This window comes from Python bivittatus, unplaced genomic scaffold (genome assembly GCF_059951505.1).
Source record: "Python bivittatus isolate LINGU-HERP-01145 unplaced genomic scaffold, Pbiv_v1 ctg000100_np1212, whole genome shotgun sequence".
Lineage (NCBI taxonomy): Eukaryota > Metazoa > Chordata > Lepidosauria > Squamata > Pythonidae > Python > Python bivittatus.
The window spans coordinates 6,800,199-6,870,092 of NW_028277038.1; the positions used below are offsets into that span (position 1 = coordinate 6,800,199).

Below are 69,894 nucleotides of genomic sequence, written 5' to 3' on the forward strand. Positions count from 1 at the left end.
AGGGTGACAATAAGATCTGTAGAAGGCTGCTCCAGATCCCAACGGCCAAGTTTGATTGGAAGATCTGGTCGCCATCCAAAAAGCTCAGAGATCGTTCATCTCCGCTGCCGTGTTCTTGTGCGATATTCCTACGGGTTGTTGCAGCGGGAACAGCACCGTAGTTTCTCCCGACGTAAAAGTTGGGTGCAATTTTTAGGAAGGATGCTAACGTTCATCCATTGTTTTTTTCTTCTTCTAGGCTTTCCTTCTGATTGAGCTTAATTGCGTTTCACCGGGGCACGTGACAAATTTTGCAGGCACAGTTAGCGTGAGGGTTTCCATCGCCGTCTTTGAGTGGAAGATGCTTCGAGAATGGGACAAAATAAATCAATCCTTCTGCTCCCTAGTTGATGTTGGTGTATTCCTGTGAGACTGGAGCAGGGCTATGCGTGCAAAGTAACCAGTGCTCGAGTTAGCAAAAACAATGGTGTGAGCTTAATTTAAGAGACTGTTTTTATATATATTTTATATATATTTTCCTCTGTCAGAATATTTGGGATAATCTTCTGCCTCCCATTCCATGTCTCCCAAAACCACGCTACCATACTGGGAAATTCGGGGTACAATGATGTCCCAAGATACAGTAAGAGATCTCAGTGGTTGCCTGGGGGAGGAGAAATATACTTTCTTGTCCAAACGGTTTGTGTTTTCTGAATAGATAACCTGGATTACCGGATTATTTATAGTGGCTCGTTCCTTGGCCAAGCTAGCCAGGAATTCGGAATTTAGTCATCTCAATATCTTGGTGGACAGATATGGAATTAGCTGCACGGGGGACTGGATTGGAAAGTTTCTGACTTAGGAAATACAGGAAAAACAGCCTCAAAGTTTATGTTGAGAACAAATGGTAAGGATTAATTGAGCATCTTATAAGAAAAGTTGGAAGACTCTGCTAATTCTGCTGTTTGCCAGGGGAATTTTACCAAAAATATGTGAACGTGGTGAGTCAGACACCAGTAAAGACACTACTACTTTCATAAAAAGCTCCAGCGTACTCCCATCTATGGCCCCAGCTGCGATCTCAGGGCTGGAGTAGTTTCTGCCAAGGTGACATGATCAGAAGGGAGGAGAAGTCATAAGCTTTTGAGTATTTCTATTCAGGAATAATCTACTTTCTTCTTATGTGGTCTTTTTGTCCCCCCAAGTGGATTACCCACGTACAAGGAAGAGACATCAGCAGATTTGAGGAAGGATTTACAGATGTACAGAAGCCCTGGGGGTGGGGGAATGTCTTAGAAAGAACATTCAGAGCAAGCAATACTTGGTGATAACAGAATGTTGACTGACAACTGGAATGAAAACACAGCAAATCATGGAAGGAGAGACAATGCCAAGCATCACACCACCGGGCAGCAAATCGCAGATTTCTGGACACTTAACCTTTAATTCAGTACTTGGTTAGATTTGGCAGAAAATTCTCAGCCGCTACTTAGCCAAATGCCTACCGCAGAGCAAATAAATCAGAGAGTTTAGATATCAGTGCCCCAGAAGTCTAAGCTTCTTCCTCCGGCTGTTCTGAGTTAACAGGTATGTGGCAACTCACTTGGTGGTTCTGGAAGACAGTAGAAATGGATTTCTAATGGCTTTCTGTAGCCTTGAATTGCTAGCTCCCACCGCACTAGCCTCAGCCCTTACACACAGTAGAACGGAATGGAATAATATGGAACAGGGCGCAGCACCCCAATGCCCAAACATTTTACAGCAAATCTTCACTTGTCCTTCTATTTTGCAAATGGCTTGCTTTGGGCTTCCTGAAAGCACTTCGCAGAAAGCTTTATTTCCGTTTTTCTTCAGTCAGTAATTATTACCTGCAGAAAAAAATGGCATCTTGGCAATTGCCACTGAAATTAAAGATAAAACAAATGAAGACCACGGAGGTTTGTGTGAAGCACCAGATGGATCGGGGGCGAGAGCAGCAGAAAGTCGGGGGCGATCCGAACTATTCCTTTTCTCTTTCTCTACTCACCTCCTCCTGGTCTTCCTCATGCCACAGCTTTCCGAAAACAGACTAATTGGTTGGCATAAGAAGCTTCATTTGGGACATCAGGAATGCAGAATCCATAAGGCTACAAACTGTCTATGAGCAAACTCAGCAAGGATTCAAGACAATTTAATGAGCTGACTTAAAACGTGAGAAAGAATTACAAAAGTTAAGTTTTATTGCCCCTCGGAATTAAGAATATACACAGCGAATCATTTTTTCTTAGTTCAGGGAAAAGGGGAAAAAAGGAATGAGGCGGGACAGGAAATGGCTTCTGCAAACGAACGGGCACCAATCCGATTCAGATCATTCTGAATTAAGGGGGAGACATTGTCCTCCAAAGGTATCTCAACGCCTTTAAGATGCTGAGCTTTCAAGGAAGGGATTTACGGAGGAAACACTCATCAGAACCCCTTCACACATTCAGAGCTCATCATGCTTTGTGGAGTCCAAGCTGGGCTTAATGAAAACGCCTTCCATCGCCTTCCAGTAGTTGTGATGATTAGCAGAATGCATCCCGTGGACTTCCCGCTGACCCCTGATTGGGTGCCCATATTGTTCCCCTGTCACTGAAAGGAACACATCCGTTCCAATGTGCTTGAAGCGCACCGCGTCGTCCCGCTCCCAGTATGTTCCGCTGCATTGTACGGTCCACACATCCAAATCATCCCCTTCGCCGTCATCGCCAAAGGCACTTACTTCCTGTCAAATGCAGAGAATGGGGTGGGAGAAAGAGACGGTTTTAAAGACGTATCTTTGTGGCACGATTTAAGCTGTGTTTACGCAATGGGCTGAATCACACGACACAGTCGGCAAATGACACGGCCCATGCCAAAGCCACTGTATGATGGCTTAGGGTCCTGAACGGACAAGGCCATCATGCTGAACTAACATGAGATTTGTTTGTGTTGGCTTAGTCTGTAGCATGAACACAGCTACTGTGGTTTGTTGGTTGTGGTTTAGCCTAAAATACTGAAAGACGGCAACCCATGGAAGAAATGGTAAATGTGAGCAGGATTTTATTGGCTTTGAAATAATGATCTGATTCAAACTACATGCTATCCTGTGACTTGATGAAGCGTGAATGCAAATGGTTTTAAGCCATGGGTTCACTTGCTCTGCTTTCATTCATTGTGTGAACTAAGCCAATATTTTCTAGAACAACTTTTTCCCTTTTTAAGGCATCAAAGTTTTGTAGATAACGTCTACAAAAACAAACAGGAACTGAGAGCAAAAAGTGTAACTTGGGCCTCCCACTATGTTTTAGATAAAGTACTTTCCCTCAGCCCTGTAGAAGGTTCAGTAAATTTAACTTACTAGTAGAAATAGTCAGATTGTCAATAATTACTAATCAGTTACAAATAGCTATGAAACACTTTGATAGTCTAAACCACAATGTAAACACTGTCTGACATCATTAACAAGTATTCACACCAATGTCAAGTAGAATATTAATTACGGACGTACAGAGTTATCACTCACATATTCTTTTGTTCTATTTATATCTTCCAGAACAATTACTAATATCGATAGTAGTGGAAGAGATTCACAAACTGTGGAGTAGGAAAAATGGCATTTTGTTCTACAAAGTAGCCCTTTATCATTAAATTGGAATTAGGGACATGTTGCCATTTGTGTATATATCTGAATACAAATCAAGTCATGCTGGAAATGTAGTTTTGCATATTAAGAAACAAACCGAAAACCACAAACAAGCTTCAAGGATTTTTAGCACTGCAACTGTCAAGAACAATTATGTCCCAATTCATTAAAAACTCACAAAATTGAGGGCAACGTCTCACCAAAAACAAAAATTAACCATAGTAAGACTTATTTCTTAAATTTGTATAGAATTATGCTGTATATATGTAGGATGAAACAGGAGACAACAAATTAAAAAGCATGATTAACATTTTAACAAGCTCATAATAGGCTAGATCCTTCCTAAAGTTCCGACCTGGTAGTAGAATCAATTAGATTTAAATGTGTCCATATAGCTGAAATAAGTACAGTGTGAAATATGCCGAAATACTCTAGTTTTACCTGGTTATTGGAGAGGGGTGATGGGAAGTGGTGGGTGTGCAAGTTCTTCCCCGTGTTGACATGGGTAAGGCGTACTGCCTGCCCACACTTTACTGGCACTCCTCGTTGGCAGGACCCATCAATTTTGCCCCTGATCCGCCAGTAGCTGTTAGCATCATCTGACACTTCCACTCCAGTCACTGACTGTTGACCGCTACCTAGTAACAAAACAGTTACCCTCTTGTCAGTGAAAGATTGCAGGTTTATATGTGCTGACGTTAATTATTCCCAAGAAGAAAGTGCAGAAAAAATAATTACATTGCACTGCATTTATTTTTCTTCTAACCTTTCCTGATCCATCAGCACCAAATAATCAAAAGAGTTATATGAAATCTCTCTGTACAGGGTTTTTACTGTTTCCTTTTCATACTGACAGTTCTCTGAAACTTCAATGTCACTGAATATATAGGTAGGAAATAAACGATACAGAAGTAATCTACCTTTAAATAACAGACAAGGGACACTAACAAGTTTCCCCCAGATATCCTGCCAACCACTCAAAGCAGGTTGCTCAACTAGACGGATACTCTGGTCTGACTGAACTGGTTTCTTCTTAAAAACTGATGTTGAAATTTCATGGTCAGAGACAATCTACGAAAGCCAAAGCTAGAGAAATCACAGAGGATATTGCCTATGTTCTTGCCCTGGTCCTCCTCCTCCAAAAACCCTGTCTGGGGCCAGTAGGAACAAACTGCTAGCCATAACAAATGGGTAGGCTTGGTCTAACAACAACAACAACGATGACGACTGTATGTACATATACAGCCAATCTGAGGTAGTGGTTAAGGTGCTGGCAAAAAAACCAGGAGACGGTGAGTTCTAGTCCTGCCTTAGCCATGATACTGGCTGGGTGACTTGGGCCAGGCCCTCTCTCTCAGTCACCTCACAGGTTTGTTGTTGCGAGGAAAATAGGATTAAGGAGTATTACGTATGTTTGCCATCTGAGTTATATATAAAAAAGGGGGGATAAAAATCTAACAGTGATAACAACGGCAATAATAATATATAAATATTTCAAATTTATATGGCTGCCTATCTCATATGTGCAAAGGAATTGAGGAAAACAATGGGTGGCTTATGAACAATTAAAACAAGTAGAAAACCAACAAAAAAAAGAACAATACAACTATTTAAAAAATTATGATGATCAGCCTTTGCTGTCCTGGCCCTTTCCAGATGTCCTGAATTTCACCTCCCATAGTCTTCCAGCTTGCCTAGACCTGTGTTTTTTAAACTCGGCCACTTTAAGATGGATGGACTTCAACTCCCAGAATTCCCCAGCCAGCATGCTGGGAGTTGAAGTCCACCCATCTTAAAGTGGCTCAGTTTAAACACTAGCACAGCCTTTGGGTAGGAAGTCTGGGAGCTGCGTCTTTGGAAGGCGCCCCATTTAGGGAGGAGAGGCGTCACTAAAAGGAGTTTATGGTTAGAACAGGTTGTGCAACCTGCAGTCCCTGAACCCCTTTTGCAGCACCCCCCCTTCAAACCCCCATCACTGAAAACTGACGGCATAATTTCTCACCCTTTTGGGGGGCAGGAAACCCATGGCAGCTCTAAGGCAAACGCTTAAGAAGGGCAGTGCAAACACATACATCTCTCCAGAGGCCGAAAAACAAAGCAAACTCCCCCCAACCCCGTATAAAGCCCATTTCCTACCATTCCCGGCCCCCGGCCCCCCATGTTAAACGGGGCACCCAGACATCCCAAGCCCACCCACTTTCTGGCTTTTATTTACTGATTTCATTCATGGAGAAAAGGCTGCCCCTCTTCAATAAGCCCCTATCGGGGGGGGGTGACAAAAGCCCAAGAGGAGATCCTGGGGGGTCCCAGCCCAGCCTGGAGGTGGATTAGACCCATCCGTGGTAGAGCCTCCCCATTCAGGAGCTGTCTATCTGAAGCTCAAAGCAACCTCGCCCCCCCCGGGGGGGCTTAGACCCATCTTTCCGGGTAGCCCCCATCCGCCACAGAGCCTCCCCATTCAGGAGCTGTCTATCTGAAGCAGCCCCCCCCACCCCGGCCTCCCTTCCTCACTTTGCAGCCACGCCCGAGGGGTCCCAGCCCGCCTGGGCTGGGGATTCTGGGAGTTGTAGTCCCCGCTCGGCCTCCCGCCGCCCCCACGCCCGACTCCCCGGCCCCCCGCCCCCGTCGCTTCCTCCTCACCGGATCCGTACTTGACCTCGTGCGAGTGCAGCCGCACGTTGTGCCGCGTGTTGAGCAGCTTCAGCACCGAGCCGCAAGTGACAGCGCCCGCCTCGGTCTCCTTCGCCCGGCACGGGCCGCAGGCCAGCAGCAGCAGGAGCAGCGACGAGAGCGGGCCGGGCCGAGCCGAGGGCGGGGAGAAATCACCGCCGCACGGTCGCCGCATCTCCGCTCCTTCCAAGGCCTCTCCGGCGCGGCGGCGGCGGGCGGCGGCGGCTCGAGCTTCGCCTCAGAAACCGTTTCCGGTACCGGCGCTCGGCGGCAGCCAATCAGCGGCTGCCAACACGGGGCACGTGCTCCGGCTCCGCCCCCGCCTGGGGCGGGGCAGGGCGACGCGGGGGAGCTGATAGGCTCGCGGCGCGCGGCGGAGCGGCCAATCCGCTGCGGCGGCGTGGCGGCCAGGGAAGAGGCGGGGTCGGGTAGAAAGGCGGGGCTGAGGATAAGGGGGTGGGCGGGGCCGCCAGTTTGCCGCTGGGGCCAGAATAGGAGTCTAGGTCGCGTCTTCGGTTCGAATCCCGTCTTCCGCTCACGTGAACTTTACTTCGTAAAAAAAGGCTCTGATTAAAATATCTCCTGTTTCTTGCATTCAGTGTTCCTGCTATGGTGCTCAGCCAACGAGACGATCGTTCTTAGCGTGTTGAAAGATCAAAAGGGGGCTATTTATTCATGTATTAAATCAACTGGCATGCCACTTTAATCTCTAGGCAGTTTACCTATTAGGATTATAAACCACAGAATAAGAATAGAAAAGTAATGTGTCGTTGGGGATCATTGCTTCTTAGATTGTTTTTGATGTAAGCTACTAAAAAGAACCCAGTGTCAGGGTTGCATGAGGAACAACGATGATGATGCTTACCCAATCTGGGCGCTTTGCAAACTTCCTTAAAATGTTGCAAAACTGAAGACAAACATTATGCAAACATAGGAGCAGAAGCCTCTTAGCTAACACCCATCAAAAACAGGCAGAGCTTTAATCCCAACATTGCAGCCACCATCTTGACTTTTTTGACCATGGCTCGCAGAAGCCCCAGCCTGTAGATATCTGTGTTTTCAAAAGTTCTGGCATCTCAGTATGACTCTATCCGAGCATGACCAGAGGGTGGAGCTGGGTTTGGGTTATTTTATTTTATTTTTTAATTCAATTTGTACACTGCCCAACTCCCAATGATTCTGGGCGGTCCACAAAAAACATGAAAAACTATAAAAGAATAAAAACCAACTAAAACTTCATTGAGGTTCACTACAAACACAGATCACTGGACCCTTACACTGGTGCCAGAACTCCTATGCTAACATCCTGCCCCAGTGCCTGGGGGAATCTCTGGGGCCTGGTTCTTTCAGCCAAGATTGTCAAACACCAGGTGGACCCCAAGGAAAAGCAAGGAAAAACCAGGAGGGAAAAAAGGGAAGGGGAGGGGAGGGGAGGGGAGGGGAGGAGAGGAGTGGAGTGGAGAGGAGAGGAGAGGAGAGGAGAGGAGAGGAAAGGAAAGGAAAGGAAAGGAAAGGAAAGGAAAGGAAAGGAAAGGAAAGGAAAGGAAAGGAAAGGAAAGTTGAGGGAGGGAGGGAGAGAGGGAAGGGAAGGGAAGGGAAGGGAAGGGAAGGGAAGGGAAGGGAAGGGAAGGGAAGGGAAGGGAAGGGAAGGGAAGGGAAGGGAAGGGAAGGAAGCAAATGGATGAAGAAGGAAAGGAAAAGAAAGGAAAAGAAGTAAATGGATCAAGACAAAAAAGGGAAGGGAAGGGAAGGGAAGGGAAGGGAAGGGAAGGGAAGGAAGGAAGGAAGGAAGGAAGGAAGGAAGGAAGGAAGGAAGGAAGGAAGGAAGGAAGGAGACATGAATGAGGAAGTAATCTGGTTAAATCGAAGCTTTTGCACAGTGCATTTCTATTCCCTGAGAAACTGATCATTCCTGTCTGGGAGGGGGCACACCTAGCTTTTCTGCCTTAGATCCCTGGAATATCAATTTCAGCTGTAGAAAACCAATCCCATATTTGCTGGCATTTCTGTATAGTTTTCTGTACAGGTTTCCTGTAAAGTGTGCAGCAAACACTCTACAGTTGTGGAGGAAAGCGGGAATGGCCTTGAAGGACAGGAGGAAGAGCAGGTACCAAGGCAGTGGTCAGATAAAAGGGGCTTGAGTCCAGGCCAAGAAAGTAATGTGAAAAAACGTCTCAGACAAGCCCCTCCCTAGCTCACATGAAGATAAAGTGAGGGAGGGGGAAGCATATTCAGACTTACAGAATCCTGCAACTATAGCTTTACAATAAGAGTAGCCCAACCTATATGGTTTCTTAATCCGGTCTACCTTGTTGGGCTGAAACAATGCCTTTTAGTCTGACTCCATCAACCCCACCCGTGTGAGCCCCACCACTTGCCTTTCGTGACATATTGCACATTTCCAATCTGGCTACCTCCTTCCCAACTTGGATAGAGTTTTGCTGGTCAAGCATAACTCAGATTTAGAACCATAATCTTCCGATGGGCTGCTGGTGGACAGTCAGAGATGTGAATTCAAAACGAGAAGATCGTCTTCTTTCTGCTGACCTGAAACTTTTTTTTCTAGAATGACAAGGAGGCTTCTGTTAAACAGGCAAAAGAAAGCATAGGATAGATAGGAGACCAAGGAAAAAAAGGCTTTTTAATGTTAAAAAGTACATAACCGTCAGAGGGAGCTCCGTCACCTCTCTGACAAGATGGTAGGACAGATTAGGAAGAATAAACTCAACATTTTATGAAGAAAAAACTCAACCTCCAAAAGTCCAACCGGCTGATCATCTTGCTGGTGAGATACCGGTTAGATTCAGCGGAACGAGGGCATTTATCTGAGTTATGGCGCCGTATACAAATGTGTGCTTATTAATCAGACAGAAGTTGAGCTTCAGATTTTAGGTAGAACGGTCTTGCTCCCTTCTCCACCGAAGCTAGACTTGTGAGAAAAAGATTTCTTCAGCTGAGCTTCAGGCAGCTGGCTGGTCGATTCCACCTCTGGTAACAGACCGGTAGACCCGCGATTACTCTGAGGGGCGATGTTGGCTTTTCGGGAGGAATGTGAGTGCCTTGGAGTGCCAGCTGCTGAAGGAGACCCTGGAGCATCTTCGAATTTCCTGGGATTTTCTACTGTAACAGTTGAGGCCTTCACGCTGTCTGGACTTCCAATAGCCGATGGCCTTGAGCTTGATGGTTGGGTGAAACCATACTCATCGGCGGAGACCTGGTCTGGTTCAGTATCGGTTGGAAATTGTGGAGGGACGATCTCAAAAATATCGGGTTCCCCCTGCTCAGTGATGGAAGTTAAGCCTTCTGTTTTGTGGGACTTCGTGTCCTGCTCCCCGGGCAACTTCATTACGACGACTTTTCCTTTTGGTACTCCTGTGGGTTTTAAGAGCGTGGTCTTCTTCTCGTCTGTTTTTGTCTTCTCTCCGGGTTTCTTCTTTTTCTTGTCCCCACCCTTCTTCTTGTCCGGTTTCGGCACTTTGGGCTTGGGGGGTCTCTTCTTGTAGACCTCCTCGTAGACTTTCGTCCAGTCAATCTGAGAAGAAAGACGGATCCCACTACCCCTGACTTTCTTGTAGCCGAACATGATTTCCAGCAACACTTTCGTGACCGGAACCGAGATGAAACCCAGTTTCTCGGAAAGAAGGGTTTCATAGTTGTACTTGTACAAGATCATCTTTGCGGCGTTTTCAATCAAGAAGTCAATGATTGACTGCTTTGGAAGTGGCCGAGCCTGCAGACGGGCCCGTTTAATATCTTTGGGAGTGATGATGTCCCTTGTAAGAATCGTCTGTGAACAGCAGAAGAAAAGAAGAACCCGTGTTTAGGGAACTGGTTCAGAGAAACACTTAAAATAAGAACTTGCTCATAGGCAACAGTGCTGTGAGAGGCAGATCCTGCAGAGAAAGGCTGAGCCACTGGGATAAAGGGGTCCCGAACGAAGAGTGTGGGGAGGAAAGTAAACAAGAATAAACATCTGTGGGATGGCAGGAATACGCGAGGACATCAGAAGCTCACCGGGACAGTATCTTTCCTTTTGCCTTATTTAAAATATATTTTATAGTTCACATTGGACAATTTGAGCAAGGACGTGTTTACGGATACTTGCTCTAATCTAGTCCAATCCAATCTGCCCTAACTCAGTCTAATCTAATCCAGGCCAATCCAGTCCAATCCAAACTAATCCATTTACTATATTCCAATCCCATCCATCTGCTACCTAATGCAGTCTAATCCAGGCCAGGGTGTGATGGAATGGAATGAAGAAGGCCAGGCTCAGGGAGATAAACATTTTCTTAGCTCGCCGGAGGAGCGTGGGAGCTAAGAAAATGTTTATCTCCCTGAGCCTGGCCTTCTTCATTCCATTCCATCACACAGGCCAATCCAATCCAAATCCACCTATTTGCCATAATCCAACCAATCCAATCCCACTGCTATCTAATCCAGGTTTACCTAATCTAATTTAATCCAATCCATTTGCTATCTAATCCAGTCCAATTTAATCTAACCTGATCTAATCTAATACGATCTAGTACCTAATCTAATTTATCCTTCAACTCCTTTCTATAGCAACTGGCACCCTACCTCCATAACTCTACTTGTTAATAGAAGCCCCGCTTGTTCTGAGGACAATTTCATTTGCTTTCTCGTACTGGAACGGCATCTCAGCAGTGAGGCCACTGGGGAAAAGGGAGATCACTGCACAATTTAGAGACCTCGGTGGAACTAAGGGCTGCTAAAGAAAGAATGAGTTTGGAGTTCTTTTCTGCTCTTTGTGAAATTGTCGGGGTTTAGCCAGGATTTAGCCATGCTGCCCTGTGGATGGTTGACTTGGGAACCTATGCTCTGAAACACATGAAGGAATAAGGGTGGAGAGATGACAATGTGCTTTGTAGGTCAACGACCAAAATGATTGCTGATGGTGTGCAAAGGAGAACGCATCTCATCCTTGAATACGTTCAACCAGGACCTGCAAATGTTGGCTTACGGAGAAGATCGCTAGCCCAGGTTTCCCCACCCTGGCCCTCCCAAATGGATTGGGAGCCCAGTTCCCAGCATTCCTAGGCAATACAGCTTGGCATTCTGGGAACGGTGGCCCAAACACATCAGAAGAGCCCCGGGCTTGGTCTTGGCTCGCCCCAAGCATTAGAAAGGAAACACATGATTACCGATTTGGTGGTCTCGGTTTCGGTCTGGCTTGCGTCCAGTTTCTTCTGTTTCGGTTTTGGAAGAGGAGGTGGGACGTACTTCGGCTTGGGTGGGGGTTCCTCGGGGGGTGCCCTCGGCTTCGTTTTGGGGAGGGGGGGCGGGACGTACTTGGGCTTGCGAGTGGGCTCCTCCGGGAGGGTGGACTTCCGTTGGGATTTGGGAAGGGGGGGTGGAGTATATTTCGACCGCCCTTTCTCATCCCCGGAGCCCTTCTTCTTCCCCTTCCTCTTCTTCTTGCGTTTCCCACCGCCACATGGGCCTTCACCATCACCCTCCTCTGAAGTTTCTTCCCCACTTCCAGATTCTGAACCACTGCCCTCTTCCTCCTCGGATGACTCCCAGAGATAGCTTCGCTCGTCAAAAAGATCTATAAAAGGGATCCCACCCGTCATGGTGGCCTCCAGGACTTTGAGAACCGCTTGGTTGATGATATCTTGGAGCGCTACGAGGATTTTGTTTTCTTCTAAGAAATCCAAAGCGTGGAAGGGCTCTTGGGTGGCGTAATACAGCGGGATGCAACGCGGGGTAGGCCGTTTCAAGACGCTGGTGATTTCCTTGTGGAGCGATTCGAGTGAAAACGACTCTTGTGGAAGGGCTTTCTTGAGTTTGGCAAAATAATCTCTCCTGGGCTGTTCCATGGACTTGGCTAACTTGGCCCAGACATGCAAGTGCTCTTGCCAGAAGAAGTAGCTGTCTCCCGACTGTTCGGAAAACGTCTGCGAGTGAGGAAGAGCGAGAGCGAAAACAATCAGTGGAGAACGAGTTTATGCTAGTAATCCCACAAAGGGGCGTCTTTGGGGACGGCAGGAGAAGAAGTGGGAAAGAGACAGTCCCTGTTTCCTATAGGGCGGCAGGGGTGTCCAGAGGGGGAGTCAAAAAAGTCAAGGCGGCACCGGTGGCCTTGGCATCAAAGCCCCACCCTTTAAATGTCTGTGGCATGTGAATTTTGCATGCATTGTGGTGGCACAATCTTGGGGAGGGGGCTGCAAAAGAAACAAGCCCAGGGTATGTTTGTGTCAGTCCTTCGAGGTAGACCAGACTTGGAAACCAAAGTTATGAACGCTACAACTACTTTTATCATAGGGTTACAGCTACAGAATCTTGCAGGTATGAAAGAGCCTCCCCGCTCTCTTATCTCCAAGAGAACTAGGGAGGGTCAATTCTGAGACACTTTCTCTCATTACATTTCTGCCCAGACTCAAATTTCTTTTATCTAATCTTTGTCTTAGTTGTGGCTCTTCCTCCTGTTCCTCAAGGTCATTCTCACAGTCCCTTGTATCATGTAACTTGCAGACTTCCCATCAACCCAGGTTGGTCATCCCTTAGTCCTGACCCTTTTTAGTACTGGGGGCTGAAAATCGGGTGCAGGAATTTATTTTCCTGAGCAGGATCCCACCACCCCGATGCAAACCTTTGGGTCCAATGAATTGCATTGTGAGGGGGAAATTCCACTGGCTTAAAAATACCTCAGCATGGAGTCCTCCAGACAGTTCCCGCACAGCCTTCTTTCCATCTTTGGGGAGCCTGGCAACATACTTATCCAAGAGACATATTTTGCCCCCTGATTTCGACTCCCCTCCACTCGTGAAGCGCTTTTCCTGGTCATCGTCCGAGCTGGAGGTCGTGGTGGTTTGATATTTTATCTGGGAGTGCATTGAACTGTAGGAATAAGTCCACGACTCACTGTCCACACTTGAGCGGGAATCTTCTTGGATGTCAAACACGGGATCCCCGCTCTGGGTTGTCATGTCGCGAAGCTTCCGGACGGCGTCCTCCACAATCAGCTGAAGGCTGTCCAGGACCTCCTCATCTGCTAAGAAGTCCACAAACTCTGAAAATTCGTTGGCCAGATGGCTGGGTCTCCCATTGCTGCTGCTGCTGCTGCTCTGGTAGTGTTTCCGCTTCCCTTGGTCTCCCCGGGAAAAATTGTTGAAAGTCCCGGTGGAGGTGGGTGAACGTTGATTTCGGAACTGACAGCGAGACGGGGGCCTAAGCAGGCTTCTCCAATCGCAGGGGCTTCTTCTTGAACTGGCGTGGGCGTTTCTGTCCTACAAGAGAGCAAAGGGGGCAGCAGGCAATAAAGGAATAAGGGGTTTAATAAAGAGAAGTGACATCCACATTGAGAAAATGAATCCCTAGAGCAGTGTTTCTCAACCTTGGCGACTTGAAGATGGCTGGGTGGGGAATTCTGGGAGCTGAAGTCCACACATCTTCAAGTTGCTGAGGTTGAGAAACACTGCTCCAGAGAATACCTTTAAACAGAGACTTATTAGAAATAAACAAAATGTCTTGTACTTGCTGGTCAACCCAGCTGCTTCTACTGAGCATATGTTTGGGACACATGTCTCATCCGTCCTGTGATTGGGCCGGCCCCTTTCAGAGGAACTGGGTTAAAATTCAGCTGTTGAAATGAAACCCACTTTCCATTCTGTGATGAACAGTTAACTCTAAATTGGGAACGTAGGGTGGTCCTCCTTCAGACCTGATGCCAACGTTGATTTTGATCGGGAGGAGGGGCTACACTTGATTCAGATGAATTGGACAAGATTTCTTCTGTGTCTTCCTTAGGAGTTGATGTACTCATTGGGGAGCAAAGATGCATTCACTATGGCCAAACCCAAGAATGCTGGAATTCTATGCATGGGAACCCTATAACTTTCCATTTCTGGCCTTTTCTGGGAGCTGAAGTCCACACATCTTAAAGTTGCCAAGGTTGAGAAACACTATCCTAGAAGCAGATGTCAGACCCCACACCGCTGGGCAAGATCAAGCCAGCAAGAACTATACAGATTTCAAGAAAGTCTCTTTAATGTCTTTAAAGATACTGCCAAACTGGGAAGAAATGAGAAGACATTACACCACTTCTGACCAAACTTTTCATTGGTCAGTTGAGTTTGCAGAAAGACCTGCAGAAGTTGAGTAGGTTCTGGGCATCTGCTTAAAAATCTGGGTCTAGATCTGCGTTTGGATTACAGTCAGGAAATGGATGGAGAACTGGTGTTCCCAGAGGCTAATGAGTGATTTTTTTGATGCTGAAGATTTTGGTCCTGTTAACTCCCAGTTTGGTGAGTCCTGTTTCTAGAAAGAGATGCGAAGGGAACTCTTCCTTGGTCCTTACCTGAGGTCTTCTGAAGCTCTCATCATCAGCTAGATAGCCAGAATATTTGCGACTCTCCATAGTGCTGAAAGAACAGCTCCTCCTCCTTCTTCACACCTTCTTCCTCCTTTCCCTGTCCATGGAAGAAAAGAATTTTTAGTCTTATTTATTGCACTGTCCTATTTTTGCTTCCGCACGTGGAACATTTTCGGAGCCCTCTTGATAGGAAAATCATTTTGGCCTGATCCACATAAGATGGCATATTTAACCAGTTGAGACAAGGAGACCCTACTGTGAAGGTTAGCAAGCTTTGCGCGGGCTGCTGCTAAACAGAGAGATGATTTTTATCAAAAGTTCCTCATGTTTTAATCTGCCGTAATAGCAATGTTTCAATGTTCGGACTGAATTTTGCACACTTGAATGTCTGTTCGGTGGCTTTTATGTAGGCTTAACTTATTTGTTACAACTGGTGGTCAAAACAATAAACAGATTGGTTGATTCATTGATAGTCTTATGTTTTTTACAAATAGGAATTTTGGAAGTTGGGAGGGAGACTATCTTGGACAATATCGGTCCCACCATCCCTGAAAGTTTTCCCTCCAAAGAATTGGGAGCTGTTGAAGGAAAAAAATCTCAATAGAAAGGGGGAAATCTCTCTCTTTCTCTGTGTGTGTATCTCCAAAAGAAAAGACAGAAAGAAGAATCCAATGTCAGCAAAATATGGAGGTGTAGGAGTGAAAAAAGAAAAAAATTGAAAAGGTCTTCGTTATGCTCCTTTTGACCTGGTTTCTACACCGCGCTAAGGCATCAATTGGTGAAGTCTGTTTGGTTGAATAAACCACAACTGGTTGGGTTCACACAACCGTGTGGACCCAGAAACCATGGTCTAATAAAGAACAACAGCTGGGTTTATATGACCAAGAACCCTCCAGTGAAAGTGGTTTTCTGTATTGACTCATTTCAGCAACTCAGGTCGCATCTGGCAATGGTGGCTAGACCCTCCATCGAGCATAAAGCTAGCTTATAGCTTGACGAACACCCCCCTTTTGAACATAACAGGGAAAAACCCCAGATGTCCTTACAACGACATTCAGGAAAGTTCGACACCCGGGAGTTAAAGAATGGGAGGGCTTCTACTCTCTGGAGAACTCACCCCGGTCTTCTTCTCGTTGAGAAAAAGCCAAAGGTTTTGCCAACGGGAGAAATCAGTCCAGACGCCAAGCTTCAGGTACAAGACGAAGAGTTGCTTACGGCTTAAGAGAAGAAGAAAGAAGAAGAAAAGAAGCTTCCTTTCCTTTGTTACGTCAGCAGTTCTATTGGGGAGTTTCCAATTCTATCCATTTGCATAAAATAACTTGAGTTTACGCTAGGCCTGTACACAAGACGTTGGAATCCAGAACCCTGACTTGCACGTTTTAGTTCCGAAGCCCAAATCTGCCTCTTAAATGTCCGAATGATTGAATTACTTTTATTCTGTTCTTCAATAGAGTGGGGGGGGGAGTGACATCATTCACATCAAAGCGGGCATCGTGGCTCGCCCAGGATGGCAATGGCAAACCGTCACCCGCTCCGGGGACTCTGTTCGGTGCCAGCCTCGGAAACATATATTTTTTCATTATTATTTTTGAGCTGTTATCGTCATGTTATAAAGCCTGACGCATTGTATGATTTCAATGCAGATTTCAACGCAGTAACGTTGATATAATAGGACTTCACCTGAGGAACCTTCAGTTACTTAAACGGCTGAAAGGATTGCAAATAAAAAGAGAAAAGCAAAAGTTCTTTCGCAATTCGTTGCCACGCAGGAGGGAGGTGTTGCAAGCATAAAACGGTTTAACTTTTCATCCAAAGTGGAGTATAAGATAAAAAAGAACGAACCACTGCAATTCACATCAAAGGATTAGTTATATAATGATACTTTCCATCTTGAACTAATTACTTAATATTAAGATCTCCGTTGTATTGTTACTTAATGTGAGCGTGTGTTTATAGCACTGGATTTTTTTTTAAAGGCCCCTTTATGTCCCCACAAGGCAGCCTAAAATCAGAATATAAATCGCCAGAAGACCCAGGAAGAGTCATTAAAGGCAAATGACCATAGAGCATCCATGAGTGTCTGCAGGGGGGTCAAAAAAGTCAAGATGGAAGCCAGAGCCATGTGGCTGAGGTTCCCCCTATTTTCCCACAAGTAAAAATCGGGGAGCAGAGCTTCAATGGCATGGGTGTGAGCACCATCTTGGTTTTTGGGATTCCCCCTCCCTGCAGATTTGTTCAACTTGCAGCCCTTCCAAGCTGTCCCCTTCCCCTTCTAGCCTCCAGCCTGAAGATTTCCTGGTGGCGTCTCATCCATGTACCCCTCCAGATCTTATCCTTCCCTCCCCCCCCCCAGCAAGGATCTCTGAGAATACATAAAATAGGGCCAACCCATATCTCCTGCCACCTGTAGCTCCAGAACTAGAACTCCCAGCAGCCTCCAGCCAGCCTGGCTAAGGGTGAGGCATGCTGGGAACTGTAGTTCCGTAGCCGCTGGAGGGGCCCGGCCGGCTCACCGTCGCGGCAGAAGCCGAGCGACTCCAGCGCCTCCCTTTCGCTGTGCTCCTGCAGTGCCGCTCGCGGCCACCGGAGGGCACCCGCGCCTCGCCCGCCCGCCCGCGCTTCCTCCGGGCTTCGGCTGCGCGCCGGCTCGGGCATGGGTGCTGCGGCGGCGCCGGCGCCGGCGGTGGGTGCTGTCGCTTCGCCATGGGTGAGTGCCAGAGCCCCGGAGGGGGGCCCCCTCCAGTTCTGCAGCCGGGGGAGGCCGTTGCACAGCCGGTTGCGGCCGGATCTTGAAGCGGGCGGCTCTCCCGCAGCCCTGCCTCGCCCAGCCTTTCCGGCCCGGCCTGGGGATGGCAAGGGTGGCACCGATCCTGACCTTTAGGAAAGAGCCGGGGGGGGGAGAAGCGAGGGAGGGGCGGCAGGGGCGTGGAAGGCAGGCTGCGGGGCGATGCTCGTTCCAGCGGCTCGCCAGACCCGCGGCAGATGCCCCGATTCGCCCCGGAGGAAGCCGTGCCCAGAGGTGCCAGCGGCGGCGCCCTCCTCGCGGGGCGGAGATTCGCCGCTGCGAAGCCGCCCGGGTCTCGGGGCATCCCTGACGCTGCCCGCAGGCCGCCTCAGGGGCCGCCTCCTTCCGTGCCAGAGCGGATGTGGGAACATCTGGATGCCACGCTGCCTGCGCGTCGGAGTCGTTAGGGAGCCCCTCCGGAAGGTCGGGGCGAAACCGGAGTGCCGCTGGCCCTGCCGCAGAGAGGGCCGGGCCGGGGCCATGCGGCGGATCTGGGGCCAGATGAGAAGCCCTGCCCGGCAGGGGGTTGGACTAGCTGACCTCCGGGTCCCTTCCCAGCCTGCGATTCTGGGGAAGGTGGCGAGAGGGAGTGGAGGATGGCGTGGGAAGGATCAGAGCCCAGCTGTGCTAGCTAGTTGCCACGGATCCCACCCCCATTAATCGGAGTCACAGTTTAGTGCTTGGATGGGGGACCACAAGGAGATCCCGGGGTTGGCGAGCAGACGAGATAGTTTAAAAGGAAAAATTACCCTGGATGCTATTACCAAGAAAAGCTTGGCTTCAGAGAATCTTTTGCTCTTCAAGGGAACCGAGGGGATAGATTCCCCTGGGTTGAGTATTTCATTTGTTTTAGATTATACAGACCTTGGTATCCTGTCCTTCTAGTGCTTACGCCCCACTCAGAACGGCGAACGACGATTAAAACGGATGCAAAGTCATGTGAGAAACACCTAAGCCCCCAACAAAGAAATTGCGGTCTCCCATATAAGGAGCCGGGTCCGAAGGAAGCCCCATAGAATTTAAGGGAGTAGATTCCCAACAAGTGAGAACTGCAGTTCAGTCTGGTCTGTGTTACTGGAGAAACACATTCTAATCTTGGTTTGTCTGAGCATGGTTTATTGGACAAACTAAGCAACTCCAATGGGCTCCCTTCACCCAGAATATTAAGCTATATGATGGTTTCACCCTAAGCCAGACCCGTATAAATCATTTTAGTGTGTTGTGTGAATCTGATCACTGGGTTATGGGACATGAAAAGCTATATAATAATGATGATGATGATAGCGATCGTTGGTTGCACAGTCAGCTAGAAGTTCAGACTGGATGACATCATCATTATTATTATTATTATTATTCGTAATATTGTGCCAGACATTTTTGTGGATCATAAACTGGTCAGTCAGAGACATAAAAAAAATCCTCAGGTTGAAAAGCATACAAGTACGGAAGAATCCAACAGATGCAGCTTTATTTTCTGGAAAGATCACCACCGTCAGCTGAACCCATTTTAAGGGATGGATAATGATTTTAGAAGTTTTCCCAGGAGCCGGGAGCATTCGGAGGGATGAGGAAAGAGAACAATAATGTAAAAAGCCCCTCGAGTGCAGTGCCTATTTTCTGTTTAAATCAGTTGAGAATGTTTACTGGAAAGTTATATTCACGGCGACATTTACAGATACTTTCGTAAATGTCTTTACTTTTGTAAATGTAAAAAATATTTACCTTTTAAGGATCCAGGCAAAAGGGATGAAAAGGGCTACTTTCAGCATGGCGTCTTGAAAAACTACAAGCTTCCATTCGTATCTTCTTTGGTGATCAACGTCCCCGTCGATGGGAGTTGATTTGTGGTGTTTTGAGTGCTCCTTGGGCCATTTGGGGCCCTTCAGTCTTCCTCTTAAGAAAACCCATCTCCCTGAACTTGCTGGCACATGTGTGAATTGTATTAGTGTTGCTTTTCACCATTGTGGAGTTTGCTCGCTCTTTTGAAAACGGCGATCAAAGATCAGGTAGAAGCTTGAAGATTAAACCTGCCATCTGCATTGGCTTGCAACCAAACCTGGAGAATGGGTGTTTCTGCCACTTGTCCAAGGTTGCACCATTTCTGGATTTTCAGCTGGTTACTTCCTTATAGCACCCGGATGACTTTGATAAAAGCAACAGTATCCGTAGACAGGCTGACCTCCACCCGGGAAGGCAAAGGGGCCCGCTCAGTCCTGCCTAGATAAAACTTCCCGGTAAAGATTTGGTGGGTCAAGTGCACCCTGCTCAAAACACCCTTTGGGCTTTCACGGCAGCGAAAAGACCAAACCTGAGAAAAACCGTGAGTAAGGCTTTCTTTCCTCAAGGAAGACCTTATAGGAAAAACGATATACTAGGCCAGAGGACCCGCAATCAGGAAATTCACATTTTTATTCAAAGGCATACGCTCCCGGGAGCTACAGCTCATGAAATCCACGGCCTCTGCTGAAGCGTGAGGTTTTGCCTTTTTATTTATTTATTTATTTATTTATTTATTTATTTATTTATTGTTCGTCAGGAGAAAGGTCTGCTGGGCTTCTGATTTTCCTAAATGAAGAAGATTGCCTTTACCGTATCCGATTCTCTAATTGTGAAATAAAGCAGGCGGGAGACTGTGAAGGATCAAGATGTTTTGAAAGGCAGAGGAGGAGAATAGATGGGGAAAGGGTTTCCCTATGCTCACATTTCGGGCTGACTTCCGATTCCTTGTTAGGGCAGAAAAAAGGAGATACAAACAAGGTGCCCGACTGGAGACAGGACATGTTTTTCTCACCGCGAAGCTGTGGGTGGGTGTGCGTGCACAGATTAGTCGTAGGCTAATGGGAGCAAGGTGGTCAAATTGGACAGACGGTGGGCGGATAATCACTTGTGTTTTTAGGATGTTGGTGTTCGTGCAGTGGCATATATATATATATATATATATATATATATATATATATATATTTAATGCTTCTACCGTTTAACCCCTGGGAGTCTTTGGATTAGGTTAAGCCAGATTAATCCATAAATAAAAGGGCTCCTCTTTTAAGTGATGCTGTGGGCATTTATTCAGCACCTAGCCAATTGTGGCTGATGGAAAAATGCCAAGGAGGATGAGAGCTGATGGGTTCATGGGTGGGAAATGGCAGGGCGGGCGCAGTTGGGGGGGGGGAAAACTTCAGCTTTAATGCCAAGAGAGTAGACAGGTTTATGAAGCCCTTTTGAGGTTGACTTGAAGGGGCTGAGGATGACTTGAAGGAGAGTGCCTTTTGCTCAGATTGCACCCTTTAGGGGGGTTAGGATTGCAAATTTCGGGGTTGTCTCTAGAGGTACCTGTGTGCATGGGTGTATGCCAGGAAAATCCCCCCCTGCAGAAAACTAACTGCCCTGGAGTCTGGTTTAGAGTAGGATCTTTCCCCCGATCTGTTAGATTTCTACCTGCAGAGTCTTGGAAAGTTTCTGGGGCTTCTGGACACGTGCCCCTTTCCAAATCCAGACTGAGCTGGGCGTGATCTTACGAGAACTGAATTCTGGTGTTGCAAGAGCAGAAGCCTTAGCCCATTCTAAGAAGTTAAGAGTTAGATTGGAAGAATGGAGGGGGGGAGACAGCTTTTAAAGTTGGCTCTGAACACGTTCCTTCTTTGACTTCCTTTCGGTCCAATTCCGTCAGTCACATGGAGCTCATTTTAGGTCAGGTATTCTCCACGGTTCCTTCCTTGTTTTGTCCTTACGGCAGCCCTTTGAGGTAGGCTAAGTTGAGAGAGGGAGGATGGGCAAGCCTGCCCGAATCCTGTGGGTTCAAAAGTCACTGAAGCACAACTCTCTGGGTGGCACCTCACCATTTTGTTAAGCGTTTCTGCCAAGAAGGCAATGATCACTGCCCGGAGCGTCTGGATTTTATTTTTTTATGACCCCATGTTTTATTGTTCCCCCATCTCTCCCCCACCCCTTGCAGTTCAGGGGTCATAAATTCTCCTGCAGTAGAAAGGACTGTACATCTGATGAACTGGATTGTAGCCCACAAAAGCTATAAGACAGACAGACAGGCAGACAATAGATACATAGATAATAGAAAACAGATAGATAATAGATAGATAATACAGATAAGTTAATAGACAACAGATAATAGATAATGGATAATTGTTAATAGAAAACATAGATAGATAGATGATAGATAGATAGATAGATAGATAGATAGATAGATAGATAGATAGATAGATAGATAGATAGATAGATGATAGACAGAGATAGATGATAGATTGTGATGGAATGGAATTATGAAGGCCGAGCTCAGGGAGATAAACATTTTCTTAGCTCGCCAGAACCGCGTTGGAGGAACAAGAGGATGAGACTGGCACTTCCTGAGGAATTCACACTGTTGTGGCTGGAGGACTTTGGGAACTGGGGTTTTAGTCTGGGAAGATTCTTGCTAGAGGTTGTAGCTAATAAACATAGCTGGACTGAATTGGCATTGTCTCTTGGAGTTCCTTGGGCTAGGCCTGACATCAATCTTCCCTTCCTCCCACGCGGTTCTGGTGAGCTAAGAAAATGTTTATCTCCCTGAGCTTGGCCTTCATAATTCCATTCCATCACACAGATACAGATATTCAGCTTTAGGATGCCACAGGATTCTGTTTCCTGCTGGCAAATTTTGGTGGCCAACCTCTCCACTAAAATTCGCCAGCTCTGCTCTGAATTCCTTCCATCAGATGAAGTGGGCTCAGCTGGAGTGCACTTTTAGGGTGCACCATTCGGTGCCCTTTCTCTGCTCTGCAAATTGTTCCGGATGAGCAATCCCCCATGGTGAGGATTTAAAACCAGCCCACCCACCCACCAACCCCAACCCCAAACCCTGTGCTTTGCACCCAGGCCCTGCATCCAGGGAGCCGGGTTCAACTGATTCCCTTAGTTACGTTGCCTACGGCTGCGCTTCTCTTTCCCCCTGGAACGGGCGAGATGAAGCGCTGCTGTGGCGTGACGAGAAGCAGACCCACCCTGTGTTTCGGCTTCCTTGGGACAGGGTGAGGGTTAGCCACGGCCGTGGGCAATGCTGAGTTGTGCCCGGATTCATCCATCCGTTTTCCGGCCCTGTCATTTCCCTGCGGTTTTGGAACCCCAAGGAGATACGGGCAAACCAAGGACTTTGTCTTCCTTGACTAGGGTTGACTCTTAAGGATGTCCAAAGGCAGGGTGAAGCTGATCATAACCGGAGATGACTTCGGCTACTGCCCAAGGAGGAACCAAGGCATTGTGGAGTGTTTTCTAACTGGTGCCATCTCTAACGTCTCGCTTCTGGTCAATGGGAGTGCCGTGTCCGACGCCGTCCAGCTGGCAAAGAAGTGAGTCTCCTTGTTTTAGCTTTCTCTGCTTTCATCCAGTCAGGCAAACCGAACAGATTTGTAGGCCCTAAAAAAGGAATGGATATATTATAGCCTACGCTGGCTTCGCCCTCCAGATGTGTTGGACTTCAGCTCCCAGAATTCTCAGTGATGGCCCTGTGGGCTGGGGGATTCTGGGAGTTGTGAGAAGTAGCTGGCACCCAGATTGCAGAAGGTGGCTCTAAATTCATTCTGAGACTGGCTGGGGAATTCTGGGAGTTGAAGTTCACATATCTTAAAGTTGCCAAGGTTGAAAAACACTGATCTAACATAACCTGGTCTGCTTCTTTTCCCAGCTTCTCAGCAAATCTAAGAGGATTTCTATTGTTGTTTTTACTCCTACAAGCTTTTAGATTCCTCCAGAATCATCTGAGATTTCCCTCCTTCCCTTGTTATTAATTTCTTGCACAGATACCTTGTGATTCCTTTGAGAGCTCTTGAGAGTGGTGTATTATCATCATCATCATCATCATCATCATCATTTTTTGCACTGTCAGCCAGATGTTTAGACTGGATTTGGCCTTTTTGTCCACCTAATCGAGTCCTTCCCAAGGATCTGGGATAGGCAGATGTTATAGTTTGATGGTATTAAAGGTATCATCGCAGGATGGAAGCTGTTCCAAGCAAAGCTGCCTTTTGCAATGGACTGATGGTGATTTTGTCAATGCCGAGGGTCTTCCAGTGGTGCTCCAGATGTTTTGGGATTTCACCCAAGGCGCCTATTACTATTGGAACTATCTTTGCTTTCTTTTGCCACAGTCGTTCTACTTCTATTCGCAGGTCTTTGTGTCTTGTGATTTTCTCCAGTTCTTTCTCTCCTCTTCTGCTGTCTCCAGGCATTGCAATGTCCACTATCCACAATGCCCACTATTTTGGTCTTTCCTATTAACAATGGTTAAGCCTGGGGTGTTGTGTGGCAGGTGCTTGTCTGTTTGAATTCTAAAGTCCCAGAACACTTTAGCTTCATTTTCTATTACTTTGTCTATTTGGTGGTCCCACCAGTTCTTGCTTGCTGGCAAGTGCTATTTCCTGCAGATATTCCAATGCACCATTGTGGCTACTTTATCATGTTATTATTCGTTTATCCAATCTTTTAATATATGTATATATCTCTAAAACTCTCTCTCTCTCTCTCTCTCTCTCTCTCTCTCAAGGCAGTGAACATATCTAATATTCCTGCCTCCTACTTATATATGGGGTCTCCCCTAATTTTATCCTCATCACACCACCTACGAGTAGTTGGGTTGAGAGACCATCATTAACTCCCAAGTCACCCAACAAGCTTCATGGGCAAAAGGAAATGTGAACTGGGGTCCAGTTCCAACACTCTAACAGACTTGACTATGTTAGTTTATGTAATCATCTTCTCTGTGTCCAAACTCTGGAAACGGGTTTGTTATTTAAATTTCATCTGCCAGAGATGGCCTTCCAGTTCTTTCAAGTCATATCCTTTTGAGTAGCGAGACAATAGATATTGCACCTCCCTAAATCATATCCTGGAAATCCAGGAGGATAATTACAGTTCCTGCTAATGACTAATCTCATAAATTATGGAAGTGGAATCTTATGAGTCAACATCGTAGACTAAGGATGGGATCAAAGTCAACTGAGCCTGCAAGCTTTTCTCCTTGGTAGACGTTCAAAGATGTTGAGGGTTTTTCAATATTTTTTTCGGTAGACATTGTATTCCAATAGGACTCCACGCCAACCTTTCCGAGGGCACGCCTGTTTGCCCAGCCCTGAAGAAAAAGTCCACGCTGCTGAACAAAGAAGGGTTCTTCCACGGAAAGATGGGAATCCGGACGAGTTTAAACAAAGGACTTCTTAATATGGCCGAGGTGAGGGGAGGGGACCGTCTTCTCCCAAAAGTTTCGACCCATCCAATTTGGTCTAGTACAGGGTTTCTCAACCTCAGCAACTTTAAGATGTGTGGACTTCAACTCCCAGAATTCCCCAGCCAGCATGCTGGCTGGGGAATTCTGGGAGTTGAAGTCCACACATCTCAAAGTTGAGAAGGTTGAGAAATCCTGGTCTAGTAGATTGGGGATGTTGTGGATCCTGTCAGCCAAAGAATGTTGGCTGGCAGGGACCAGAAGGCGGACCTTCTCTGCAGCAGCCCCTGCCCTCTAGAATATTCTTCTTTTGGAGCTCAAGATGGCCACGACCCTGCTAGCCTTTTGTAAGGCTTTAAAAACCTGGCTAGGTGCCCGAGCCAGGGTCCCAAAAGTGTCAGGAGCTCCATGATCTGGTTGCACTGTTGATTTTTATGCAATTTCTATGATAACTCCTGGCTGCCTATATCTATATTTTATAATTAATGGTTTTAATGACTGAAATGGTTTGCCATCCAGAGTCACTTGGATTGAGATGGGCGGCTATAGAAATGGCATAAATAAATAAGTAAATAAAGCAGGGCAAACACACCTCCGTCTAATCTTTCAAAGGTGCTTGAGATATATAGTGAAGGATGTCAACCCAGCTATGCAACTCACGTTGGTTGAGTTTGGATTTCTTCTCTGTGCAGGCCAATTTCATCGGGGAGATGTTTTTAAAGTGCCCAGGTTTCTGTTTTCCTGAATTGTACAAAGCCTGTTTTTGAGTTCTTTTAGCCTTCCCAGGTAGACCAAACAGGAAACATGACCAGATGAGCTAATTCTATGTTATGGTAAGGCTACATTAACAGAATCTTGCAAGTCTGAAAATATCATTCTCCTGCTGTCACCCTGACAGCCTGAGAAGCTAAGGAGGGTCCCTTCTGAACTTCTTGCTCCACTTATTATGCAGCTGAGGGCTATGTTGCCTCTTATCTGACTGTTCTCCAGGTAGCATCTCTTCGCCGGGTCTCCCAAGGTCATTCCCACATACCGTTACAAGTTCACACAATTATTTTGTATGTTCCTTGCCAAGAATGGCAGAAAACCACACTGCTGTTTTTCGGTTAACATTGCTTGGAGAGGATTTCAGAGCTTGCCAAGATGTTTCTTCTGAGGTCTAGGTGTACCCGATTTGTCCTGCAGGCTTCATGGAATGATTCCGTTTTGTTTTTAAAATGAGAATATTCATGCAAACGTTTTACAGCTTCTCCTCCTTTCGTATTTTTAGGTGAAGCAGGAACTAAAAGCACAAGTTGACTTGTTTCATGAACTGACGGGCCATTTGCCTCATCACATGGATGGACACCAACATGTCCATGTTCTCCCAGGTAGGCAGGAACTGCTTCAATCAGCCGGTCTCCTCCCTTCTGCCCTTCAAAACATTTTGATAGTTGTATTTCACCGAGCTGGATTTTCTTACAATGTTCTTCCTCCTTGGTTACACTTCCAGAGATCAGACATGTATTTGCGCAGGTGTTAGAAGATTATGGGATCACCTACACGCGAGTTCCCATTGAACCAGATCTTCCACGCTGTGGTTGGATAGATCCACCTTTGATGGACTTCTATTTGGGAGTGGAGAAAGACTCATTTAACACCATGGAGGTCTTTCGGAAGCATGGTATAAGGTGAGACATCCGTAAAGCAGGGTTGGTATCTAAGTTAGACTGGAAAAGTACTATTAACCCAGCTAGCAAAGCCTGCATTCAAGAAATGTATAATTTAGCCAGTTTTGAAAAGTCTGGTTTTTTTCCTGCTACTCAAAAAATGATCCAATACATTTCCTTTTGGCATAGATTTTGTAATATTTTATAAGACTAGGCCATTTTTAATTTGATTAGGCCATGCATAATTTTAATTTGACTAGGCCATGCATAATTTGATACATTGATTTTAAATGAGTATATGATATATTTAAGTGGTTTATGTCTGTGTTGGGTTTTTTTTTTTTAATTCTTTCCCTGGTTCATCTATTTTATTTTATTTTATTTTATTTTATTTTAATTTAGTTTAAGTTTAAGTTTAAGTTTAAGTTTAAGTTTAAGTTTAAGTTTAAGTTTAAGTTTAAGTTTAAGTTTAAGTTTAAGTTTAGTTTAGTTTAGTTTAGTTTAGTTTTGGTATTACAATGTCCCCCATTAATTTGTTGGGCATTACTCTTTCTTTAGATTTTTTTTTTGGTATGTTTTTGGTGTTTCTTTTTTAAAAAGTGCCATAATTTTTTTTTTTAGGAAAAGGGGAGTTATCTCAATTAGCTAACAAGCAGTTCTGCTGTAGCTCCTTTTCCACCTTGGCTCCTGGGACTTTTCTCTGAGTCTTGCATGGTGGGAAAGCAAACTAGCTTTCACCCTGAACTGCAGACAGCCGAGGGTAGTTCAGACAGCGAGGAGTCTATGCGCTGTTGGGGATCATGAGTTCTGGGCTGAACTTGAACCATGCCAGTTTACAGGAATAGGCAACTAGGACTCTACAAATGCTTTGGAATAGAGTGCCCATAACCCCCTGCCCTTGGCCGTGCTGGATCATGAGAGTTGAGGTATCTGGTTGCCAACCTTGAGTTAGACCAGTGTTTCTCAACCCTGACAACTGTAACTTATGTGGACTTCAACTCCCAGAATTCCCCAGCCAGCCATGCTGGCTGGGGAATTCTGGGAGTTGAAGTTCACATAAGTTAAAGTTGCCAGGGTTGAGAAACCCTGATTTAGACTGTAAGACTAGAGGAGTAGGGTCAAAATGGGTTAAGGTGCTAAGACTTTCATCGTTTTACTTTCATTGTGAGCCGCCCAGAGTCACCCGCTGGGGGAGATGGGCGGCATACAAATTCAATAAATAAATAAATAAAGACTCAAACCAACTTCCAGCTGTGGAAACTGCCTGGATGACTTAAGACTAGATCCTTTCCTCCCAATCCAACCTACCTCATGTGGCTGTTGTTGAGGGGATAAAATAAATGGGAGATCCCTGGATCAGCTGGTGGAGAAACGGTGGGATAAAATTCTTCCCCATCATAAATCAGTCAGTCAGTCAGTCCTGGGAACCTAGGATCCGTATTCTGCTCACGCTGATCTACCTACCCCATAAGGCTTAAAATATAAAGAGAATAAATAAGCAGATTTGCTAAGAAACATTTTGAGTTAATACTGGCACTGAAGTGAGAGGCAAAAGGACAGTATAATGATGCTGTCAAGAAGCAAGCATTCAGAAGAACTTTTTGGTTCTGTGCAGTCACCCAATCATTCTTGCTCTATCACAAACCCTTTTTTTGCAGAATTGGGGTTGTTTTGACACCAAGAATATAATTGTGCCCCCCCAAAATGTAAAATTAAAGGGATGTACCGATTGTTAAGAAAGCGTCAGCAGAGGAGGCCTTGTATTTCTGAGATTGAAGGATCTTTTTTTTTCTACTGCTCCCAGGTGGCCAGATATATATATAGGACTCAGCACCATGGGGAAAAACATGTCTGTCCAGAGCATCTTGGACGCGATCGATAACGCCACCGCAGCTTATCTGGCAAAAGAGGAGCCGACGTCTCCTCTGCCACCTTCCGTTTTACGCCCCGGTCAAGGAATCCGGGTGGTCACTCTTGAACTCATGACTCACCCGGGCTACCCCAGTGTTCCGCCCGTCGGGGGCTGTGGGGAAGGTCCAGATGACTTTTCTCAATCGTGGGAACGCCTGCATGAACTGGAGACCTTAAAGAACTCCGAGCTCCGGAGGCATTACCAAAGCAGGAATATTCAGCTCTGTGCTTTCAAAGATCTCGCCGTGTGACCAGCGGCGAAGGACGCTTCTGTTTTCACTGCGCCATCGGTTAGGTTAAGCTGCTGGATCTGTGGTGGTTCCAGGGGGAGCAGAAGACATCCGAGAACTCTTTGCTCTCTCTGCAGGCAGAAGTAGACCCCCTCTGGGTTTTTCTGCCACCCGAGAAAAAGCAGAGGAAACTTTTGACCGTGATGCAAAGAGCTGAGTCGGATTTCCAGAAGTGGTCCTAGAAGCAGGAGATGACGGAATTTGGGCGGAGAACAATCATTCGACGTTGGGTTGATCCACATGTCAGCATAGACCTGGAACCTTAGGATGTGCTCGAATACAGCGGAGGCCTCTGTCTGCTGACTTGGTCTGTTCTGTCTGGAGCCATCCGTTAGTAAGAGGCAGAGCAAATCTAGGTGAACTGGACCTTAAAATGTTTAATTCTCCACCAATTTCATGCTAATAAAGAGCTGGATTCTTATATCGGTGCACGTTGTGGAAATGGACGTACACCTAATTTTGCGACGTTTTTCCTTGGAAATAGAAGCAGGATCAGACCCAGCTGGTATTTTTGATGGGAGAAAAGGGCTGAAGCAAGTTGAAAAGAAAAATCTTTTAAACAAGGACACGAACTAAGCATTTCTGTCCTGTTTTCAAGAAAACAAAATGGAGGTGCCTGTGATGTCACCAGGAGTTGAACTCAACCCAGGGGAATAGACAGAACCCAGAACATGGGTGAATTCAGTAACCCTGTTAAGTGTACTGTGTGAACAGTTAGTGTATTCCAACAATTATAAGGACAGTTATTTGTTTTATTAATTTAGCTATTTGTAGATAGTCTCAGAGAGACATTGATCTCCTCTGGCTCTAACTGATTTCCTTTAGCTCTGGATTATTGTTTAATATGACAATAACAGTTGGTAGTTTTTGTGCCAATGGTACACGAATCCAAGCTTTGTGGCTTGTTCAACAAATCGCAATTAAAATAGAAGAGAATCTATGTAGCTCGGGGTTGAACTGTAAGAGTCCTTGGAGTTGTCTGAGCTTGGCGGTTTTCTTGCAGACGTTTCATTAAACCCCACTCCCTTCTAGCTCTGAAGATGTTACCTAGTTGGGTAGTGAAACGTCTGCAAGAAAACCACCAAGCTCCGACAACCCCAAGGACTCTACACAAAACAAGCTAACGCTTGGCACGATCCAAGAACCCAGCTACGGCAAATCGGCCTCTCCCGTACTGCACTCTGATACACCGCAGCGTTTGGAAGAATCCAAGGTTGTTTTAGGTTGGTCCTAATTAACGCCGTGATTCTTAAGGATTAGCAAAAAACACCTGTTTGAATGGCTAGTGGAACAGGTTGGATCGAGAATATCTTGAACTGCAAGACTCAAATCAAAACGATAGGAATGCTTGTTAGAAAAAAAGACTTAGAAGCTTCCTTTTTTTTTTTTAAACTTGCACTGAACGTAGTTTCATCTGAAACGTAAAGAAGAGCAAAAGGTTCTTTATATAAGCTTGGATTATTATCAGGTTTGAAAAATAAACATTACATTAGGCCAGTGTTTCTCAACCTTAGCAACTTTAAGATATGGGGACTTCAACTCCCAGAATTCCCCAGCCAGCCATGCTGGCTGGGGAATTCTGGGAGTTGAAGTCCACATATTTTAAAGTTGCTAAGGTTGAGAAACACTGCATTAGGCAATCAAATGTTCCTCCCCCTTTACACGCTCAGTTACGTCAAAATCCAGCCCCTTGTATAGATCACACCCTTTTAAGCCTTCTTTCACCATCATAAGATCGGTGAATTTCCTGTTTTACAAGATGAAACTTAACACTGAACTTGCACGGGATGGTCCTAACGCCATCTGTGATCCAGTGTGTATAAAAAAGCTGCTGAGTGTTACATTATCTTCATTATTTCACATCATAGTAAGTCTCCAAAAAACTGTGTGCGCTTTGAGAATTACATTGCCTCGGCGGGTGGTTTAATCATTTGAGTCATTTCTGCAACCCTCGTGATTCCCACAAGCTGCTTTGCCTCTATTTTTGTAAACGTTCGCCACTGAATTATTATTTATTCATGTATTACTATTTTACTCTGGGACTAAGGGTGACTTGAACCAGATTTTTTTTCACAAAGAAAAAAAAATCTTCCTTTCTTTGGATAAATACTTGCCTATTAATCAGCCCTGCATTTGGTTTTTGAAAATTGAGAGTTTTCTTCCAGTTAGCCCCCCAACCCCCTGGCTTCCCTTTGCTGGTCTGAACTAAAATATTTCAGAATGAGCATTAACGGTGATCAGTTCTAAGACAGCAGAACGAGCCAGGGTTTAGCCAGGTTTAAGACTGATGAAATAAATAGTTACCCCTCCCTTCCAGGTATCTTACGTACGATATCAACCTAAGGCTAATTGGTTCTTATATCACAGAAAGGCAGGGGAATTTGCCAGGCATTTTAACTAGCGCTGCATAAACTATTTTGACAGAAAAGCTAAGGCTGGACAGAACAGATGCCAAGAAAGTTGAGAAGGTTGGGGAGTGGGAAAGAAATAATGGAAACCTCAGCTTAGCCCACAAGATGTGCAAAAGTGTTATTTATAACTCATCCATTCATCAGAAAGCCACTGTTTCCAAAATATTGTAGTCCACCATTTATAACATTTCCTTTCGGCATCCAAGCCTGTATTAACTTCACAGCTGAGATAATCTGCGGCAAACCCAGATGAACGGGAAGCGAAAGGGGGGCCTAATTAGGATGCGACAGAGTTTTATAAGGACGTTGTCGCTCAAGTTACAAACTCCGTGCTGCCCAAATAAAGTATCGATCCTTCCAGAGATCTAGGTGGGGATAACCCTTGATAGGACACAGACACCTGCTTTGAACTGGCAACACAAAAGTTTGGATGTAGGATTTTTGGCTTGCAAAGGATGCGCCCTTCACCCAACAATACTCTCAGGAGGACAAGCAGATTCCAAAAAGCAATATAATGGACATTTTTCTCCTTTCCACTACAGTGCACTATTCAAATAGAATTACCGCTCAAGAAAAGAGAGAGAGACTTGCATTTTGCGGAGCAGACACTGAAAACGACATCACAATACAAGAGAAGGAAAGCCGTACCACCAAACCTTTGAGAGCATTTTTATTCAGGGTAGCAGGATGGCGTTGCGAGAAAGCCTAGACCATTACAGGAAAGGGTGGTGTAGACTTGGGGGACCTCAAAACTACAAGGTCAGAACGGCTTCAGCTGGGGAACGGGACAGAACCAAAAACGACAGAGCGAAAAAGGAGGATGGAATGACATCACATGGTTGAATTATGATGTATTAAGTGGCCTTCAAGCTGCACTGCTTGTGATGCCCCCTGAACAACCCACAGGCCTTGGGATTGGCAAGCCCATCTCCTTCACCAGCAACTCTTACTGGGCACAGAAGCAAACGCTTGAGCCAACACAGGGCTTCAAATCCAGGACAATTCATTCCTGCGTACAAACGACAGGAACAGACAGCGAGGCCTGTTAGCACTGGGACAGAGGTGCAGGGAAGAATCACCAAACAGCTGGAAAATTGGTTTGGGCGAAGGGTCACATTTGCTCTCTAAGTTGCAGAAATCACCTCTCAGGTCCATCAAAACAGGCACCCGCTATTGGTTTCATGGTCAAAGTTCTTAACAACTTCCCTTGCTTCTGTGCAGTCCATACCACTCTGCCTTTTGCACCTTATTGAAAATCCTACGTCCTGAGGCTTGATGGTTATTTGGGGGTGGGTGGGTGGATCTTCCCGTGGGAAAAAATGGAAGGGAAATGGGGCATCTCACAGAAGGAGGTGGCCTGGGATATTTTAAGATGTTCTTCGACAGAAGCAAGCCTATTTTAGTTGCAGAGATAGCCACTAAACAAATGCAATCGCAAGATCGCCAGTTTGTAGAAGACAGTGGTGGTTATCTCTGGAGATCTGGGGACGGGTTACACGATTTGCACAAATGCAACTGACATTTGTGGGTTTGAATGCATGGGTCTGACCCTCAGAGGAAACGCCAGTGGACCGTTACCTTCCAAATTAACCAAGATGAGAAGGGGATTCTGAATGCCAGTCCCTTAAATTATCCAAATTCTTCAATTCTCTGCTCAGAAAGCACCAGTTTACAAGTTTGCAATTTGACCTGAGATGTTTACAATTTAAAAGCGAGAGAGATATATTGACATTTTTTTCTCACTATCAAAGTAAAAAAGAGTACAGAGCTGTGTATGGAACAAGAACAGCTAAAAAAAAGAAAGACAATTGCTCATTTCAATGTGATGCAATGCAGGATTTTACATACACTTCAGTTTGACAGGTAAAATTTGGCATTTTTTGTTTATTTTGAATCTGCGTGAGCGTGAATGAAACAAAGTCAGTACCAACTTTCTGCAAATGAAGACACAAAAATTGTGGAGATTTTGGTAATAGACAGTGCTGGTCACCAAGCCTACACACACACTTAAGGAAATGCAAGTGTCCATTAAGTTAGTTTTTTTTTTAAACTTTAATTGCCTACCAAAGAATTTGTCTAAGAACACTTAAAACAGAGATGTTTCATACCCCAACTGATAAGGAAAAAATCTGGGGTTCTTCTACTTTTCAACAGAGATACTTGGCTGTCAATCTTGTATAGTTTAAAATCAAAAGCTGGAGTAGAGAAGGAAGATGAAAAGGTGTACACAAAATATTAGAATGCTATTCCACTGCTCCCCAACATACATTAGTCCTGAAATATGGCAAACAATAATTCCAGATTCCTTAAAAATAACCCACTGGAATGCTGTTTATGAAGGCAAATCCATGCAAAACAGAATGATACGCACTTTTTGTTCTTCACTGCAGTTTCACAGAAATGGGTGGAAATGCTTGCTTAAAGCCAGGCATTTAAAACTGAGCAGCCAGGGAGTCAACTGTGTCACGTAACCAAGTTGCTTTTTGCCCCCCTTAAACGATACCCTAAACTTAAAAGGTAACAACACTACATCGAAAGGGTATTCAGTTCTACCTGGAAAGAACTTCACCCCTAACTCGAGCAGGGATATCTGGGTTTAAAAAACGCCACTGAATCAACATGTCTAATTCCGAAATGCCACATTTCATGTACAGATATTTTATGAAGAACAGCAACTGCTCACTTTCACGATTGGCCAGGTATTGCTTAATGGAAATTTCTTACATTGTGGACAACAATCAAACCAATCCATTATCAGGAGAAAATAAGCTTGTCCTTGCACAGGAAAGAGGTTAAGATGAAGCGTCTATGACTAGGTATTTGTTTTTCAGAACTAAGATTTCAAGAAGGATTTCTCCAGTGAGTCTCTCAGCTAGGAAGATATACAGGATGGGGAGCTGAGCTTGGTTGGTTGATCCTGTTTTGGTACCTCTTGGTCCCCAATTTGAAATTCTCCCAAATAGACTTGCAATGCTATTTGGAGTAATTCTTTATTCTAGGTAGTCTGCATAGATACTAAAGAATAAAAGGGAAGAGTAAAACAAGAACACGAAAGGGGAGGGGGGAATCACATTCCACTATTCCTTTGCTAAAGAACAACCTAAGTCAAAATTTCCCCCACAAACAGAACATAAGCCACACTGTAATTCATTCATGCACACAAACCTTGGAGTTCCCCATTTAATAAACATTATTGAAGCCGCATCAGCCAGATTTACAAAAGATCTGGGGCTGATTCTGATTGTTTCTGATGTACATATGGCAGATTGGTTATGTTACAAACTGAAGTTCAGAGAAACCTGGGACCGATGTCCACGAAACACAGGGCAACGTTTAAGAGAGGGGAAAAGGGAAGCAAACCGCCCAAAGTTTTTTCAACTTTCTTTCTCTGTTTTCTTTCGTTTTTGCTAAGACATAAGTAGGGGCGGTTTTCGTTTTCTTTTCTTTTGGGGGGAAGGGAGGAGGAAAAGACAGGGGGCAAGGAAAAAAATGGGGGGAAAATGAGAATTGCCAAGGAAAATAAGAAATAACAGCCACGGCCTTTTGAACTTTTAAGGGCAAGTTATAAGTCTAAGGTTTTGTTTTGTTTTGGATAAATTGTGACAAGGAGGAAAAAAAGAAAAAAAAGAAACAGCATTCTTTAAAGTACATTAAAGCAGTGATTTTAAACAAAGAAAGCAGAACTAGAACATCTTAAATTTTTAATCCTTTCTTTACAGATTACCTAGACCACTTTTGATTAAGAAACGGTAGAAAGTTAGTAACAGCCACAAGTTAACACCAAGAGGTGGCACTTGTCAATTTTCCATAGAGAGTCCTGCTTTGTGGGTGTGTCTGAAATGCACTGCTTCAGCTCTTCTATCACACGTTGCTGACATCAACTCGGTCAGGTTTTGCTTTGTTGTGTTCTGTGTTGTGTTTTTAGTCCACTGGTCGCTTTTCGCCATATTTCTTTGTAAACTCTTCAGCATTCTTACAGAATTTTTTACGGTCCTTAGAGTATTCTTCGGCTAGGTCGGCCCGAAGGGGGTGCTCGGGTTGGGGGTCGTTCACCAGTGCTATGAGGGACTGGATTACTGTCGAAAGAAAGAAAAAAGAGGAGAGGAAGGAAGGGAGAAAGAAAGGGAGGGAGGGAAGGAGAGAGGGAGAGAGAGAGAGAGAGAGATCAGTGTGGCTGTGAAAGAGAGGAAGAACTATCGGTTTGCCCATGACAGATCCCAAGGCTGCAGATGGCACTCAAATCTTTGGGAACGGTCCTCAAGTCCTCCATATTATATTTATTAATGAAAGAGAAGTGGGAAAGTGTTCAATGCATGTATTAAACACACGAAGGAAGACTAATCCTGTAAGCCATGTTTAATCGGAATGGAGCGCAAATGGAAATGTTGGCCCTAATTGCTACTTTTTAGGATCTGGACCCTCAACTTTCCCCTTGAAGGCCGAGTATGGCCTTCAAGCCAAGCCTTCGCCATGGTTGACTAAATAAACCACAATTGGCTGGGTTTTCAGAACGGGCTAAAGCAAAACGGGACGGCTACGTTATATCTGCAACCATGATATGTGACAAGAGGAATAATATTCAGTGGTTGATTTAATTAACCGTGTCAGCCGCCATAACGGCAGCATATTGGGATTTAGGAATGGAGGAGCCCATCTGCATGTGCAAAATCGTGCGTGTGTAAAGCTTTTCCTTGCTGAAACTAATAGAGAAACCCTTATGAGTCCACACTCAAGTACACATTCAAACAAATAGTGCTGGAGGAGGAACATCAAGTTTGGTTTGGGCTATCGGAATAAATCATTTAAGAATTGGCTGAAAGGATACTGAAATACCTTACAGCCACCTAGCTGGGGCTTATTCAAGAGATATGATGAATAAGATAGAGTACACTCTTTGCTTGTTTGTGTATTGGACAACTCATTTTCAGATTCATCTGCCTGCAAATGTGTCATTCCTATCCTTTGCAATAAATTCAAATTGTAAACTAAGGTATCAGCCAAACCACTTTAGACCAATCTTGGCGTATTTGGCACTGCAGGCCTTGGCTGATCTTTCCAGAAAAACAATGTACAGTATAGCCTTTAATGGAGCAGGAGTGAATTGGAGTCAATGGGCCTCACTTGAATCCCTTACTGACATCTCACAGCAAAAGTAGAACAGTGGTATCGTTTTCTGCCTCCATTACAAGGGGGTCTTCCTCCCCCACACTGGGAAATTTGGCATTAAACACAACACCTCTAAGAATAATTAAAGCCTCAAGCAGAAGGGCACAACATTTTTCAAAACGATGTCTCCCAAATGAAGTGGGCTGTAACAAGCCGGGAATGGCAGACAATTACATCTGGAAGGCATGGAATCAGAACTCAGAGCAACTGATTTTTATACTTCTAACTCTAAAGGAGTCAGCGTTCTAAAGAATTGCATTTGGTAGACATAGGAGGCCAAATAAAATGATGTGATCAAAACAGTTATTCCAAACAAAAATTATTAGCAATCATGCTGTCCACTGTGAACTTTCTGTCCCCCCCCACCCCCCAAATAATGTTTTCCACAAGCAATCACTTCTTAAACATTTTTTTTGTTCAAGACGTCATGCAGAACAGGCTGAAAACAGACCTTTGGCCATTTACAAATGTATTTAAATATAATCCACTAAAAGGCAAATAACTGAAGCTGTCGCATACTTTTCTAAACATACCTCCAGCTTTCCAGGTTTATCTGAATTGTTTGTTCTGTGCTAGTTTTGCACTGAAAAGTGGAGGGGGGAGGGAGGAATGAGAAAAGTCAGAATTCATTCGCCCCAAAGCGACCGCATTAAAGGCTTCAATAGCCCAGCGTGCTTGGGCTGTGAGATCCAGCACAGATAAATAACCCTTCAAAAAGTTACATTTATGTAGAAATCAGTAGCCAAAATTGATGGAGGTGTCTCACCTTGATCAGTTTTGGTGGCGGGCTTCCAGTTTTCAGCACTAATTACTGGCAGACAAACCTGCCCCTTTTCATCGATGTTAGGGTGATAGATCTTTGTTTTAAATGTAATCTTCGGAGGTTTGAATGGGTACTCTGCGGGAAAGTTGATTTCGATTCTGAACGCACCCTTGTCATATGGAGGATTGTCCTACAGGGAGCAAGAGAGAAGGTATGAAGAGTAGTCCAAGATGGCGAGAGACCAAATTCAGAGGAAAAATGTAGGGCAAGGGTGAGGAGATGTCATTCCCATAGAAGTGAATCTCTGTAGCTCAGGGTTGAACTGTGGAGTCCTTAGTGCTCTCTGAGCTTGGTGGTTGGCTTGCAGACATCTCATTACCCAACTAGGTAACATCATCAGGGTGAGGGAACACCAGTGCTAGGTAACAGATAAGGGAACATCATCATTGCACTGATGATATTACCTAGTCGGGTAATGAAATGTCTGCAAGCAAACCACCAAGCTCAGAGAGCACCAAGGACTCCACAGAAGAGATGTCAGGCATACAAGATCCACCATTTAAAAATAAAATTCTTAAGGATTCTTGCAATATCTTAGAAGAAGTGGTCTAACATTGAGAATGAAGGACACAGGAGACCTCTGATTGTGTTTTACTATTAGCGATTTGTTTTACTATTAGATCTAAATCCAGTCTTTTCAAAATCATCCTCATCACCCCACTTTTTAATTCTCCCTTCTCTGCTTTTTCATTTTTAGCAATGTGACTAAGTTTGTTATTTTAAAAAAAGATTTGATTTTTTAAACGTATATATTGCAATCTTTATCAGCAGGACCCAGTTTGTTCTATGCAATCTCCTGAAAAATGGGAATGTGGGTTTCTCAACTGAATATTCTGTTTTTGGTTTTTACTGTTTCTCTTGTTTTTACTGCTGTATATGTTGTTTTAGTCATGGGTTGTAAGGTGCCCAGAGTTTGGCTTTAAGATGGGTGGCTGCACAAATATTTTAAATAAAATAAAATAAAAAAATATTGCCTATGCTAACTTTCTCCATAAAGGAGTTTTTACACAGATACAGATTCAATTTACAGAATTGTTTACAGAAGACAGAGTGATTAGGAATTTACTGTTAAAAGCCTGCAGGAAGGATTACCTTGCAAAACTAGTATCTGAATAAGACATTTGAACAACTATTATTCTTAAAGCAGTAACTTGTTTAAAAAAAAGCCACCCATAACCCTGCAACAGAATTGCAAGATACAACTTGACAAAATGCCTTTTTAAAAGCACCTCTATTCAAAGATATATTTAGTGTGTGAATGGAGAATACTCACTCCCCCATTCCAGGAGAGTAACACATATAGATTTGTTTAGAGAGGAAAGAGCCTGAGGGAGCAGAGGAAAATATGTGTGTTTGTGTGAAAGAAAGGTAGGAAATATTTTTATCCTTCAGAATAAATTAAATTATTCACTCAACGTGGGCCAGGTGCAACTTTTTATCCAAGGTAACCCCACATTCTGAAGTATGTTAATTTTTGTTTTTTGCTAATTCAAAGTTTTAGGGCTATTTTTGATTTATATCCTGCCTTTCCTGTGGGACCTCTTACTTAGTATTCCAATTTTTCCCCACAACAGCATCCCTGTGTGGTAGACTGGGCACAAGGAGAGAGACCGGCCCCAAGCCAGCCAGGGAGCTTCTGTAGCTCAGGGTGGATATGAACCTCACTCTAGCCCCGTGTTGCTCAACCTTGGCAACTTTAATATGTGTGGACTTCAACTCCCAGAATTCTGGGAGCTGGCTGGGGGAATTTTGGGACTTGAAGTCCACGCATCTTAAAGTTGCCAAGGTTGAGAAACACTGCTCTAGACAGTCCTAATCTGTCAGCCCCACTACTTAGACCAGGCCAGGAAATCAACTCCACAGGAAGGCTAAAACTACTTTTACTGAGATTGGGTATAATAACCGAATCTTGCAAGTCAGATTGTGTTGGACCTTCTCATTCCCCTTCTTACAGTTCAGTGAATTAGGGAGATGTCATTCTAAGCCGCTTCCGAATGTTATCTGGACGTTCTGGACTTAACAAATGCTTCATCTCCTTTTGCCTAGATAGCAATTCCTGAATATCTCCTTCATCTTTTTACACTCTACAAAATTCAACACCTTAACCATTCTGGTTTCAAGTTTTTCCTACTTACTGCTCAGAAGTTAGAACTGAAGATTTAGGAGTAAGAGGGTGAAGATTTGGGTGTATTAAATTTTTTCCTTAGATGACACCAAGACTGCAGTGGTGTGTCCCACCAAGCATGTCCCAACCTGGAGCACCCTCAAGTGCCTTTGAGTTCAACTTGCATGGCAAAGATCAAAAGTCTGAGCCACTCATGGGTTGTCCCTTGGTTCAAAACCAGAAAGGTGAACAGCACACATCTGTATGCTATCATGTGTGACTTACATTATGAGTGCTACTCCACTCTATGTTCTAGGTATCTCTTGATACATATCTTGTGGTCCCTCTGACCTCACAACTTTGATTTATTCTTGGCTCACTTTGGCAAAATCATTCCCTTCATCAGAAAAAAATCAAAGCCTTTATAAAATCAAGAATAACTCTACGGGACTCAAATGGGCCAGAGCTGAAGGTTCCATTTTCCCCACTAGTTAACAGCTTGAAACCTTACTCGCTTCTTTTGAATTTACTTGGTGTTTGTTTTCATAACACTGGAATTTGATCAGTAAACTTGCGTGGAAGAGCCAAGAAAAGAAGAAACAGACCATCAACTCCATGGCAACAGTGACTGCTGGTTCTCAAAAGAGAGACAAAGCTTCAGATAATTAAGAATGGGTTTAACATTTATGCAGGACACCTCTTTAGGCCTGCACATTAATTGTCCAGCCCCCGAAGGAGCCATGTAGCCAGTCTTTGTGTTCAAGGGGCCTTTAGAACAGCGGCTCTCTGGGCTACGAAGGAGATCACTTTTGAAACCAAAAATTACAAGAGCATTTTCTGGGCTGCTGCAAGGGTGGAGCAGTAAAGGGAACACTTGAAAAGGTTATGCATGAAACAAAAAGTGTGTGCGTAGGCATCAGGTACAAGCCACGATAACATCATATCAACATGGGAGGTTGATGCGTGGGACGGTGTTGCCCCAGGGCGCCATGAGTTTTTATGGTGATTGTTCGGGTTTTTTACTGTTTTTATGGTCATGTGAGCTGCTCAGAGTTGTGGCGATAATATGGGTGGCTATGTAAGTATGATAGATAGATAAATAAATAAATCCACCATGACATGGTGCAAACGATATAATTTGTGCAATGACCTCAGGATGCATACCACATCATTCCCCTACCCCTCCTGGAGGCTCATGTGTTGCAGGGACGCGTTTTTAGAATATTCAGTAATTTCCTTGTAGGATACGGTTCTGTCAGCAAAGAGGTAAAATTGTATTCTGCGTGAGTCATTTTTATAGATAGGGAAGAACTGGACTGGCCCTTTACCCCTTGGCGGGAAAGGCCATCCGAGCGGGGCAGCTACCTGAACCATATCCCCATCTCTTCGGCTGAAGTAAACATCTGCAGAATTACAGATACTGCATTGTAACTGACTGTGTTTAGGGGTTTGCGGAACGGGAGTATCCCAGCCTTTCCTCTTCCCTGTATAAGACTGTAAGCTTATTTTGGGATTCTGTAGGGCTGAGGATTATAAACAGGCTCCACCCTGTTTCGGTCAGAGGTTATCTGGAGCAGTGGTTAAGTGGGTGCTCCGGTTTAGTGGGGATAGGTCAATAAAGGGATGGATAACCACCACGGAAAATTTTGCCTCCTGGCTGGCCATGGTCGTGAGCAGAATGCTAGCTGTGCGAGCCTTTCCCAAACCAGGTGCTCTCAAATGTGCTGAACTACACCTCCCATCCTCCTTCAGGCTGGTGCCAGTTGCGGTGGTGGGAGCTGGTGAGAATTAGGAATCTAACAATACCTGAATGTTTAATGTCTAAATGTTCAGCATGGCAAAATAAGCCAGAGGCATATCTGCAAATATACAATCGTTTCCAATTTGCATGATTTTAGTCATAAAATAATTTAAAAACATCAACTCTAACTAAAGATCACAAAAATCATCTTTAATGTCTCAAGTTACTCATTTCTCTTTAACAGGGTTAATCTTCCTTTATACCACAACTTATCTGCTGGAATGGCACCTCACATCGAAAAATGGTTTGTCGAATAAGACCCACTAACTGGGGGGTCAGAAAGCATGCTAAGCAAAAACCAAACAAACCATGATACATGGCTTAGTGGGACAGGTAAAACAAGGCTGATATCTGTATACAGTATATCCATCCCATTCTTAATCTATTTTATGCATGATTAAAGATGCTCTTTCAAAGACTAAGGTTAGCTCCTACAAATAAATTGTATAAATATTGGATATCTTTTCCAACTGCTCTATTTTTATAGTTCAGCTAAAACTTTTCCATCTGGGTTCAGGTCAATTACGCAGGAACTAATTATGAACTCAAATTATGCTTCCAATAATCTCTTCTGCTCCATCGCCCCTCCCAGGGTATCTGACAATGTTCTGGGAGCTAGGGAAAGCTATTGGTTTTGAAGTCAGTCATGCTGCTAAAAATCACAATTATCTCTCAATATTTATGAGACAGAGGGTGTGGGGAACGGGTATAAATCAAATTCTGTGACAGAAAATGAAATCTAAATTTCTTGAGATAAATTCTACCTTTCCCACAACTATATATTACATAGAACGTTGGGGTTCTCAGAGAGTGCGAGAAATAAACCCACATCACAGACTCCTTAGTTACTCTAAGACCCATTTTGGAGTTTTTAAGAATTGTGGCCTGATTTTCCTTTCTTTTTTCCTTCACAAGCCCTTTTTTTGGTCACGTCGGTTAGCTATGGAGACTTGTCTTTTTTCCTTTTTATTTTTCAACCACTGCACAATATTTAGAAAAGTTTAGGAGCTTTATAAGTAAATACTTATTTTTATGTAAAGATGGATGGCAGTTAATTTCATTACTTTGGTTGCATATCCTCTGCAAACAGCACAGAAATATTCTTCCTTAACTCTAGAACATCCACTGATTCGCCCAACCAGTTCTGCAAGGACCAGCCTAACTGTTTCAAGGTACTTAAGAAAATTCAGAATTCATCACCACAAACGACCTATGTTGCCTTTTTGCAATTACAAGAGGTTTCTTTCAGACTCACAGGAACAATAAGCCCTTGCCAAGTCAATAAGTTAGCTTCATCAACTTGGATATTACGGAAGTTCTTCATTCCACATTTGCGGATTTCTTCAAGCTCCTACAAGCCAAGCAGAGCAGAAAAAAGCATATTAACCAGAGCAGCCAAAACAATGGGTTGTTATAATTCAGGAAAACAAGCACGTTGTTTTTACTTTCATATTGTCTCAGTCAACTGTGACACAACAGGAATGACACCAAGGATGAATGCTCTTCCCTCACCCTTTCGTTTCTTCCTCTCGTCATGCTACAGTTTCAGCACAAGGAGGTGTGGGGGGGGGGGCAGCCAGAATTGGGAAGAGTCTGGAAAAGGCAGAATTCCTCTGTCTGACTTTCACCAAGAATTCAGATTTCACCCCAGCCAGAATTCTGGCACAATGTTGGTGTACGAAGGGTGGAAGAGGAGGAAGCTTAGCTCTATACTTGTTCCTATTTTATAATCTATGTTTTACAAAGCCTAGAATTATCACTTGATACAGGCCATTAAATGCTGTGGATTGAAAAGTGAGTGAATTGTTAAACACGTACTCTTTTTCATGAATTGTATTTCAGAAGCAGAGATTAAATTTTTCTTTAGGAGACCATAACTTACCGCATTCAAATACATGTTGTTACTTCTCTCAACTAATGTATGGACGTGTGTGTGCGTATGTGTATATGTGTGTGTGGCTTACACACTTTGAAGAGCAATTAATTTTGGTAGGAGACGGAAATTTGAAGACCCTTTGCCGAATGATACTGGGTGGCACTTCAGACAGAATGCTGGACCTCAACCAGTGTGAGGAATGCTGAGAGGTATAGTTCATCCACCCCTGACGGGTTGCACATTCTCCACCCGTGCTTTATATTTATGACAGATAAGGTCAGTGTGGCAATTTTTGAAGTTTGAACCCCTGCAGACATGGGAAACCTGGTCAGCCAGGAGGTGCAAGTAACTTGCATCCAATGCTGTGAAGGAATGGTTGGATGAAGGCCATGCTCGGGGAGATAATCATTCCCATGCTCCTGTTGAAGGCTAAGGGAATGCTTATCTCCCCGAGCGCAGCCTTCATCCAACCATTCCTTCACAAATGCAGAGGCCAAATTTTGCCAAGTCACATACTTAACATGATCACAGAAGGAAATCGGGGGTACTCAAGAAATGTCTTTTTCAAAAAACCAAAAAAGCTACTAACAATAAAAACTGCAACCAAATAATAGTGACCCTCCACACGAGCAGCAGACTTCAGCCCTCCTCCCTGGAAGGAGGAATGTTGCACAATTTCATATATCTGATCTCTCAAAAAATCCACACAGGTATCCCCCAAATTAAAAAAAAATATATAGACAACCCCACTGCCCAGGAACTCAGCTATCAGCTTCTCAGCTTCCCTCCTTGCTTGCAGAAGGGTATTTACGCATATGGTGAGACCTGAAGGCATTGCAGAGTTATAATGGGATAAAATTAGAAATATAGAACCACCTTTCAGAGGACAGTGGCATGTAGGATAAGAACCATGTATTTGCGTCCCTGATAACTTGCTTGCCTTGAGTCCAGTTGGAAATTCAAAATAAAAAGATGACATGATATATTGGGTCACCTACAAGCCTTCCCCACCCCTTTCTTTCTGTTAATCAGTGTGTGTGAAAGGAGGTTATGTTTTGCGCGTAGGCTTTAGCATGCTTGCATCAATTCAGTTTTCCTCTTAAAATAGCTCTTTCTCTTAAAAAAAAAAAGAACACTCCCTATAATAACTTTTATTTTTAAAAACCTTCCATTTTTAACTACACGGTTACTACATTCAGGGCAGCGATAGGTTTTATTCAGGGCATCCTGGTTCACAGCTCCCTTTGTTACCCTCCCTGCTACAACAGGCTCCGTGCAGGTGACAGGAGTCTTCTTTAAAATGGGCTGCTTCTGAACTCTTTGCATCCAACAAGCTAAAGAGTCAGAGTCAGTTTTATATTCATTACATTATTTTATTAGCCTTAAACAAGGCAACTGATTTAGAAGAATTCTGAAGATGGGTATTTTCTTAGACTGAAGAAGGTAGTCACCTAATAGAATCCTTGCAAAGTGCAATCAGCAATTCAGAAGCTTCACTGTCCCATGCAAGATCATATTATACATTTTCCACAGTACGGGGCACTGCAGCCAGAAATGAGCATAGCAGTACCATTCCATTCAATTCCAGCCAACATAAGCAAGCAAACTTAGCCATAACGGCAAATGAAACGAGAAATTCTAAACCGAAAAAAAAATAACAGAAATATAGCTATACCCTTATCTAGGGAAAAACTCTTAGAGACCCATCAAACAAGCATATGGCAGTCCTCATATCCTCAGAAAAAGGAGAAGGGAGACCCAAGAGTTGAGGAAGAGCGCCTTTCTAACTCCAAGGGACTGCTATTTCAAAACAAGAGCACCACTCCTTTCTCAATATTGATATAGTTTAGTAATGGCTCAATAAAATAACTAAAGCTTGAAAAGGAAATGTCAAGGGTATCATAAGAAGATACGGTTGTTGATTGTTAAGTTACAAAGATAGCTATTTTACCTATGACACACATTCAAACAGACGTAGGGCCATGATGGCACGCACGTGGACCAACAAGACTGGTTGCAAAACGTTGATTTCCACCAGTATGTATTACATCTTTGTTCACTTGCAGCAAGTAACTAAAGATAAAGTGCAGATGGTCCCCAGGTTAAGAACAGCTAGTTTACGGATGACCCGTAGTTAAGAATGGAGCCCATTATAGCAAAATTTGAGTTAAATACACAATGATTTGAGTTCATTACACAATACTACTGTATTATACAATAATACTGTTCTGGCTTACATACAAATTTGACTTAAGGACAGACCTTGGGAACAGAACTTGTTCTTAAACTGGGGACTACCTGTAACTCTAAGGGAGTACATACAAGACCAAAGGTAGGATGAGAAGAGTGCAGTATGGTCAACACTTGAATTGCCAACCAGTAATGCATTTTAGTGTAACAGAAGCATAAACAAAAGGCATGCTGTCAAATTTAGAAGAACCATCACTTGTTTCATTGTAGTGAATCTTTCCAAGATAGACTGTCCAATTGGCAGTCCTAACCAAGCCCTTCAAAGAGGTCTTCAGGTCAAGAGAAGACAATTACAATCATTTGAAGTAATCATGGCCTTAATGACTCCCTTAGGATCCTTCAAGGCAGTCAATAACTTCATCATATCTTATAGAAAGGACTGGATTAAGGCTAGCTTAGTGTAAAAGAATTGGCCTTGCAGTAGAAAAGAATGCAGACATCTACAGCAGCCTGTCCCATACAAAATAACAGCACGAGGTGACAAGAAGTATAAATTTTTTAAAATCTGCCATCCTTTCAGTTAAGAGGTAAAGGATGCGGAAACCATAGCACTGACTACTGCCAATAAAAAATGATTTTGGAAAGGGCGTGACATTTAACTGTCAAGCCACATCCTTTGGCATATAAGAGAGTGTTGGAGAACTCGAAGTGGCATGTGGAATGCAGCTCCCTTGATGGAAAGAAGGGAGACACTGGGTGGATACGCAGATTCAGAAGTTGGGAATCAATTAGGAGTAGTGTTAGTGAAAGGTTTTGGCAGGAAGACATTTAAATGGCACTGGGACTGAACATCAAACCTGTTCTTTTTCTCCCTTATCAAAACCATTTTTTTTTTTTTAAAGGAACACACTCTGCTGACTACAGAATTTCAGCCTCTAAGCCATTTTTGTTTAACTTAATTTTGACTCTCAGACTCCTAACAGTGGCAGGCTAGTTTTTCCCTTTTTCTGAGGTGTAATTATATTTATAATGCATCCTCCATAGTTGGTGGTTTAAAACTCAATGACACGTTTATCTCTGCTTTTGAACTGCTTTTATAGAATCCCACATCGCTTTTTCTCACTGATACAATTCCAGTGTGGGGCACCAAGTTCTTTCAAAACGTTCCTGTGGAAAATGCATCATAAACCAGAGAGAGGCAGTTAGTGAACAGTGGGTAAACATTAGAGCTTGATTTCATAAATTGAATCTTCAGGAGGAATTCCAGAGTTTTTATTGCAAGACAATCAACACTCTAGTATTACCAATAATATTTGGGGAGGGGGAAGAGGGATCAGTATGTAGCATTGCACTCTTCGTTGTGAAAACCATTTAATTTCTACTGTTTATACTGACCGCGCACCTTCTGTTTAACATTCCCTATAATTTCCTCTTCAGGAAACTATTACTGCAATATCCCCAAATACACACTTTTCAATCAACTTAGCATATGATTCAAAGACAGTCAAATATTGATGGGACTATTCAAAATAATCTGGTGGCAGTGGCTATGCTATGCATTGCATGTGTGCAAAGAATTGATTTGGGGATTGTACGTAGGATGCAAAGACAGTAAAATGGAACTTTTGAACTGAATTTCCATATTTCATTGCAAATCACATTGACAATTCAGTGGGCTTCTAAGCTGGAACGACTCTTTTTTCCAAATCAAACTGACAATTTGAATAAATTCGATTCAATTCTCCAAATCTCCATCTGAATAGAATCAATTTTCCAAATCAACGTGATGATTCAAATCAGATCAGACCTTCTTCATCAGGTGCATAGCAACATGCAAGTGTTTCAATGTGAAACATATATAAACAAACTCACTTTGTATAAATCTGAGTATTAATTTATCCTACTTGTAAAATTAAAAAAGAGCACAGCAGTTATTATTTGGGCCAGGCTAAAAGCAAGCTGCATGTAAAATGGCCGAAGAAAGGGGCACGCATGTGCTGGATACTTCCATTTAAACTGGTTTAATTAAACTTAAGTCAGATTTTAGTGCAAGATTTTGAAAGCTCTCTCTACATATTAGTGCAAAATATTTAAGACTGCATTTGTTTTGAATTAATAAAGTCAGGTCTGCAACTGCCAATAAAATGTTAGTTAAAATAATACACTCAAATCAGTCTATGCTGTTTTAAGCTTGGGTCAAGAACATCATCATCATGAACTGAAATTATTTGGTGAAACCATGAAGATTTGGTTGGAGCAGGATGTACTCAAAAAATACATACGGTACACGGATGTAAGCTAACAAGAACGTAAATCTCCCACCAGTGATCGGACATACAATGTACAAGCATCTGAACATAAACAACCTGGTTTGATTATACGGGTGTGCCTAATGCTTTCAGCTTATGCAGGAGTTCAGCCGAGTAAATGTTTGACAGTGCAGTGTGCAAGCAAACACTAATAAACCAGCTTGCTGTTTCCTTGCCTTTAAGGCAGAAACTCAAAACCAAACTACAGGAACCTCTCAAAAGGTCTTGAACACTCTAAATTTAAGAAGTGAAAAAGACGACAGAGATCTTAAAACAGATTCAGTCACTGGCATGGGAGTTGAGCAATCAGGAATTTCCCAAGGAGCTGGCATCATTCTGGTACTATTAAATACTACTATGTCACAATATGTTGCTAGGAAACCCCTTGGAATGTGTCACCATTTACTGATAATATCCAGAGTTCCATACATTATAAATTCTTTACAAGTTTACATACAGTTTCACCAGAACCCAGGCTAATTATCTTGCTTCTTTTAGAAACTGAAATGAAAAGAAAATGCTATAGGACGGCCCATGTATATAAGAAGACTCACGTGAGAACCTGTGACCATGGGTGGGGATGAATTCTCCCAGAAATACTGTTGGTGGGAACTTCACACGGGTCACATGAAATCTCACCTGAATCTGTGTAACGCCCATCTGGCTCTTCCCACTAGTGGGAACTAGTAATCAGGAACATACCAGCATTATATCAGAATCTACCTTCCTGCTACTCTAAAGCCAGCAACCACTAGCCAACTTCAAACCCTGGGTTCATCGCTGGCTTGCTATGGAAACCATGATGGTTCTTGGCTCAGTTGTAATGCTAAGCTGCTTCTTCTCATTCAATTTCTAATAACTGAAGTCATTCCCACAGATGTTGGGTGACCCTAACTACTGCTGTTGATAAACCATAGTTTAAGATTAGGCAAATTACATGAGCTCACCTAACAAGGCTTAGTCAATAAATCGTGGTTTTAAAAACACTACATGCTAGGCCAAAACCAGATAGTACCACAAGTATACCAACAATCCTCAGTTCTGTATTTCCTTTCCATCAAACTGCAAAGAAGCTGTTGAGTTCTAAATTAGTATCTATTTTTAGTATAGGACAAAAAGGAGGTGCTGTGATCTGGGCATATGGATTCAACTTCTACTGAACAAGGTTACCTTTCTCTCAAGACACAGGTTCACAGCTTGGAGGCATTTCTGGATTCAGGCTGAAATGTCATTCAGTAGTCAAGGTTATGGCTGAACAATTAAGACTAGTCAGTCAGCTGTACCAGTTGCTGAAAATATCAGGAGTGGCCACAGTAATACGTGTCTTAGTTTATTTATTTTATTTATAAATCAAATTTATACGCCACCCATATCATGATCAGTGACTCTAGGCAGCTCACAAGTAAAAGTTAGTTCTTAGTTACATCCTGTTTGGAATACTAAATTGTAATATGTGTTAGGCTCCTTCTAAAAAAGTATTTATACGCTTCAATTGGACCAGAAGGCTACAGATAGACCGTTACCACAAACCTGCTTATAAAAACCATACAATTTCTTTGTTTCAATACCTACTCTGTTTCCAAGCTCTAAGAATTAGTTATGGACTAAAAGTCTGATTGGGGTCAAGGTATCTGCATCCTCCCTTACAGGTTCTCCCATGCCTTAACATTTTAATCCACCGCTACAGATACAACTCCAGGGAATGCAAGAAAGGACCTTAACAATGACCGTTCAAAACCTCTGGAAGTCATCTGAACTGCCTCTTTATTATCCTTCTGCTAGGAGGAAGACTTATTTATGCAGCGTTTTGAAATGAAAGCAGATTTTGACTACCGTGTTGCAGAAAGAGGGCTGGTTGCTCTGGTTGCTTTTTAAAAAATATGGCTGTATTTTAGTCATGTTCTTGACTGAGTTTATTAAACATGGAAAAAAAAAACCTGAAGAAAAGTTCAGAACTGCATATGGTGCCTGGCTTATCATCAACTTCCAACAAGAGCATGTGACATGCAAGCAGGCACAAGGTTTACAGGGAGGAGCATTAAAATACCAATGAATGACCTCACCACCAGGTAACATCAATTTCCTAGCTCCAAAATCCAGTCTTATTAGGAAAACTAAATAAGAGAAGTGCAATCTCCAGGAAAAACTACCTGCACTGTCTAAAATTTCATATGCTGAGAAGGATGTTCTTATTCTTTGGAATGCATTAATGGATTTCTGCCATCCATTTCAGTATTTTTACCATTGGATATGGCACGGACTGGGAATTTTTGATCACCCAGATATTGTTGGGCTGCAGCCTGCTTCATCCGATGACCAACCATGATATTTTGGCTTATGAATGCTGGAGTCTCACATCTACAAGGCTGAAGATTCCCCCATTCCTGCCTAAGGAGGCTGGCTTATAATAACAAGGTTTAGGATCCTCTGCTTTATAGTGAATTCCATCTCTTTCCATATACAAAGTGAGATCAAAAACATCAATAAGAATAATTATTTCAGAGTATATACTTCTTTTAAAAAGAGAAATATTTCAGGTTGAGTACATATCTAAATACGGGACTGGGGATACCCATCGACCCTGGATTCACTGGGTGACTCTGGCTGGTAACTTTCTCTCAGCTCAACTGATCTTACAGTGTTATAGCTCTGAGGATAAAACGATGAGTAATAATGCTGCTGCGAGTGCCTCAGAGGAAAAGTGAGATATAAACGTAATAAAATAAATAAATCCTCATTTAGACATCTGTATGTAAATAGGTATGGGTGGGGGAATGACCAACTGCAGAATTATCATTCTGAATGTATCTTTACTTTATGGGGTGATCCCACACTTTTATAACATACATTCTTCTTTGTGACTTAAAAAAAAACACAAGTTCAGGGGTAGGAATAGACTCCAAGTCTGTATTAAAATAGGTTCCTATAAAGTGAGCCAAAAACTCAGATACTCACAGAGATCCTGAGAGTGATTATTCTGTGGAGCTCTCACTGAAATCAATATTAACATGAGATAGGCTTAAATTACAGAACTAATGAGCAATCAGCTGTTTAATACTCTCTGCTACTAAGGACACAAAGATTAAATGGGTGGTTTAAAAGACCCTCCATTCAATTATCTTACAGTTCACAGATATTATTAAACTGACAATTACACCAAGAGAAGACAAATTCAAAGAGGAACATTTCTTCTCTTAGCTCAAAAGTTTTAATTTTCATTTTCAGTTAGATAAGCAACACTGGTTTCAGGGCTGCTTCCTTTGTTGTAGCAAAAATATATGCCTGAGATGGGAGAGAAGACAAATACAGTACTAAATGAACATGCAAACTATATTACACTACACTAACACTCCAAACCTAGTTACTCAGCATGGAGTCCACTATTATATGCTACAGGGCTACACATGTTATTTGGGGTCCAATATCCTCCAAATAACTTTAATTCCTGTGAAATAAGGAAACAATATACCGTGGCTCTGATTAACAAGTTTTGCATGTTTAAAAATACTGGTAGTGCTGTAAGCTAACTGTGTTAATTGTATCACCCTTGTGTCTGGGTTGGGAATGTATAAAATTCGGCATATTTTTGTGTGCAGAGTGGCCATTAACTAAAAGCGTCTTCTTGCCTCTTCAGCTTAGGTATTTCAGGAACTGCACATTGTTAGTTATAAACATGCAAATGAATAAAGAGTAAAAAACAGAAAGGGCCAGACTCTTTAAGGAGTCACAACTTTTGCCCTGAACTACAGGGATATGACTGATGTATTGGTGCCTCAACAACCGATTATAATAAAGTCTAGAAGTACAAGACAAAATTAATAGCATGGGCTATATTTCTGAAATCAGATTTTCCCTTCTCCAAGTCTAAAGAAACACCAACCCTGACTACTCTGTAGGTGGATGAATTTGGGGGAAATGTTCAATTTTAGCCAGGATTTGGAGAATTATACCCATTTAATGACATTATTTAAAGTCTTTCTTGAATTCCTCTAAGTAAATCCTGTTCGTGGACTTTAAAACGTTGAGGGTTATTCCAAATCTATTATACGATCATAAAAACTAAATCATATATAAAAATATATAAGAAGAAGAGAATTAAGCCTTTCTAAAGCAAATAGGAGGTTTTTTTCTAGGTGTAGCATGCATTTTATAGGAAGAATCTCCATGTAGAAATTGCTGCCCAACTGAACAGGGTCAGTTTCTTAAAGTGTTGTAGCCAACTTCGTAATTCTGCTATCAATGTTCAATGTTAGCAAAAGCTTTACCTGAATATAAAAAATTATCGAGATAACAGCCAGGAATATACCATAAAAGGTCCATTCCAAGAGAAAATTCTAGATATTTTAAGAGCCAGGGAAAAAAGTTTACAGCACAGCAATAGCTTGGTTGCAAAATATCCTCCCATTTCCCATACCTCATATGCTAGAAATGATGTTAGAAAGTGAAAGCAATCGCCAGAGGGTAGGATAGTATCATCTGTTATAAAAAGGATGAAAAAGAAAATACACCTCAAACTCATTTATATGATGCCTAAGTATATTCCTTCCTTCCTTTGGAACAGACATTGACGTAGTTCATGCTGTTATTGTGTTATCTGGGAATAAACACACTGAACTATTCCAATGTCGACAAGAATGTGTACAGATTTTAAAAAGTGTAAACCCCATTCAGCGCAGTGTAGCATTACATCTCTACAACTTGTAGTTCTTCCCTGTCAGCTTATTATTTTTAAGACCCAATGCCGCTTTGTTGCCTCTATTCTGCCAACCTGTTCTTGTGGATGTCCCCCTTTACATAATCCAGGAAGTGAATAAACGCAATCCTTTTACAGTAGATTGTCTTCCTGTGGCTGAATAAAGCAACATCGGGGACCTGAAAGCTTTAGGATGAGCATGTTAAATAAATAAAGAAGACAAAACCAACCATCTCATCTGAATGCTGCGTTTACACAACAGCATTAAGGAGGTCAGTTAAGGCCTCAGTGGCTACATTCCCACAAATTAATCTTATTTAGCCTTAACCTTAGTTTAGGGGACTTTTGGGGGGTGATTTAGCATATTGTGTGAACCTGACCATTTTATTATGATATAATTCCATTTACTGTCCAATCCCAGAAAACATATTATTCTGGGGAGCAAATTTAAGAAAAGCTTTGAAAGGCTGAGGGGAGAAAAGTGAATCCACTCATCCCATGTGGAGACTGTGTTCCTATGAACAGACTTAACTAGATCTGTTGTCGGGGGGGGGGGGGTGCTTACTCACAAGATGCTAAATAAGCTTGTTTAATTTTAACCCTGGTTGCTGTTTCCTGGCGGTTCAGCAAGTTCCGCAGACCCAGCACATTGCTCTGTTTGCAACCCGCACCCTGTACACATCTCTAAAGGGGGGGAAATTCCGTCATCAAGCCAAGCATGGAGGAAAGCTAACCCAGGTAGCTCTAATCAATTTAGGAACCCGCTTTGTTAGTGAGTCCAGAAAAAGGCTTTAATCCAGGAAGCCTTAAACTACCCCAGCAAAGCTTGCCCTTGTGGCTGGTTGAGGCGTGTCCCTCCTTTGAGGCTGACCCGGGGGGGGGGAAGGTTCAAATCCATCCCCAAGTTCAGTGGGGTGTCCAGCGCCAAGCGGAGGATCTCCTGTTGGTTCCCTTTTCCCGAGACACGGAGGGAACCCTTAAAGGAAGAGGCTTCTCCTCTGCTGGGGATAATGAAGGACTTTGGGCCGGGGGGAGCAGAGCAGCTCAGCTCGGGCGTTTCGGGCTTGATCCGAGTCCCACAAAGGCCCAACTTCGCCCGAAGCCGCCTTCGTAACGTCGGAAGGCGCCGCCGCCCATCCGAGGGCGCGGAGAAAGGGGGCGGTCCCGGGGAGACGCCCCTCCCTCCCCCCGCCCCGCTGTAACCGCCTCCCCGCGGGGGTCGCCAGGCCGAGGCGCCCCCCCGCCCCGCTTTGCTTAGTCACCCCGCGGCCCCCTCCCGCGCCGGGCAGGAAGGCGCGCGCCGCTCGCCCGCTCGCCCCGGCCCAGCTGGAGAGCCCCCCGCCCGCCATCGACGCGGCGCGACCCCGGGGGCGGCGCCGGGAGGGGCGGCCGCGCGCCCGGGCCTCCTCGCCCCCCTCAGGCACCGGCGGGGCCGCCCCGGCCGCCCAGCGGAAGCGCGGCCCCGGCGGCCGGCGCGGCCCCGGCGGCCAGCCGGGCCCGAGGGCGAGCCGGGCCCGGCGGCCGCCCGCTCGCCCACCCCGGCCGGCCCGCGCCCCGCCTTCCGGCGGCCCGGCCCGGCGGCCCAGCCTGGATGTTACCTTCATCAGCCTCCTGCTGGCCGCCATCTTGGATCTGCTGCCGCTGCCCCACAATGCATGGCGGCGGCGGCGGCGGCGCTTCCTGGAAGACCGCGCGGGCGGGCGGGCGCGAGAAACAGCCTCCTCCCGGGAGCCCCTCTGGCCGGGCGGGGGGAGCGGGAGGGGGAGGGGAGGAGGATGAAGGGGAAAGCGAGGGGGGAGGGAGGAGGAGGGGGGAGGACCGTGAGCATGGAGGAGAAGAGGAGGAGGAGGAGGCCGGTGAAGAAGAGGAACAGGGCGAAGAAGAGAGTGAGGAGAAGGAGGGGAGGCTGCTGAGGAGGAGGAAGAAAGGGATGAAGAATAGGAAGAGTGTGGAGATGAAGATCAAAGATGACAGTGAAGGAGAAAGTGAGAAGAAGAAGGTGGAGAAAGAAGGGGAGGGAGAGGGAGAGGAAGGCCGCGAGGATGGAGAAGAGGAGGCAGGTGAACAACAAAATGATTATGGCGATGAAGAGGAAGGACCTGAGGATAGTGAGGAGGAAGAATGTGGGAGAAGATGAAGAAGATAAAGATAATGGGGAAAGTGAGAAGAGGAATGTGAGGATGAGGAAGATGGTGCGGAAGAAAATGAAGAAAGGGAGGCTGATGAGGTTGAAGAAAATGAGAAAGAACAGGAGGATAATGAGAATGAAGATGATGAGGCAGGAAATGATGATGGCGAAGAAGAAAGTGGGGAAAAAGAGGAGAAAAACATGAGGGGGAAGAAGAAACTGATGAAAGGAATGGTGAAGATGACAGTGGTGAAAAAAGTGAGAAAATGGAAAACAGTAAGAAAAAAAAGAGGGAAAAGAGGAGGAAGACCATGAGGATGGTGAAGAAGAGGGCAAAGGTGATGTTGATGAGGAATGTGCTGGTGAGGATGAAGAGGAGGGAAACAGCGATGAAGACAGAGAATATGATGGGAAGATGGGGATGATGAAAAAAGGGAGGTGGCAGGAATAGGAAGAATGTGATGATGGTGGATAATGAAGATGAAGGTGATGAACAAGAAGATTATAATGGTGAAGAGGTTGATGATGAAAATGAAGAGGAGGTTGAAGATGATGAAGAAAAGGAAGAGCATGAGGATGGTGAAGAGTAGGATGATGGAAAGAAGGTGATGAAAACAGCAATAAATGGTGACAACGATGGTCAAGGTGATGATAGCGAAGAAGAAGATGTGTTGACAGTGAAGGTGATGGTGATAAAGATGTTGATAATGGTAAAAGTGGTGAGGATGGTGTAGGTCATGATGATAGTGAAGGGAATGTGTGGACAATGGCTACCTCAGGGTAAGATGAAAAGGCGCCTGTTTAGGGTCCTCCCCCACTTAGTACACGACTGTGATTTTTACACACACACACACACACACACACACACTTGTAATTTGGAGATATTTTGGCAATTTCTGCTCTACTATTTGATGTTACTGGTAGGGTAGGAACAATAGAGTTCAACCATGGAATTTCAAGGGAAAATGACCCAAAAACATGGGGTGTGGAGGGAGTCAGATGTAGGGAAAGGAATGTGAATAGTAGTAATAAGGAAATGTGTTTAACCCCAATCTAGATAATATTGAGTCAATTATTCATTTCTAGTTTAGTACTTTAAATGTGAATGGTGTTTTGCAATCTGCTGGAACTGGGACCTTTTTCCTGCTGGCCTTCTAGCCGTAATAGATTTGATTTGATTTGGTGCCCTCATCTGGTTACGTCTCCAATTAATTGAGAGTTAAAACATTTCTGAAAAAGTGCATTTTATCAGCCCACGAAAACTAAATAGCAAAAGCAAGCATCATCTGCTTTGCATTGTGGACTGGATATAAAAGAGACTTTTTCCCCCCTTCTGTTTTTTAATAACAAATTGCTTTGTGGTGTTTTTATTGTTCTTGATTGCTTTGGATACAGTATGTAGAAACATAGGAGGTAAATGGAAATAAAAATCAATAAGCAAATCTCTAAGGTATCAACCGTAGTTGATAGATGTTTGTTTGTTTGGGTTTTGATGTGTATTTTCCTACCAGCTGCTTTTAGATGCTTAAAAATACCATTTTGTATGTTGATAGGCGAGTTGTAGGCAAGGATGACATCAACATTTTCTTACTTAGCAGCCAGTAGAAGATTCTGAAGCCATTAATAATCCATGTAACCTGATTTAGCAGACAAGCCTAAATTAGCCAGTGAAGCAAAAATAACGGATGGCTTTTTGATTGTGCAAGATGCACATCGCTTTCCCAGGGAGGGTCACTCAATTTCATTAGCTGCCTTGGCATTCTTGCTGGAGTAGAACGATGGGGTATCAATGAAAGAAATAAATTAGAAATTAAAAACCAACAGCCACAGACCGTTGGCCAGCAGAAATGGTAGGACGTAGTTTTGGGAAGGGTCCTGCAAGACAATTGTGGATCCCCGTATGGAGGGAAAACATGTAGCTTTAGCTTTGTGTGGTAGGTGAACCAAGCTAAAAAGTGTAGGGCAGTGTTTCTCAACCTTGGCAGCTTGAAGATGTGTGGTCTTCAGTTGAAGACCACACATCTTCAAGCTGCCAAGGTTGAGAAACACTGGTGTAGGGAGTAAGGAAGATGACCTTGGCAGAATATGCAAGCTCCATTGCCAAGATGACAAGGGGCAAAACATTTTTGAAGTCCAAAATGCTCAGATAACATTCCAAGTGGATCAGGCAGATGCCCTCCTAATTCCCTGAATTAGAAGGAAGAGGAGGTCCATCACAATCAGACTTGCAAGATTCTGTTATTACAGCCAATAAAAACAGTTTTAGCCTCCCTGTGCCATTGATTTCCTAGTCTGGTCTACTTGGGGGGCTGACAGAAAAAGGGAGGGGAAAGGGGAAGACCTCAGTTATGTTCCATTGCTTTAACATTTCCAGGAATTTTAGCTTTCTAGAGAAGACCCCTCCTCTTCATGCTTGAGAAGTGTTTGGAGAAAAGTGGTCATCATTCAGTTGCTGTTCCATGACGCATCCTCAGAGGTGCACAGGTCTAAGCCGGCCTAACTATGCTTCTCAACATACGTTCCACCTTAAAATTCTTATATCGCTTTAATACATATTTTAAAAATCCATAAAACTTAAGTTCTTCCAAAGGGATCCACGATGTGACTTTTTTGCTTGGTTTCTTGACCCTTGTTCAGACCTGTAATACAGAAGGCATTTTTTTTCAAAGCAAGGGGAAAAAATAACACAAAATGTTCTACTTGGAAAAAGGCAACAGCTGACTATTAAACAGAACTACATCTTGATCTTGCCAGCGGAAAAAGAACATCCCTGGCTTTTCAGTTCAATTTAAAGTGCTTGTAACACGCCCACACACACCCATTCACCCACACACACCCTACTGGCTTGATACCCAGTTATTTGGGTATCATTAATTTGTAATTATTCATTGCTTGATACTAATAAAATGCTTTTACCCCCACTGACCTCTCAGAGTGCTAAGACTATAGACCGGTGTTTCTCAACTTTGACAAGTTGTGCAGACTTCAATTAAGTTATGCAGACTTCAGTTCCCAGAATTCCCTAGCCACCATGCCAGCTAGGGAATTCTGGGAGTTAAAATCCACACATCTTAAAGTTACCAAGTTTGAGAAACACTGCTGTAGACATATGCCCTGTTCTAGTATCCTCCCCATTAGAAACAGGACCTGGGCTGGTCCCCATTCTTCTTTGGCGTCACTGAACAGTGTGTGTAGTGGGCATCTTCACAAAATGGCCACCATAATGAGCACACCAAACACCAATTTCCCAGCTGGCAAATTACCTCTTCTTGAGGTTCACTGTCATCCTGATGGGACCTTCACTTGCTGTGAATACATGTGATGCAATGGCATTGTGCTTTGCGGAAAGCCAGAATTAAATTTAATTGATTTTTATTTTATTTTGTGATTATATATTATATATATAATTATATATATATATAATATATATATATTATAATAATAATATATATAATAAGCAAATAATATATGTTGTTGTTTAGTCGTTAAGTCGTGTCCAACTCTTCGTGACCCCATGAACCATATTGCGCCAGGCCTTCCTGTCCTTCACTGCCTCCCTGAGTTTGCTCAGTTTCATGCTCATTGCTTCAGTGATGCTATCTAACCATCTCATCCTCTGCCGTCCTCTTCTCCTTTTGCCTTCAATCTTTCCCAGCATCAGGGTCTTCTCCAAAGAGATCTCTCTTCGCATTAGGTGACCAAAGTATCTGAGCTTGAGCTTCATTATCGATCCTTCCAATGAGCAGTCAGGGTTGATTTCCTTTAAGATTGACTGGTTTGACCTCCTAGCAGTCCAGGGGACTCTCAAGAGTCTTCTCCAGCACCACAGTTCAAAGGCATCAATTCTTCGGCGCTCGGCCATTTTTATGGTCCAGCTCTCACAGCCATACATTACTACTGGAAAAACCATAGCTTTGACTATGCGGATCTTTGTCGGCAAGGTGACGTCTCTGCTTTTTAATGTGCTATCTAGGCTTGCCATAGCTTTCCTCCCAAGGAGCAAGCGTCTTTTAATTTCATGGCTGCAGTCTCCGTCTGCGGTGATCTTGGTGCCCAAATAAATGAAGTCTGTTACTGCTTCCATTTCTACCCCTTCTATTTGCCAGGAATTGATGGGTCCAGATGCCATGATCTTAGTTTTTTTAATGTTGAGTATCAAGCCAGCTTTTGCACTCTCCTCTTTCACCCTCATCAAGAGGCTCTTTAGTTCTTCTTCACTTTCTGCCATTAGGGTGGTATCGTCTGCATATCTGAGGTTATTGATGATTCTCCCTGCAATCTTAATTCCAGCTTGTGATTCTTCCAGCCTGGGATTTCTCATGATGTACTCTGCATATAGGTTAAATAAGCAGGGTGACAGTATACAGCCTTGTCGTACACCTTTCCCTATTTTGAACCAATCGGTTGTTCCATGACCGGTTCTAACTGTTGCTTCTTGGCCCGCATACAGATTTCTCAGGAGACAGGTAAGGTGGTCTGGTACTCCCATCTCTTTAAGAATTTGCCATAGTTTGTTGTGATCCACACAATCAAAGGCTTTTGCATAGTCAATGAAGCAGAAGTAGATATTTTTCTGGAACTCTCGTGCTTTCTCCATGATCCAGCGAATGTTGGCGATTTGATCTCTAGTTCCTCTGCCTCTTCGAAACCCAGCTTGTACATCCGGTAGTTCTTGGTTCATGTATTGCTGAAGCCTAGCTTGTAGGATTTTGAGCATAACCTTGCTAGCATGTGAAATGAGTGCAATTGTGCGATAGTTTGAGCATTCTTTGGTGTTGCCCTTCTTTGGAATTGGAACATAAACTGACCTTTTCCAATCCCGTGGCCACTGTTGCGTTTTCCAAACTTGCTGGCATATTGAGTGCAGCACTTTAACACCATCATCTTTTAGTATTTTAAATAACTCAGCTGGAATACTGTCATCTCCACTAGCTTTGTTGTTAGCAATGCTTCCTAAGGCCCACTTGACTTCACTCTCTAGGATGTCTGGCTCAAGGTCAGTGACCACACCAGTATGGACATCGGGGACATTAAGATCTTTCTTGTATAGTTCTTCTGTGTATTCTTGCCACCTCTTCTTAATCTCTTCTGCTTCTGTTAGGTCCCTGCCTTTTTTGTCCTTTATCATGCCCATCTTTGCACTAAACGTTCCTTTGATATCTCCAATTTTCTTGAAGAGATCTCTAGTCTTCCCCATTCTATTGTTTTCCTCGATTTCTTTGCATTGTTCGTTTAAGAAGGCCTTCTTATCTCTCCTTGCTATTCTCTGGAAATCTGCATTCAGTTGCCTATATCTTTCCCTTTCACCCTTGCTTTTCACATTCCTTCTTTCCACAGCTATTTGTAAAGCCTCATCAGACAGCCATTTTGCTTTCTTGCATTTCTTTTTCTTTGGGATGGTTTTAGTTGCTGCCTCCTGTACAATGTTACGGACCTCCGTCCATAGTTCTTCAGGCACTCTGTCTACCAAATCTAATCCTCTAAATCTATTCATCACCTTCACTGTGTACTCACAAGGAATATTATCTAAGTCATACCTGAGTGGTCTAGTGGTTTTCCCTACATTCTTCAATTTAAGCCTAAATTTTGCAGTAAGAAGCTCATGATCTGAGCCACAGTCAGCTCCTGGTCTTGTTTTTGCTGTCTTTATAGAGCTTCTCCATCTTTGGCTGCAAAGTATGTAATCAATCTGGTTTCGGTATTGACCATCTGGTGATGTCCATGTGTAGAGTCGTCTCTTGTGTTGTTGGAAAAGAGTGTTTGCTATGACTAGCTTGTTCTCTTGACAGAACTCTATTAGACTTTGCCCTGCTTCATTTTGTGCTCCAAGGCCAAACTTGCCTGTTATTCCGGTTACTCCTTGACTTCCTACTTTAGCATTCCAATCCCCTATGATGAAAAGGACATCTTTTTTTGGTGCTAGTTCTAGAAGGTGTTGTAGGTCTTCATAGAAGCGCTCAACTTCAGCTTCTTCGGCATCAGTGGTTGGGGCATAGACTTGGATGACTGTGATATTGAATGGTTTGCCTTGGATACGCACTGAGATCATTCTGTCGTTTTTGAGGTTGTACCCCATTACTGCCTTTCCCACCCTCTTATTGACTATGAGTGCAACTCCATTTCTTCTAAGGGTTTCTTGCCCACAGTAGTAGATATAATGGTCACCCGAATTAAATTCACCCATTCCCGTCCATTTCAATTCGCTGATTCCCAAGATGTCGACGTTCATTTTTGTCATCTCATGTTTGACCACATCCAGCTTGCCTTGGTTCATAGATCTTACATTCCAGGTACCTATACAATATTGTTCTTTACAGCATCGGACCTTCTTTTCGCTTCCAGATACATCCACAGCTGAACGTCCTTTCGGCTTTGGCCCAGCCGCTTCACTCTTTCTGGAGCTACTTGGAATTGCCCTCCGCTCTTCCCCAGTAGCATATTGGACACCTTCCGACCTGAGGGGCTCATCTTCCGGCGTCATATCTTTTAGCCTGTTAACATTGTCCATGGGGTTTTCTTGGCAAGGACACTGGAGTGGTTACCATTTCCTTCTCCAGTGGACCACATTTTGTCAGAACTCTCTGTCATGACCTGTCCGTCTTGGGTGGCCCTGCACAGTATAGCTCATGGCTTCACTGAGTTACGCAAGCCCCTTCGCCACAACAAGGCAGTGATCCATGAAGGGGAAATAATATATATAATAAGCAAATAAGCAAAATGGGCCTCCTTAACCGGAAAAGAAGCATCTGGGAGAATATCATGTTGCCTCCCTCTGAAAGATACCCATTGACTGATTGACTATGTGCCATCAAGTTGGTGTTGAGTCTTAGTGATCATATAGATAGATTTTCTGCTATCCCTTAGATGAACTGTGTTGAGTGCCTTAGTCCAGTGCAAAGTTTCACCTCCAATAAAAGCTTTATGGCCAGGATTGGCTTCAATGGGACCATGATGTGACCGAGAATTGATGTTTCGCTTGGACTGTTGAATTTGTATCGTACTGAGAGACTTTATGGCTGTTTTATCTGGATCATGAACAAATGAACAGATGCTTTGGGGGAGATATATATATATATGCAATCCCCTCCAGTGCCATCAATGGACAGAACAGCTGAAAAAAAACCCAATCTCGTCTTTAGGTTATTTATATCCACATTTGGTATGCTTCTCAATAATGTTGCTTAGCTAATAACAGGATTCTCTAGATAGATTACAAAACGCTTCAGTTAAAAAACAGTGGTCTGGCCCCTTCCGAAGTACAGTATTGTCTGAGTCAGCCAAAACAAAAGCTGTATTTCTACAGAAGGTAAGGTCTGCTGAGATGTGTAGGGCTACTGAAATGGTATGTGGTGCGTTCACTTTCTTAAGTCATGCTCAGGCGCGCCACTGGATGGCAGAAAACCCTAAGAAGTGAGCCAGTGGGCCTGTTCTTTTACAGCACGAGCTCGATTTTAGTCTAAGACCCCAGCTTAAGAGTTTGCAACAGGAAATTTACGCATGCTTGCTCCAAACCCCATCCTCATCCATTGTATCTTCCCATCTTGCTACTATATAGGGAGAGAAGAAGTCCGTGTTTCATTCAGGATTTGCTAAAGATGAAACTAAATACCATTTTGAAACTTCATATAGATCAATGTTTCTCAACCTTGGCCACTTGAAGACGTGTGGACTTCAACTTCCCTTGGCTGGCTGGGGAATTCTGGGAGTTGAAGTCCACACGTCTTCAAGTGGCCAAGGTTGAGAAACACTGATATAAATCACGGAAATCATGCCCCTAAAGTGCAAATAAATTTGTTGGGTGAATATAGTTTTAGAGCTACGGACATATGTGTAACGTATGTAAAAAAGGAGCAGGGCTTCCATTTTGGCCCCATTTTGATTTTATGGACCCCCCCGATGCCAGGGGTGGGAGCCCCTCCAGATTTAAACCCCACAGCAACCACCCTATAAAATAAGCTGAGTTTTAGATTAAGCCAGCTCAACCGCTGCATTACCTTGAGGCGTTATAAATGTCACACACACCCAAAATCTCGATCTCCCTTTACAACAAACGTCTTCGTCCTGCAAGACTGTCACGTACCATTTTTAAAAAGGTGTAAAATATGTAAAAATCCCATGTTAATTTCTAACATAATTCCAAAGGACAGAGAACACAGCAAGTCTTACAGTGGTCATTCTTAAGGCTTTCAGCAATTGATTATGTAGTATTTACATTGTGTGTGTGTGTGTGTGTGTATCTGTTGTGCTTGTTTTTTTTTTGGTTGTACAGCTTCAAGAGAAAAACTATTTATGAATATAAAACTTTGACACAAATATTCCTTTTGCTTCCTGTTTCTGTATGGTGAACGGCTCACCCAGTTCTCAGCTCTCCCATTTTGACCTTTTCTGATCTTTCCCGATACTGGAAAAAAATTTTTTTTCCTTTTTTTGCCAAGATCAACAGACAGAGGAGATGGGAACCCTAATGTTGCATTTACTAATTTAAGTCCTGGGGGGCGGACACGTGAGTCTTAAAAGATATATTCCTTTCATCGAGTAGTGTTTAAGGAAAATCTTTTAAACAGTGATCTTTTGAGGAATGCTCCTTTCAAAATGCACTTAGTAAAGATAAGATGGTAAGATGCTCTCTAAGAAAAGCAGCACGGTCCTTGCTTAAAAACCCTGCTTTCATCCAACTGTAATCATATCCAAATTTAACCAAGAGATCAAGTGAGCTTGCTTAATTACTGATAACAATTTCTTTAAGGCTTTCCTGGTCTTAACTCTCATGTTCAACATGCAATCAATCACAGTCTGTTTGGACTAATCAGTATTCCAACCAGCTTTTTCCAATCTGCCTCGATGGGCAGGTGAATTCATTCAGTCCTGACCAATTCTGCACTTCAAGTTACCTGTGCGGTGACAGGTTGCTAGCTCAGGGTTAAAAGAAACCGAAACAAAACCCCTTCTTCCAAAGTTTGGGGTTGAAGAAATGACACTCGAAAGGGTCGAAGTGAGAAGTCAGATGCTGGAAGCTGTTTCTCTTCAGTTTTGTTCTGTTTTTATTGGATTTTTTAAATCGTCCATTTCATGATGCAGCTGTACAGAGCTGTTGCAGGGAGGGAGTTCCTCTTTTAACTAAATGATGAGAACACAACAAATGGCAGTGAAGAGGCAACCCCCCCTTCCCAAAGCACAAAATTTCCACGCCTTCATTTTGGTTTAATTACAGGTCTACGAGGGTTTTTGCTCCCTCTCCTTCTGAAAACCATCCCCTTGATGTGGAAATGGTTATAAAGCCATGCTTCCATCATGCAAATTGGTGAGCTGGGCCATAATTTGTTATGCATCATAACACAATGACAATAATTCAAGACCCATCCAGATCCTACTGCTTTGAGGTATCATACCTGCAAGGGTTTCCCATTTTCTCTGTGTGGGTTGGGATTTTCAAATATTGGAAGAAAAGAACGTAGGGGTAGGTGATGAGAAAATAAGAGGGAGAATCCGACCAAGAAATAAGCTGTTAAAGAAGATGAAAGGAGGCTGTTGCAATGAATATGTGCTGACAGCATTTCGGAGACGTGGTGGGTCCTCTTGTACTCATCAAGCTTAAGAACCAACAATAAGTTGGTTGCTGCCTTGGCTTAATTCAGGAGCAGAAAAATCTCATCTTTGACCCAGAAGTCCAACCTAGATAGACTACCCCAACTCACAAATTATATTACAATCTCCCCAATGCTCCAAAATTGTCTTGATAAAATTTTTAAAAATGGTTGGATTTTGGTGGTGGCCTTTTAGCCCAGTGTGGCAACATTTTAAGGATGGAAATGGGAACAGTTTGCCTCTGGTTCAGTCTTTTTCTCTCATTCCCACCCTTATCTCTTTCCAAAGGCCACAGAAAGGCCATTACTCTTCCAGTGACGTCATCGTGTACCTGATGGTCTCCTGGAGATGATTAGGAAGTGGAGTGGCAGCAAGTGACCCCTCAGATGTGGCCTTGTCATGCTACCTTGTCCAGAGATACTTCATGACAGTGGTTCAAGATGGAAATCTCATCTTTGGTCTTCAATTAAAACCTAGCAGTGAGTACAGAAATGGAGATCCAAGGTTGACATGTGGCCTTGAAAAATTGCTCAGTGTGGCCACCAGAGTGTCTCTTTAAAAGGCCCCCAAATTAGCAATTTTAATATGACTGCAGGGAGGAATTATGAAATAAATAGGGAGTAACCATATCAACTGCCTTTTAATTACAGGTAGTCCCCGGGTCAAGAACGCCTGGGTTACAAATGACCCATAATTAAGAATGGAGCCTATTGTAGCAAAATAGAAATGATTCAGTGACAAACAGCAAAGTTGGGGATACACAAAAGGACCTCTTGCGTTGCCCACCAGCTCAGAGGGTTGTATGAAATTTAGGTAAACTGTGACATTTATTTTCCCATAGCAATCTGCATCCATTTCCTTTCTAGCAAGGCTGGCTTCTGACCATCCTTCCTGGGCTCAAAGCATGGATGAAACCAGGAGATGATTTGCGGATTGAACAGAGATATCCCCAACAAAGATCAGGAAGAGTTGTGTTCTTGGGGAACTGGCACCAGTCCAAGTTGTTAAACCAGGTGAGGCCCCATTGCTGAGGGGAGTTTTCATGAGTAAACCTGATCCATAAGAGCAAAAGCAGGTTTTGATTGTCTGGGCTCTACGGAGTCCCACCAAATTGCTGATACCACTGCAGATTCCAGCACAACCTTGGGGAGGTTCATTTCAAAAGCGAAACCACAGTGCTGTAGCAATCTCAAGCAGTCCAAAAGCTCTTCAGGATCAACCATGTGGAAATGCCAGTCCGTTTTCCCCACCCAAAAAGAAAAAAGAAAAAGTTTGCAGTTGAGAGTCACGGAAAGAGAATTATTGTTGTTATTATTTATCATTGTTTCTGGCTCTGAACTGACAGGATTTAGCAGAGGGCATGACGTAATGTCTCCCCAGTGAATCAAGTTGAATTAGCAGGTGTGACAAGTCTCAGGAGGAACGAGAGGAATAAATCCACTGACGAGAGGCACTTGCAAGATTTGGGTTTTTTGAAAAAAATAAATAAATCAGTATACATCTAAGATCAAAGATCTGGAGACAAAACTCCAGCTGGGCTCATCTGATGCTGAAATTTCCGGAAAGTTTTTCGCCCCTGCAAGCGAGACATCTGGTTTTGCATCTTATCTCAGATTGTTTTAGAATGTCCTTTTTGGTTTTCGGAGGGAGGAGGCAAGGGTTTCTGAGTTTACATGATTGCTGGGAGGTGGTGGCGTTTTCTATTTGACACATCTTGCTGTTTCTCTCGGTCCAGCTCCTTCCTAGCCATTTCTGCTTCCCGGTTTGAGAAAGTCCTATGGGACAGATGTCCTTGAGATGTCTTCCTTGATTTGACTTCAGTGGTGAGAAACTAGGAAAGCTGGAGAACCTGGAAGGCAGATTGTACTGTTGAAGATGGACCTTTTGAGGCCACCTAACTGCCAAAATTGTCGGCAACATCCAGCAAATAGGGATTCCCCTTTGCTCACCTCAATTAATTCCTTCGCCACTGCATGTGTGAGGTGTAAGGAGAAGAGAGGCATTTCTTCAATGCTGTGGAAACTGTCTAATTTTTACTCTGACTTTGGATACCATGCCTGCTAATCCCTGGTTTGATAGGTTCCATGGATTGATACACCTTTAAAGGTGTGTCCTTATCTCTGGTTTGTGTGTGTGTGCGCCTTCAAGTCGGTTTTGACTACTTGTGACTATATGGACCAGTCCCTGCAGTCTTCTCGGCAACATTTTTGGAAGTGATTTGCCCTTGTTTTCTTCTTCTTCCTAGGGCTGAGAGAGCGGGACTGGCCCAAGGTCACCCAGCAGTCATCATGCCTAAGAACTCACAATCTCCTGGTTTCTAGCCTGCTGTCTTTAACTACTACACCAAACTGGCTCTCATCTCTGGTTTAGGCATGTATAATTTAAAATCAGTGTCCTAAGTTGGACTCAGAAGTGAAAAAGCACCTGTGCAATTCATAAAGGAGCACTCCACTCGTGGACAGGAGGTAGCCTGGTATTTCCTGATCGCCTTGGATACCAACTCCCATAACCCCTGGCCATCAGGTTGGGATTAATGGGAGCGGTGGTCCAAACTCTACTGGGTAAGTCCCTGTAATTGTTGTCACCCTCCCCTGAGCCAAAAAGTTGGACTTCCAAAAAACTGAATGCTGAGGCCTTAGCCCGTAATGCAATAAAAGGAAAGCAGTGATTTAAAGGAGAGAAGCAATATTCTTGAATAAGAATGGGTTGAAAAAAAAGAGGGAAAAAAAGATGAATTCTCATTAAAGGTCCTCAGGGCAATGCACACTCTCTCTGAATTGCAGTGCAGGGAGATTTTCTCCAGGAAAGGAGGATATTGCTGCCATTTTTACTCTGCTACTTCTACTCTGCTGATGGTTTGGCATAAAAGCAGGCTACGAATCATACAGACTAAACCCCATCATAATCCCCCACTTACATCATAATCGAATTGCAAGGGGTGGAATCCTGTTGCAGTGAGAACCGGTTCGGCTGAAGGAGGACCTCGTGTGTCTTCTGGCCAGAAACTCTTTGAAAACCAAGCTCTGGTTTCAGGTCTGCTTTTGGTTGATTTTATTGTGTGGAAGGCAAACTTGTAAGAGGGTTTATTTGGTATCTTCTGACATTGGAAAGAGGCAAGTTGTATAGTTGGTGAGCAAAGAAATTATAGTAGGCAGGTGAGCAAGACAAAATAATTATTCCAATGCCCCACCCCAATTTACTAGGGACAGTCTAGATCAGTGTTTCCCATCCTTGGCCACTTTAAGATGTGTGGGCTTCGACTCCCAGAATTCCCCAGCCAGCCATGCTATGCTGGCTGGGGAATTCTGGGAGTCAAAGTCCACACATCTTAAAGTGGCCAAGGCTGGGAAACACTGGTCCAGATTTTCTGGTGTCTGCTGAATTAAAGTTTCTAATTTTGGATGGTGTGTACAGAGGATGTGGCTTGCTAAAATAATGTGAATTAGTGGAGCTACCCTTATTCAAATTCCTCTTTGTCTCTAGTGATTAAACCTCTCCATCAATGGTTAGACGTTGCCTTTTGTAAGCCAGCCCGAGTCTACTGGAGGGGGGACCATAACAAATTTAATAATAAATAGAGAATCAAATATGAACCTCTCTGTAACTGAATGAGCTTTGGTGAGAAAAGCAGCAATGTTGCCTTTATTCATTTCTGGTTCTTCTGACTTGAGAACGGGCTCAGGAGGAATTTGCAGAGTTGAAGCCCCTCATCAGGAGGGTACCAGGTTAGAGAAGGTCACGCTAAGACACAACAGACTTCCTCAAGACCATCAGATTGGAACACTATATAGAAATGACAGATCTACTAGATCAGTTCTCTAGCTTTTTGAGACCTGGGGAGCTGATCTAAATAGTAGCCAAAGGCTAGGATAAGAACTGAATTAGGCGTCATTTACATTTAACTTTACAAATACAGATAGTCCCCAGTTTAAGAAAGATCTCCGTTCCCAAGATCTGCCCTTAAGTCGAATTTGTACGTAAACCAGAACAGTATTATTATATAATACTATATAGGTAGTATTGGGTAATGAACTTGAACCCTTGTGTATTTAACTTGAATTTGGCTACAGTAGGCTCCGTTCGTAACTATGGGTGTTAAACCAGGCGTTCTTAACACAGGGACTACTACTACACTGATACATTATGACATCTTAGGTTCTTGGGAAGAACTCGATGCAAATGAAGGCCAGCACCAGCTAAAGAACTGGCAGCTGTGATTTCACATAGTTGATTATTATTATTATTACTATTATTCCATATTAAACCTGCCACATAACACCTCAGACTTAACAAGCGTTGATAAGAAAGACAAAAAAGTCTGGATAGTGGACATTGCAAGACCTGGAGAGAGCAGAAGAGAAGAGAAAGAACTGGAGAAAATCACAAAATATAAAGACCTGTGAATAGAAGTAGAACGAGTGTGGCAAAAGAAAGCAAAGATAGCCCCAATAGTAATAGGTGCCTTGGGTGCAATCCCAAAACATCTGGAGCACCCCTTGAAGACCATCGGCACTGACAAAATCACCATCAGTCCATTGCAAAAGGCAGCTTTGCTTGGAACAGCTTCCATCCTGCGACGATGCCTTGAATGCCGTCCAGCAACAACATCTGCCTATCCCAGGTCCTTGGGAAGGACTCCATAGGTGGATAAAAAGGCCAAATCCAGTCTAAACATCTGGCTGACTGTGTGACCAACCATAATAATTCTAAACTAATGGGAGTGCCTGCAATTCACATACAATCTGTTTTCACTAAAGTGTCACCAACCAGCTGAAGGAGACAGTTGTCTTCTTGCCACTTCTCTACCAATCCAGCCAGATTTCTGCAAAAAATGGAAGAGGGAGGCCCTGAATATTTGCAGACCATGTGCGAGGGTGAAATTGCGGGCCTGTGTGTGCATACTGCATTTTCGTGTCAGCTTTGGCACGAGTCCTGAATTGATGGATGTAATATTTCCTGGCTCTGCTCTTCGATTCCTGTACTGCTCACAGTTCTGGAGGGCTGCCCAGACTGTGTGAGTCTAGTATGTGAAGCTGTTGGATGCCTAGGAAGATATTTGAACTCTTGAGACAAAAGGTAGAAAAATAGAGGAAGGAGAGATCCAGACTCCAGGTCAAATGTTGACCTAGTTCTCCAAAATATACAACAGGGAGTGGAAGGCCCCAAGATTCCACACGGCTTTCAAAAGTTTGGATAAAATCCTCAAAACTCTTCCAGACGTTCCTGTAACAATAGACAGAAAGGCAGGGCTGATTAACTACACAGGGGCCAACCATATGAAGGACTTTTAACTTAGTTTTCATGCAGTGTCGGTGATATTAAATCAACTTTTGCTTCGGTCCTGACCTCACCTATTTTTAGAAGTGACTTCTTCCTCACTGGTCAACGTAGCCCTCTAAGAAAGCGGCCCGACTCCTGAGATGCATTGCTTGTAGACACGGTTGGTTGAGGTTATAAAAGAATAAACTTCCTTAGGGCTCTTCTTGGTAAAAAAACAAAGCAAAGCACCCCGTGATCTTTAAAGCACATCTAATTACACTTTAGGAGTGTGGAAGTGACTTGCTTTTATTATCTGAACCCCGGGTTCCAGCAAACAGCAGCAGACAGAAGGCTGAATCCGTCTTCTTAGAAGCAAGAGACATGACTTCTATTTTAACAGTCTGCATTCTCAGTGTTGAGGTGGGTCTGTTAATGAAAAGCGGGCTCTTGTTTTTATATTAAATGGAATCAAATCCAGCCTCCCAGCTTGGGGGGTATGAATGGTTGCATTGGCTCAGAGGTTCTGCATCTCAAGAGCGTCCCTGAGGTTGGGGAAGACTGATCTGGGGGCCTTCGAAGCCGATCTTAAACACTTTCCAGGCCAAGGGAACAGGGCTGAGCTGGGCCCCTCTTCCTGGTTTAAATGCTGCTGCCCTCCTGGTGACTCGGTCTCCTTCTATGGCTGCTTTCAACCCACTGCGGGTTAAGAGTTTAGCAGCTCCATGGACGATCGCCAAGTTGTCAGGGCTGCGCTCCGCAGCCAGCAACATCTGCAATGCATTTGGGATCAACAATAACAGTAATAATAAAGCAAACAGCCACCGTGCCTCTGTCAAAGGCGTGATCCTTCTGGCATTGTGTAGTTAGGGGTTAGTAATAATCTGCTATTCTGGAGGTGGGAGAAGTGCCTTTCCTGTCTTATAATAATAATAACAACAACAGTAATAATAACGACAAAATCCCCATCAGTCCATTGCAAAAGGCAGCTTGACTTGGAACAGCTTCCATCCTGTGACGATACCGTGAACACGATCCAACAACATCTGTCCATCCCAGGTCCTTGGGAAGGACTCAATC

General features: G+C 43.8%; 4 protein-coding genes and 1 long non-coding RNA gene across 6 annotated transcripts in view; 1 reads left to right on the plus strand and 4 right to left on the minus strand.

Annotated features, from left to right (window-relative positions):
• Positions 1 to 2,175: 2,175 nt before the first annotated feature.
• On the minus strand, positions 2,176 to 6,558 carry SDF2L1 (stromal cell derived factor 2 like 1). Its single transcript, XM_088135368.1, has 3 exons — positions 6,263 to 6,558; positions 4,064 to 4,260; positions 2,176 to 2,722 (listed from the first exon to the last, which is right to left on the minus strand). The coding sequence occupies exons 1-3, from the start codon at positions 6,465 to 6,467 to the stop codon at positions 2,444 to 2,446; spliced, it is 681 nt and encodes a 226-aa protein (XP_087991494.1). The 5' UTR covers positions 6,468 to 6,558; the 3' UTR covers positions 2,176 to 2,443.
• A 2,370-nt stretch (positions 6,559 to 8,928) lies between these two features.
• CCDC116 (coiled-coil domain containing 116) lies at positions 8,929 to 14,684 on the minus strand. The gene is made up of 4 exons (XM_088135401.1): positions 14,616 to 14,684; positions 12,964 to 13,545; positions 11,458 to 12,213; positions 8,929 to 10,079 (listed from the first exon to the last, which is right to left on the minus strand). The coding sequence occupies exons 1-4, from the start codon at positions 14,673 to 14,675 to the stop codon at positions 9,174 to 9,176; spliced, it is 2,304 nt and encodes a 767-aa protein (XP_087991527.1). The 5' UTR covers positions 14,676 to 14,684; the 3' UTR covers positions 8,929 to 9,173.
• Positions 14,685 to 17,244: 2,560 nt separating this feature from the next.
• Positions 17,245 to 30,001, plus strand: YDJC (YdjC chitooligosaccharide deacetylase homolog). Of its 2 annotated transcripts, none has more exons than XM_088135369.1 (6): positions 17,245 to 17,337; positions 22,573 to 22,751; positions 24,469 to 24,628; positions 25,893 to 25,992; positions 26,115 to 26,292; positions 28,076 to 30,001. In XM_088135369.1, exons 2-6 carry the CDS (start codon positions 22,588 to 22,590, stop codon positions 28,431 to 28,433), a joined length of 960 nt encoding a protein of 319 aa, XP_087991495.1. In that variant the 5' UTR covers positions 17,245 to 17,337; positions 22,573 to 22,587; the 3' UTR covers positions 28,434 to 30,001. The 2 variants fall into 2 exon arrangements, with proteins under 2 accessions (XP_087991495.1, XP_007422504.1); XM_007422442.4 differs by lacking the exon at positions 17,245 to 17,337 and adding an exon at positions 19,126 to 19,735.
• A 2,158-nt stretch (positions 30,002 to 32,159) lies between these two features.
• Positions 32,160 to 53,557, minus strand: UBE2L3 (ubiquitin conjugating enzyme E2 L3). Its single transcript, XM_088135370.1, has 4 exons — positions 53,444 to 53,557; positions 42,033 to 42,128; positions 36,816 to 37,002; positions 32,160 to 34,959 (listed from the first exon to the last, which is right to left on the minus strand). Exons 1-4 carry the CDS (start codon positions 53,468 to 53,470, stop codon positions 34,805 to 34,807), a joined length of 465 nt encoding a protein of 154 aa, XP_087991496.1. The 5' UTR covers positions 53,471 to 53,557; the 3' UTR covers positions 32,160 to 34,804.
• Positions 53,558 to 66,948: 13,391 nt separating this feature from the next.
• Positions 66,949 to 69,894, minus strand: part of LOC148216584 (uncharacterized) — a 10,517-nt gene continuing 7,571 nt past the window's right edge. The window contains exon 5 of the long non-coding RNA XR_015795140.1: positions 66,949 to 68,781. This is a non-coding gene — a long non-coding RNA (uncharacterized LOC148216584). The remainder of the gene's footprint in view (positions 68,782 to 69,894) is intronic.

What these genes read in the sequence shown, in the direction of transcription:
- SDF2L1 (XM_088135368.1), bottom strand. Translation starts at nt 6,467, where the DNA reads ATGCGGCGACCGTGCGGCGGTGATTTCTCCCCGCCCTCGGCTCGGCCC. An exon ending in CGAGGTCAAGTACGGATCCG is followed by an intron (nt 4,261 to 6,262) that starts GTGAGGAGGAAG and finishes TTTTGTTACTAG; the next exon opens with GTAGCGGTCAACAGTCAGTG. An exon ending in CACCCCTCTCCAATAACCAG is followed by an intron (nt 2,723 to 4,063) that starts GTAAAACTAGAG and finishes TGCATTTGACAG; the next exon opens with GAAGTAAGTGCCTTTGGCGA.
- CCDC116 (XM_088135401.1), bottom strand. Translation starts at nt 14,675, where the DNA reads ATGGAGAGTCGCAAATATTCTGGCTATCTAGCTGATGATGAGAGCTTC. An exon ending in AGAGCTTCAGAAGACCTCAG is followed by an intron (nt 13,546 to 14,615) that starts GTAAGGACCAAG and finishes GCTCTCTTGTAG; the next exon opens with GACAGAAACGCCCACGCCAG. An exon ending in CTGGAGGACTCCATGCTGAG is followed by an intron (nt 12,214 to 12,963) that starts GTATTTTTAAGC and finishes CCTCACTCGCAG; the next exon opens with ACGTTTTCCGAACAGTCGGG.
- YDJC (XM_088135369.1), top strand. Translation starts at nt 22,588, where the DNA reads ATGTCCAAAGGCAGGGTGAAGCTGATCATAACCGGAGATGACTTCGGC. An exon ending in GCCGTCCAGCTGGCAAAGAA is followed by an intron (nt 22,752 to 24,468) that starts GTGAGTCTCCTT and finishes TTTTTTCGGTAG; the next exon opens with ACATTGTATTCCAATAGGAC. An exon ending in ACATGTCCATGTTCTCCCAG is followed by an intron (nt 25,993 to 26,114) that starts GTAGGCAGGAAC and finishes TTACACTTCCAG; the next exon opens with AGATCAGACATGTATTTGCG.
- UBE2L3 (XM_088135370.1), bottom strand. Translation starts at nt 53,470, where the DNA reads ATGGCGGCCAGCAGGAGGCTGATGAAG. An exon ending in GGCAAGGGCTTATTGTTCCT is followed by an intron (nt 37,003 to 42,032) that starts GTGAGTCTGAAA and finishes TGCTCCCTGTAG; the next exon opens with GACAATCCTCCATATGACAA. An exon ending in CGCCACCAAAACTGATCAAG is followed by an intron (nt 34,960 to 36,815) that starts GTGAGACACCTC and finishes TTCTTTCGACAG; the next exon opens with TAATCCAGTCCCTCATAGCA.